This window comes from Drosophila tropicalis, unplaced genomic scaffold (genome assembly GCF_018151085.1).
Source record: "Drosophila tropicalis isolate 14030-0801.00 unplaced genomic scaffold, ASM1815108v1 contig_878, whole genome shotgun sequence".
In the NCBI taxonomy this organism is placed as follows: Eukaryota; Metazoa; Arthropoda; class Insecta; order Diptera; family Drosophilidae; genus Drosophila; species Drosophila tropicalis.
This window is the reverse complement of record NW_027173374.1, coordinates 16,362,643-16,432,658: the sequence shown is the minus strand read 5'-3', so window position 1 is coordinate 16,432,658 and position 70,016 is coordinate 16,362,643. Positions and strand designations below refer to the sequence as shown.

General features: G+C 38.9%; 9 protein-coding genes and 2 long non-coding RNA genes across 12 annotated transcripts in view; 4 read left to right on the top strand and 7 right to left on the bottom strand.

Annotated features, from left to right (window-relative positions):
• Positions 1–351, bottom strand: part of LOC137585305 (uncharacterized) — a 972-nt gene extending 621 nt beyond the window's left edge. Inside the window, exons 1-2 of the long non-coding RNA XR_011033542.1 lie at positions 149–351; positions 1–94 (exon numbers count right to left, since the gene is read on the bottom strand). The exon at positions 1–94 is cut by the window's left edge and continues 621 nt beyond it. This is a non-coding gene — a long non-coding RNA (uncharacterized lncRNA). The remainder of the gene's footprint in view (positions 95–148) is intronic.
• Positions 352–38,717: 38,366 nt separating this feature from the next.
• Positions 38,718–41,448, bottom strand: LOC137585199 (dihydrolipoyllysine-residue succinyltransferase component of 2-oxoglutarate dehydrogenase complex, mitochondrial). The gene is made up of 7 exons (XM_068300878.1): positions 41,200–41,448; positions 40,798–40,904; positions 40,639–40,740; positions 39,971–40,531; positions 39,759–39,903; positions 39,271–39,576; positions 38,718–39,202 (listed from the first exon to the last, which is right to left on the bottom strand). The coding sequence occupies exons 1-7, from the start codon at positions 41,269–41,271 to the stop codon at positions 39,068–39,070; spliced, it is 1,428 nt and encodes a 475-aa protein (XP_068156979.1). The 5' UTR covers positions 41,272–41,448; the 3' UTR covers positions 38,718–39,067.
• A 220-nt stretch (positions 41,449–41,668) lies between these two features.
• Positions 41,669–44,657, top strand: LOC137584562 (uncharacterized). Its single transcript, XM_068300009.1, has 8 exons — positions 41,669–41,837; positions 41,902–42,036; positions 42,123–42,273; positions 42,336–42,523; positions 42,577–43,180; positions 43,240–43,600; positions 43,658–43,977; positions 44,033–44,657. The coding sequence occupies exons 2-8, from the start codon at positions 41,915–41,917 to the stop codon at positions 44,345–44,347; spliced, it is 2,061 nt and encodes a 686-aa protein (XP_068156110.1). The 5' UTR covers positions 41,669–41,837; positions 41,902–41,914; the 3' UTR covers positions 44,348–44,657.
• Positions 44,658–45,380: 723 nt separating this feature from the next.
• Positions 45,381–49,386, bottom strand: ear (ENL/AF9-related). Its single transcript, XM_068299422.1, is given in 4 exon segments — positions 45,381–47,506; positions 47,509–48,545; positions 48,604–48,835; positions 49,229–49,386. Coding segments are annotated over 3 exon segments (2,889 nt in total). The 5' UTR covers positions 48,791–48,835; positions 49,229–49,386; the 3' UTR covers positions 45,381–45,841.
• A 292-nt stretch (positions 49,387–49,678) lies between these two features.
• On the top strand, positions 49,679–56,119 carry pug (pug C-1-tetrahydrofolate synthase, cytoplasmic). 2 transcript variants are annotated; one of them, XM_068299420.1, is made up of 6 exons: positions 49,683–49,847; positions 52,628–52,714; positions 52,778–52,988; positions 53,048–53,519; positions 53,860–55,697; positions 55,763–56,119. In XM_068299420.1, the coding sequence occupies exons 1-6, from the start codon at positions 49,777–49,779 to the stop codon at positions 56,003–56,005; spliced, it is 2,922 nt and encodes a 973-aa protein (XP_068155521.1). In that variant the 5' UTR covers positions 49,683–49,776; the 3' UTR covers positions 56,006–56,119. The 2 variants fall into 2 exon arrangements, with proteins under 2 accessions (XP_068155522.1, XP_068155521.1); XM_068299421.1 differs by lacking the exons at positions 52,628–52,714; positions 52,778–52,988; positions 53,048–53,519; positions 53,860–55,697; positions 55,763–56,119 and adding an exon at positions 50,461–50,723 and having other exon boundaries at positions 49,679–49,847.
• LOC137584168 (probable methyltransferase-like protein 15 homolog) lies at positions 50,709–52,689 on the top strand. Its single transcript, XM_068299423.1, has 2 exons — positions 50,709–51,806; positions 52,628–52,689. Exon 1 carries the CDS (start codon positions 50,709–50,711, stop codon positions 51,762–51,764), a length of 1,056 nt encoding a protein of 351 aa, XP_068155524.1. The 3' UTR covers positions 51,765–51,806; positions 52,628–52,689.
• A 73-nt stretch (positions 56,120–56,192) lies between the features above and the next one.
• LOC137584170 (uncharacterized) lies at positions 56,193–56,810 on the top strand. The gene has a single exon (XM_068299425.1). It carries the CDS (start codon positions 56,304–56,306, stop codon positions 56,700–56,702), a length of 399 nt encoding a protein of 132 aa, XP_068155526.1. The 5' UTR covers positions 56,193–56,303; the 3' UTR covers positions 56,703–56,810.
• LOC137584169 (peptide deformylase, mitochondrial) lies at positions 56,753–57,618 on the bottom strand. The gene is made up of 2 exons (XM_068299424.1): positions 57,197–57,618; positions 56,753–57,142 (listed from the first exon to the last, which is right to left on the bottom strand). Exons 1-2 carry the CDS (start codon positions 57,605–57,607, stop codon positions 56,831–56,833), a joined length of 723 nt encoding a protein of 240 aa, XP_068155525.1. The 5' UTR covers positions 57,608–57,618; the 3' UTR covers positions 56,753–56,830.
• A 100-nt stretch (positions 57,619–57,718) lies between these two features.
• Positions 57,719–58,815, bottom strand: LOC137584517 (peptide deformylase, mitochondrial). The gene is made up of 2 exons (XM_068299938.1): positions 58,317–58,815; positions 57,719–58,256 (listed from the first exon to the last, which is right to left on the bottom strand). Exons 1-2 carry the CDS (start codon positions 58,593–58,595, stop codon positions 57,945–57,947), a joined length of 591 nt encoding a protein of 196 aa, XP_068156039.1. The 5' UTR covers positions 58,596–58,815; the 3' UTR covers positions 57,719–57,944.
• On the bottom strand, positions 58,777–60,464 carry LOC137584516 (protein phosphatase 1 regulatory subunit 36). The gene has a single exon (XM_068299937.1). The coding sequence runs from the start codon at positions 60,355–60,357 to the stop codon at positions 58,864–58,866; it is 1,494 nt and encodes a 497-aa protein (XP_068156038.1). The 5' UTR covers positions 60,358–60,464; the 3' UTR covers positions 58,777–58,863.
• Positions 60,465–67,624: 7,160 nt separating this feature from the next.
• LOC137585358 (uncharacterized) lies at positions 67,625–69,005 on the bottom strand. Its single transcript, XR_011033552.1, has 3 exons — positions 68,914–69,005; positions 68,516–68,843; positions 67,625–68,442 (listed from the first exon to the last, which is right to left on the bottom strand). It is a non-coding gene; the product is annotated as an uncharacterized lncRNA (long non-coding RNA).
• Between the last annotated feature and the right edge of the window lie 1,011 nt (positions 69,006–70,016).

Here is a 70,016-nt window from a genome sequence, read left to right as displayed (position 1 = left end):
CACACACACACATACAGCATACAGAACCTACAAGTGCGGCAGAGTATCGCGATTCCTCCTTAAAGATTTTCCCATTTCGGTGGTTCCGCGACTCCTAAAAAAACTAAAGTATAAACAAATCGCTCCAATTTTGACGTACGAGGCTTACCACTATACGGATTCCCTGTGCTCCAGCTGGTAGTCCCCATTCCAGCTCTCGGGTGGGCCAACGGGCCAAATCAACTCCAGGAATAAAGGGGATTGGCGAGGGGGTGGCTGGCCACTTCTTTTTCCCGCCTCTCAAAATTTTTATTTGTGTGGGTGAGAAAAATTTTGCCAATTTCTCCACTTTCATTCCACCGCGTTGCAGCAACAAATTCAAACAGCTGTGATCACAGTGTTGATCAGCGCCAAAAGCTCAGCTTGAGCCGCCCTGGCAGGGGGCGCCACCTTGCAGTCTGAACCGGGAAATAAAAAAGCGCCACTTTATTGTTTCCCGAAAATTTCAAATTTAAATTTGGCGCTGGCGCCAACATTGAGATATGGAGCGTTATGTCTTGTCGATGGACCATCTGGCTCGTTGCGATGACGGATCGGTGCAAGACGCACAATGCCTAGAGGCGGCATTTGCTAAGCGGCCAAAAATTGTTCGGTCGCCGCCTGGCAAATTCAACCATATGGAGGCGGAAACGGTGGCTTTACCCGGTAATAGCTCAGGAACGGCTGGAACACCGGCAATGGCTCCCAGCAGCCCGGTGACAACCACCTCGCCAAAAGTCATCTCAAATGTGACGGAGTTAGACGAGTTGGGCTCACTCATTTGGGAGATGGACACAATGTTCAACAAAGGTGATGATGGCAAAAAACCAGTACGCCACATAAACCTCGGCACGAAGAATGCAATAGTGCGAATGAAAGAGCTGCACGAAATGCTATGCCATATAATGATAGGCAGCAAAACGGTGGTAAGCTCAAAGTGCGAAAGTGCAACTCAAACCTCGCCTCCTAATGCTATTAGGCCGAAAAACGGTGCGAAAAAGATGGATGCGATGGGAAACACGCCCAAACGCCAGAGAGAAGACGTGGGCGCACAGCGCAACACCCCTCCTAAGCGACCGCGAGCAATCGCGCTAAACACGCCACGCGGCGATCCGGAGCCAGGTACTGGGCAGCGAGCCAGTGCGACCGAGCCGCAGGCAGCCCAAGTAGCGGCGGAATGGCAGACTGTCTCAAGGAAAAGAGCGAGCAAGCCATCCTTGAGGAAAGCTAGGCCGGAGGTAATCGTAATCAAGGCGAAAGAGGGCTGCACTTATGCCGAAATCCTGAGCCTAGTTACCAGAAGGCCAGACGGCAAGCTCGACGAGGTTAAAAATAACGTCAAGAGGACGAGGAAAACGGCTACGGGCGATCTACTACTCGAACTTAAGGGGGGTGGAAATGCAAACAGCAGGAAACTGACTGAAGACTTGAGCCAAGTACTGGGCCACCAAGCTTCAGTACGAGCAGCTGGAGCCGATGCGTGGCTGGAAATGCGCAACCTCGACCATTTAGCGACGGTAGAGGAAATCAAAAAGGCCATTAAACAAAAAATTGGCGATGACGTCGGGCAAGTAAATGTAAGGGGCCTGCGCAAGTCGTACAGAGGCAAACAGATGGCTATCTTGAACATGCCGCGGACTATAGCAGCCACATTATTGAGAGAAGGCTCCATTGAAGTTGGCTGGGATACGTGTCCGATTCGAGAGAGGCAGGCTCAAAAGAGATGCTACAAGTGCCTATGCTTCGGCCACAAAGCAGATAGTTGCACTAGCGCCAAAGATCGCACGAACTGGTGCCTCAGATGCGGCCAGACTGATCACAAGGCAGCCACATGCAACAACAACCCAGTTTGTTTTAATTGCGTAGACGCAAAACGCATGGATGCGAGCCACTACACTGGTAGTCGCCGTTGCCCAATGGTAACTACTGGAGAGCAAGCTTCGAATAAGAATCTATGAAACTTTTACAATTAAATTTAAATCACTGCTCGGCGGCGCAGGACTTACTTGCGCAGTCAATATTAGAATTGGAGATCGATCTGGCTATCCTGAGTGAGCCGTACAGGACGCAGTCTAATAACTTCTGGGCTGCAGACACGACACACAAGGCTGCGATCTGGAATTGCGGATCAAATGGCCCGCCTATGCAGCACATTAGATCTTCCAAATGCTTCGTACGTGCGCTTATCGGAGACGTGTGGGTCTACAGCTGCTACATGGCACCTAGCCTCTCGTTACACGAGTTTGAATCGGCAGTAGACCAACTCGCTATGGATGCCAGAGGTAAAACCAAGGCCATAATTGCTGGTGATTTTAACTCCTGGTCAACGGAATGGGGCAGCAGTCAGTCTAATACCAGAGGCCGCACTCTGCTGGAGGCATTGGCAGCGCTGGATCTGGTAGTGCTGAATTCTGGCTCGGAGCACACTTTCCAGCGAGCTGGCTACGGTTCGGTAATTGACGTGACATTTGCGAGCAGTCAGTTGGCCCAGCAAGCCGAATGGAAACTTTGCAACCACTTCACAGCCAGTGATCACTTGGCCATAATGTGCAAAATCGGCAGAAATCCAGCCAATAACGCAAATGCGCGAAAAAATGGCAAAATGTACCGGGTGGAAACGTTCAACCCCATTGTGTTCGATGCTGCATTACAGTTTCCCCAACTAACTGGTGACGCAAACAATTGCGCCCAACTGCTGGTAGACGCGATTTCAGCAGCGTGCGATGCCAGTATGGTGACCCGTAGGGGCCATACCAAACAGAAGACATCAGTCTATTGGTGGAACGCGACCATCGAGGAGGCGAGAAAACGGTGCCTACAAGCCAGACGCCAGTACCAAAGATCACGCGGCAGAGGGGATTTTACCAGCCTACAACTAGAGTTCCTTAGCAGGAGAAGCGAACTGCGACATGCTATTAAGGAAAGCAAAAAGAAATGCTTTCTCGAACTTTGCAACGCGGCTGAAAATGACGTTTGGGGTCAGGCATATAAAGTGGCAATGAAAAAATTCAGAGCTGCCAAGCCAGCCACACCAGACGAATCCCAAATGCAGCTGATAGTGGAAACATTGTTCCCAGCTACTTCAGTAGTAGAACCAAGGTCCACCCTACACAGTGCAGCAACAGATGCCTGCAACATCAGTCCGGAAGAGGTACTGCAAGTAGCTGTCGGTATGAATGATCACAAGGCCCCAGGTCCAGATTCAATACCTAATAAGGCACTTAAATTGGCTGCCCGGCTTCACCCCGATAAATTCGCAATGGTGTTCAACAAATGTTTGGCAGAAGGCGTGTTTCCCACCATTTGGAAACTCCAGGACCTTGTGCTACTCCCAAAGGCAAACAAGCCAGCAGAAGACCCATCTGCATATAGGCCGATCTGCCTCTTGGACTCGACAGGAAAGATGTTCGAGAAGCTAATTGCGTCCCGTGTAGAAGCAGCCATCCAACGGTCTGGCGATTTGTCCCCGATGCAGTTCGGCTTCAGAAAGGCAAAATCAACAATAGACGCCTTAACAAAAGTAGTCGACATTGCTAGCAAAGCCATCGAGGGACTACGGTGGAAAGGTGGCAGCAAAAAATATTGTCTGGTGACCACACTAGACGTCAAGAATGCGTTCAACTCGGCGAATTGGAGCAGAATTCTACATGCTTTGAGTTCATTTCATGTTCCCGAGTATTTAATTATCCTAGTGGAGGACTACTTCAGAAACCGCATACTGCGATATAGCACACAAAGCGGCTCAAAATTACACTTGGTACAAGGAGGTGTTCCCCAGGGCTCGGTTTTAGGACCCCTATTGTGGAACATAATGTATGATGGGGTCTTGCGGCTGACTCTACCACCTGGCACGCAAATCATTGGTTTTGCTGACGATGTGGCGCTCACCTCGGTTGCGAAACACATCCACGAAGCAGAGGAGAAAACTGCAGAGGCGGCGAAAATGGTGAAGCAGTGGCTGTCCAATTCAGGACTCCAACTGGCGGACCACAAAACAGAGGCTGTGCTAATAAGCAGCCGGAAAACTGTTGAAAGAGCGAAAATCACACTTGAGACCTGCACGATTGAATCGGTAAGGGCAATAAAATACCTGGGAGTAATGTTGGACACCAGACTCAGCTTTAGAGAGCATTTGGATCATGCCAACATAAAAGCTGCAGACATTGGGCGAGCTATAAATCGCATCCTGCTTAACAACAGGGGCCCAAGACAAAGGCAACGGCTAGTGCTAGCGTCGGTACTAAGGTCGGTCATGCTATATGGTGCACCTGTATGGGCATCCGCGATGGAGCAATCATCATATCGGCGCGGGATGGAGTCTACATACCGACTGACAGCGATTCGTGTATGTCGTGGCTTCCGAACTGTCTCGGACGAGGCGGCTCTGGTCATAGCTGGGATGACTCCAATCGATCTGCTAGCACGCGAGGCGAAGTTCATGTTTTCTAGGAGACAAACCGTGGCATGGACGCAGGCGGAGAAAAGCGCAGCAAAAACAGCGGCCAGACGAGCGAGCATGGAGGAGTGGCAACGCAGATGGTCCACTTCTACAAAGGGCAGATGGACTCATAGGCTGATCCCTAACCTAACGGATTGGCTCTCCAGACAATATGGCGAGGTAACATTTGAATTAACGCAAGTTCTGAGTGGTCATGGCTGCTTCAGGTCATACCTACACCGTTTTGGCAAAGACAGTAGCCCCGAATGCACGCTTTGTCTTAATGGCATGATCGAGGACCCGGAACACGTTATGTTCAGCTGTCCAAGATTTTCGACAGAGAGACTCGAATTAGAGGCCATTCTAGGACGGACGCCAACAGTTGAAAACTTGGTCCCAGCAATGACCGAGAGCCAGGAGAAGTGGTCTGCGGTCTGCATATATGCAGCAAATACCATGGGCACGCTCCGCCGACTGGAACGCCTAAGAAACGCAGGAGGGGCATAATAGGCCCGTCATCGTCCTGCGAAGCAATACCCCACGGCAGTCCCGCAGGTTCCCGATGACACCTTATCTAATCTTATCTTTCTGAATTATCCTTTCTTTCTTTTCTTCGTTGTTACCCTAAGCTATCGTTAATTGTTTTCTTTCCCTATTCTTAATAAACGAATTAAAAAAAAAAAAAAAAACACACACACACACACACACACACACACACACAAAGAAACCCATGGCATCGCATGGCATTCATCTATCCATCAGATATACATATGTTTATATATGCGTTGGGGCTTTGCCGTATATACTCTCCAATATAAAATCTATATACATACATGTGTGTATGTATATACATATGTATCTGGTTATATGTTTGTATATAAGTATTCATTTAAAATGCACACTGCGTATGCCAACATCAAATTACAGGCAACATTACATAAAATTGCCCACAAAACTCACACAGGCGATGCGAACCATTCCTATGCGTTACAAAAAGGCCTGACAGTATATGTAACTGTATATTTGTGTGTGGTGTCTACACACCCACACACACACACACACAAATATATGTATGCCGTTAATTTAAAATTTTACCATTTTTAGTTTAAGCCGACAACAAAAAGTTGAAAACTAAAAGCATTTACGGTCCAGCCAAGTCGAATCTGAAAAGTGCTGCAACCTATTAATGGATTCTAGCCATTTAAGAATACGGACCTGCATAAGACAATTTTTTGTAGGAAATAAATATCCCAACGAACTTTGAAATCAGAATTAATAGCATTTAACTACTAAAAGTGATAAATTCAATATAATGTTCAGCTAAACATAGAATTCGAGAGTTGCTATTCCGTTTTATAATGATTATAAATCGCGATATTATTGAAAGATAAACAGGTATGTAAGTTAAGTTTGAAAAAGGCCAAAAACAAAGAATTCTTGAAATTACTTTTTTTTATATTTTAAATTATTTACAAATTCAACATTGAAAATTTGAGCTAGGCAATGTTTAGGACGTTTTACCTTGAGCGTAGGGTATACCTCCCAATGAGCCCAACCCCAAAAATGCCCCAAACGTACAAAGCACACACATATAGAAACGCACATACTAGCCCCGCATAAGCAAACAACATACAAACGCACACACACAGACAAAGATATGGGACTATACAGGTTAGAGAGTCCAGGAACCACCCACAGGCGACTCAGAGAATGGAGCATTGGGAATTTGTTGGGTGAGTGGGAAAACAGTCAATGTTTTGGCACGAAAAATAAGTAACAAAAAAGCCGCAATATAAAAAACAAGTGCTAACCAAAAACCAAGTTGAGTAAATTATATACGCCAACATCAGTAACAACAACAACAACCACGGCAATGTAAACCCTTCGGTCTCGTGTGTGGCATATAGAACATACATACATGCATACATATATACAGTGGCTCACAGCTTATTCGACCCACCTCATATTTCAAACTTTAAAGCAACATAACTTTTTTTGCAGTGGTGATATTAACAAAAATTAAATGCAGTTATGATTGTTAATGTTTAAACTTAAGAAAACAATCTTCATTTATTATATATTATTTCAATTTTACAATAGGGTTGACAAAAACTAAAAAAAAAAGAACAATTCTATGTCACAGCTTATTCGACCCAATGACTTTATTCAACAGCTGCGATCATTCATTTCTTAGAATAACGGTTATTTTTTGACGTTTGCTTTAGTTGTTATGTCCGTAAGTAGATTTTGCACTTTTCATTCGATTTTTTCCGACAAAGCACGTGTTAGAGCCATACATATATACATACATATACAGGAAAAAGGTCTATATACAGTAAATTATATTATATGCGGCGAAGTGTGCACTAAATAAGGTAATTTGTGTGTGTGGCGGGCCAACGGCAACCGACAACAGCAACGAACAAACAACGTTAACATCAACAACACCAACGCAAACAACAACAGCAACGAGAGGCAACAACAAAAATTCATTAAAATGAAAAATGAAATTCAACATTTTTTGAAGTAGTCAAGTGGCAACCAAACTGCCAGTCCCTCGTTGGCAGTAGGAGAATGATTTTTCTTTATCCTCAATTTTCCACCAAAAATGTCAAATAATTCTCCCACTTGATATGTGCGTATGACATGTTCCTATTACACAAAACCCGCATTTAAAAAGTACCCGAATCAAAATCCCAAATACAAGCAATAAGTAGAGAGTTGTTGTTGTTATTATATTATTTTGTATCATGTACAAACTAAACAGAAAGGATTTAACTGCAATGGTTGAAAACCTTCTTTAATTTAGACATAATCATTGATAAAGCTCCAAAGAGTTCAAAAAATCTGTTAATCAGGACACATAATTTGTTCCATTTTATTAGGTACTTTCAGTAAATTAGTATTGTTAATAAAATAAATTGTTTAGCTCTCATATTGTTAAACTGAAAAGTGTCTTCAGTGGGTATGAGATGCAGCAGCTTCACTGGCTACTTAATATTTCATAATATAAGCCAGACTTTTCAAGTTATTTCTACAGTTTAATATCCTTTCAATCCTCTTCTACCTAAACAATTAGATGTATTAACTGCAATGACTAATTAAATAATTTGTATACCGTAGTATTAAGTTTACAAGTGCATAATTTGCAAACGATATTTTTTTGTAATCTGCAAATCGGGTTAAGCAATAAATAGTATTAATTAGCTTTTATTTAGACGCAACCAAGTTGAATAAATGTAAAATTCTGCCAGTAACAAACTTATTCCTTTTTATGAGCATCAAGTCATTATCCCTTTTGAAAAACAGCTTTTCAACGTCAATGCGCTGAAATGTATGCAATAATTATCGATTAAATGTCAATTAAGCAGACAAACAGCTGATTTTCGACCTGCCCTTACAGTATTTGGACATTCCCGTATACACACACACCCACCACACACACACATTCGAGCGACCTCCAGTGACGTCATTATGTAAATATCATAAAAATGCCGAAAAATAAAAAAACAAACGAAAGAAAAACTTAAAAAGCTCTGCTGTAAAAATGGCACGCGCCAACAAAAAAAAAATACAAATTGCAATTATATAAAATAAAAAATGAAACGTTAAAAAATGGGCAAAAAACGACAACTTAAATGGTAACAATGACATTGACAATGTCAATGAACGGCCAAAAAAATTAAAAAATAAAATATTTCAGTGTGAGTGTGTGTGTCTCTCGCATGTATGTATGTATATATAAGAGCCACGTGCCGAACCGGCATGGGTTGGACACAGTGCAACCGGCAATTATCATAAGCAGAAGCAGCAACCGATGCAACAGTCTGTCCATACATACATACATATATGTTTATATATACTCATATATGTGTGTGTGTATGAGTGTGGGCAGCCGAAAAAAGAACAAACTAAAAAGTGTCGGACTGCACATGGCAATGCCGAGTGGCGAGAGATGGAAAACTGTGGAAGAAGTGGAAGGAGAGGAAAATGAGGATGGACCAGACTGCGGCTGGTCATTCATTTTTTTTGCACACTTGTTTGTTGTTGTGGCATGGGCGAAAAGGAGCGAGAAGAGATACGGTAGACGGGACAGGCATTTAATTTAATGCCAATTACGTGTATGAGCCGCATTAACCAGACCAAGCCACACACCAGGACACACCCACACATCCAAACACTTTCACCGGGGCAAATTGCCAAAAAAGATAAAAATAAAAGGCACTACCAGCCGAAAAGTATGCAATGCCAAATGTGTGATGAGCGTTAACACCAAACAACCCACTGCATATCATACATAGTAAGACCTCTAAGATACATATGTCTGTATGTATGCATGATATAAATTAAAATGTTTTTTTTTTTTCTAGGAGGTCAAAGTCTTTGCTACAATTAGAAAATATAATGTATTTAAGAATGTTTTACTTTTCCTTGCTACCCTGCTGCATCCTTTATAATGACAGTTGACAAAAAAGTGAATCCATTGCTCAGAAAGTGACTTTTCCCCTGCCATGGCTAGTTATGGAGGGGACTTTATTTTTATTTTACACGTAAAGTTTATTGCACTTAATGAAACGCACCAAACAGCAACAACAATGGTAACAGCAGGCCAGTCAGTGGAGGAAGGGCATGTCTCCAGACAGTCTGCCAGCTGTGATGATGTATGCGAATGCATATATGTATGTATGTAGTGACAATGTCAGAGTCCAGAGACCAGATCCCCCTTTCCGAACTCAGCCACAACCAAGACCTGTTTTTTGGCCAACCAACCAACCAGAAGAATCGCTTAACATACAATGGTGGAAGAGTGCAATAAGAGAGAGAGAGAGTAATGTGGAGGAGGGCCGCAGAGAGATGATGCACCATACAGACCAATGTCCTCGTCCTTCACCTAGAATTATTTTTGTAAATTTATTTTTCGCTGTTTTTCCAACAACAACAGCTGGCAGTCGTGGTGGCTCTTTACATAATATGCAATTTTTATTTGGGTCCCACTCACGAAACAAAAAAAGATTCCCAAAAAACGAAAAAAAAAAAACGGAACAGCCTGCATTACGCATGTGTGTATACATGAAAGTGTGTGTGCGTATTTCATCAATGTACGCATTAATAAGCCGACCAGGTCTTGCCACGCAACTCAATCTGGGCGCCGGATGCCGATGCCATTGAAAACGAAAGTGCGAGAATAAAAAAAAAAAACAAAAAAACCCGAAAAATAAATATAATTGCAGCCGAAAAAAATAAAGGAAAAAACAATGCCCGGATGAAATCGAATGGTTGCAGAAAGCCGAAAATGGAGAGCCCGTCGACATTAATCGACTCGAAATTGGTTTAATTCATATTTAAATGGACGCCGCTGGACCAGCCGACCGACCAAGTGGCTGGTCTGGGTTGAGGTCATTGCTTGTGTGTTTGTCTGTTCCCCCTCCATCCCCACCCTCTCTTTCTCTCTCTCATTGGGAATAAGGACTGAAGACTGGAAATGGGCACTGGCAAGCAACAGTTGCTTTTTGTCGTTCCCCTATTTGTCTGTTTGTGTGCTTCCATAATTCAATTAAACTTTATTTATGGCAAATCAAATTTGCTCGCTGAACTTTACACCGGCTAATGCCAATGACATGTGGCCCACATGTACATATATCGAGCACCGTGTGACCCCCACTCGCCCATTCCTAACACACTCCTAACACACCCAATGATTATTGTTCTCAATTCGCCCAAAATATAATTGACCAGACAGAGGGTCAACATTCTGTTGTTGCGATTTATTATTTAATGATTCATGATATTGAATTATGCAGTTACATGTTTGCCCATATCTAACCTAGTATAGTATAATTTTTGGCCTATAACTATTAAATATATAAGTATTTACTATTTATTTGTTCTGATTTCAGTTGTGGCATACATCTTTTAATACCAAATAAACAATTGATGAAACGGATGAACAACTTGAGGTGGGAGCCACTACGCCCAACGCTGAAATATATTTTCAACGTTTTGTTATAACATATCTAATGTAATCGAATAATAAGCGAAATAAAACTAAATATATAAAACGCAAATTTAATCAAACTTTTATTTGAAAAATAAGTTGAAAAGGTAACGTGATTTAAGAGCCAAATTATTAAAAAAATTTTGATGATAAGTTTACAGTTTTCCAGTAAGTTTGAGTGATTAAACAATATAATGAAATATCTTTATAAGCAAAACAACAATTGTAGAAAGAAGTACATTAGGGACTTTTTTTCCTCCTTTTTTTTTCTTTCTTTTTTTTTGTAGCTCTCAACCCAACATGGACACAGTTTTAATCAGTAAAAGGCATTCATCTTGTTTGCCAAACTAATTTTTTATCTTGGCAGCTACAGCAGCGGCGGGCGTCAGTCGAGGATGTGAGTCCTCCTCGTGATGCTCCTGGTCATCCCGTGGTCCCCATGCACGGGCACGTCTTTTAGTCAGCTAGACAAGGCAATGGTCCCCAAAGAAACCCACACACACACATACATAATGCTGGGCGAAAAAGTTTTAACGCCCTCGTCGTCGTCGTCCTGGGAAGTTACGGCGGTTGCCAGCTGCTGCAGCTGCCTCGCATTCGCATTTATTTAACTAACAGTAAAAAATTACTTTTACCCAGGATCTAGGCAAGCAAAAAGGAGAAGGAAATCTGCAGAACGGAAGTGCAGTGGGGAAGGTAAAAGGATGTCGTTTCCAAGGGAATCACACCAACAACTATGTATACATATCTACGTGTGCTAGTATGTACATACGTATGTGTGGGAAAGGACATTCGTTATGCTTAAGCAGAAGAATACGAAACTGTACTTGACAGTGCCCAGGACACTTGCTTACCGCTCCCTTTTCCGACACCCCGTCCTCTTCTTATTCTCATTCCATGCCAACTAAACTAATAGCAGAAGGGATTCTGGGTTTTATATGTAGAATAAAAAAATAAAGCAGAATTTCAAGTAAAAGCACAAAAAGTAATGGCCAACACACGGAGCAGCAGCAGCAGCAGCCACATCCTTGGCCAGACGAAGGGTGTGTCTATATGTGAATGTGTGTTTGCATGTCAGTCTGTATCCTGTGAGTGCTAGTCCTTGCTCGTTGGCCAGCTTGACTCAGCTTGGGGTTGTTTGCAGAAAAAGGAAAATGGCGTCGCCTTAATTTATTTTAAGTGGTTGATGGTTTTAACTTCTACGCAAGGCAGCAGCAGGACAATAGCCCAACACACACATACGCACTGAGAGATAGAGAAGCCTTCGAAAGCAACTCATTTCATCTCCGAGAGTGTGAGAAGAACCACAAAAAAGAAAGTAGCCCAGGCAGGAAGCCATTGTTTTTTCGTACCCGGGCCAAGTGACACTGTGACCACACTCTAGGCTTTGTCTTTTCTATAAACCATTATGTAAATAGGTTGGACACAAGGAACATACAGCGTGACCCAAAGTACAAGTCAAATTTATGGGCGACTTAACAATTTGACTGTGCCGGAGATATTGTCAAAGAAGAAGCCGTTGTCAAAGTAAGTAAACAACAAGCAAAAAAGAAAAGAACCAAAAAGAAAGAAGAATTTGTATACACAAATAAACATACATACATATATGTATGTATATATGTACATACACATATACGAGAAATCAGAAGGAATTGTAAAAGCGATTCAATATAGAAAAGCAACAACAACAAAGCCTAGACCCATTCTTAAAAAAGAACGAAATGAAAGCAAACGAATGCAAATTAAAATCGTACTCCCCCCTCACAACACCCAATCGTTACTTCAGTGGACTTGAAGTCTCGATGGCACCATAAAAAGTATGCCCTCTTTCACACAGACTATCCACTTGCCACCAAAATGCCGCTTCCCCTCCCTTCGACACGCCTTCGTAAGCCATTTTATGCATAGGGGAGTCATTATATTGAATTGAACGTTAAAGCGCAGATAAAATGTGCAACAAAAGGACTAAAGGATATCCAGCCGAGACAAACCAAACCAGGCGCAAGTACATTGGCCTCCATCAGCGTCGTCCCATCATCATCATCATCATCATCATCATCGTCGTCGTCGTCGTCATCGTTCTCGTTCTCGGCCTCGCCGGCAGTCGAAAAGCCAGTAAAGCAATTGAGGCCTCAGACACTTAAAATGTAAGCCAAAGGCCGACCGTCTGCATCTCGGCATCTGTAGCCATGTGCTTATATGAACGTATATGTGTGTGCCTTCCTGGCATCAGTATTGGGGGGAATACGTGTGTTCATAGCTGTCAGCCATAAGATATTTCCATAGACATACAGACGGCTATACGGCTGAGCGCCCAGCTCTCTCTCAGGCACTAGCAGAAGAGATTGAGATGCCAGGTTTCAGCAGAAATCCATTCCACTCCCCCTTCTCAGCAGAAAAGCAGAATACACAAAATGCCTGGCATTAGGGTGACTCTGCTCTATCAAACTAAAAAATTTTAACTAAGCCCGCCTGAGTAGAGTAACAATAAACTATACAAGTCAAAGAACAACTTGCATCGAATGATCAAATTTATAAAGAAGGTTAAGCTAAATTTATATTAAATCAAAATACTACGATGTAAGTCACAATTTTTGGTAATTTATATAATTGTTCTTCAAATGATTTTCTTTCAATCTCACTGTCTCCATTGTGGATCACCCTGTTGCTCTTCCTTACTCACTCTCTGGCGTTCCATCTCCTCACCTGTCATATCGAAGTAACTGCCTACTTCCTTGTTGTCCGAATGCCTTCCAGCAGGACATCGTAGTCGTACATGGACTCACACACATGTACGTTGCTATCCTTTCCCCATACACCGTTTAACAGGACTTTTTTTGTCTTCCTCTTATCTTCTTTTGGTTTTGCTTCATTCTCCGCTGACCTTCCTTTTACCCACTTTTTCCTGTCTGCTTATCTTAGTTTAACTTTCTACTATGTTATAGACGTTATCTAACTTTTCCTATATATGTATGTGTGGGTTCTCTGTCTCTATGTTTGCATTTTTTGAGCAAATCAAGTGAAATTACATTTTTCTATGCCATGTCCTTAATGTTATTTGCATACGTATCCTGCAGGCTACAATATTTACAAATGGAGACAGTTCTCCCAGTCCTGGCCTTAGAGACACGCTGCTTCATTTTTCATCCTTCCCTCATCCTGGTTAAGTAAAACTAACAACGTTTGCAAAAAATTCTTTCATATCCTTTTCAACCGTCGTTACGTGCCCTCAAAGTACCATTTTGTCACTGGGTGTCCTTTTCCGGCCGTCTCTAACCATACCCATTCGCATTCCCGTTCCAGTTTCCATCACCCATCCAGCCCCTCTTTGTTCCACTCATTTGCATTTTCTTCTTTCTTTACTTCCTTTTTCAGCATTAATATTTGTTTTCGTTTGATAATTTTCCTTTGCTGCCTTTTATACTTTTAAGTGCACTTCCTGCCAGGATACTCAAACCCCTTCGCCTCCTCCCTTCGTTACTACCATCACCAATCCTTTTTTCTGCTGCTCCGGTTAGTTTGTCGCTCCTTTTCTCTCCCACGGTCTAGTTATTGCCGTTTCGCTCGCTCACTCTCAGCGTTTCCTTGCCGCTTCGTCTTATTGGACTACGGTAGAGACGTCGTAGAAGAGTTCACAAAAAGGACGAGAAAAAAAGACCATGCCCGCCACATTTAAATGTCTCCGCCCCTTTTCTATTTAAAAAATGTAAAGCATTTGCCTGGCTTGGCTTGGCTTGGTCCGGACTCGTTTGGTTTGGTCCGTCTGTACTGCTTGCTCTTTCTTTTAATTTATTTTATATCGCCTCCTTGTTCTGCCAACCAGATTGCGAATGCTAGCGCTTGGCTTGAGGTCACTCGCCGCCAACTCCGCGAGGATGTCATCCTTGTTCAGTTTCGTCTTCACCAATAAGATTGCTGCAGCCGAACAGCAAGTGAATGAGTGGAATTAGATAGAGCGAAGAAGTGTGCAAATGGTTGGAATGGATGGCAATCAGGTGGACAAGGCCGAAGGACGAAGAACTCTTAATAGCCATGTGCCAGGCTGGTGTTTTAATTGAACGTTGCTAAGCAATTTAGTAAAATCGGACGGATGTTGTTACAGCAAATATGGAACAGCGGAAGGATGAAAACCTAAAGACCAGCCCCTGTCCGTATGACAGGCTTCATTAAAAAAAGAGTCTACATATGGTGAAAACAGCGATTTAACTGTTATGTTGAGAGTCGAGACATAAACTTAACAAGAATAAATAGTTTTGAAATAGAGAAATAGAGAGACTAATATGTGTTTGTTTTATTTGGGAAAAAATATAAGGAAACAATAATAAGGGTAAGCCTTCCCCTCACTCTCTTTTGATTACACTCCTTGTCCGGTGGCTCCATCTCTTGGTAATAATTGCAACCACCATGGCACACAGAGCTCCGGATAAAAAGTTCACAGTTGCAACCACCAGCCGACAGATGGCGGGCCAAAGGACATTTGTTCTATTGTCTGTAGGCTTAGTATTTGTGACTATTTCGCAATTTTGTCAATTCAAATAATGAGCAATATTTTTAAAAGAAGGTTGGGAATTACTGAACCCAAAACATTTAGCCTTGTGGAACACAAAAAAAAAAAAAAACTGCGCAGGCAAAATAATTTTTGTTTTTGAGTCTTAAAATCAGTGATTTGGATTTCATTTTTTTAAAAATATTCTTAGTTCCTTTCAGATTAAGCAAGTTTACCTCTGGCCTTCTTCTAAAGAATATTAAGAATAATGTGGTTCTCTGATCGTGTCACGAGTTAAAATGTCATCACTAGGCATTCTTGGTCAGTAAAAAACCACCACCGTCGTCCCTGCCGCTTGACCCGTTGCTGGACCAACCGTTTCAGACCAGTTATTTGGCCGAAGAAAATCATGAGAAAATTTTACAATAAAAATCATCTTCAGCATCTTGAATTTTTTCACCCTTTTTTAATGTACATGAGGTTGGTCGACTATGCTGCAGTTGCAGTTCAGAGGTTAGTGACCAAAGGTAGAAATGGGACTCGTTTTTGGATACTAAGATGCAAAACTGGCTAGGGAAGTCTGAGAAAGTACGAGATGCTGATGCTAATTCGGATGCGGAGATGTCGTCGACAGGACCAATTAAATGGAATGCTAACAAAAGAATACTTTTCAGTTATAAATAAATGCATGCGATTGCTTTGTTTCTTTTTCTCGACACATGTCGGTGGAAGAGAGGGCAATGGGGGGGCATAGCTGGCATGCATGAAACGAAAAAGTTTTTGGGCAACTTCAACAGAAAATATTCTAATGAGCTACAATGTTGATGAGGCAAAAGGGAAGGAAAAGTAGAAAAGTGGCTTCCTGCCCAGACCGTAACGACATTGAGGAAGAGATGCAGTTTCCTCTTTATCAAATCAAATAAAATTTTCAAGCCTCATTTTCGTTTAAAGAAAATAGAATAGCATTCTTTTTGGGTGCATACTACATGGCAGACATTAATATTAAAATTACTTGCACAACTTCAGTCGCCAGAATCGTGAAGTATGTATGTACATACATATGTATGTAACACAGCTCACGTGTCTTGGCGCAACTAATTAGTTCTGGGGCCTTTCGCCTAGTGCCCTCATACTAACTTTAGTAGCTACCTCATCAGGGGCAAAGTTTATTATGCAAAATACGGAGCGAAGCAAATGAAGCTCATTCAAAAAACGGAACCAACTGCGGCAAAGGATGTGGCCAAGGTAACGTAACCCACGATGGCGATGGCGATGCCTGATGGCCAATAGCCAGCCAGGCATATTTGATAAGTTGCAACCAGTAGAGAAGTTCGGCCTTAAAAGCCAAGTCCTACAGTATAAAGTATCTCATATTTAATATTTATGGCCCAGGGAAAATTTGTTTTAGACCCAGACTTAGCTCTCGATAGCCAACGATGACCAGCTAATATTGAACTACGAGGATATGGGCAGCCAAAGCTAATAAATTGAGGTGGCCGTAGCCTGAATGAACATTCTGCTCTAGGTTGTTGCTGTTGCTTCTGACGGCATTGCTTGGTTTGTAATTATAATTTGCCCAACTCGTGTGCAAAATAAATTAAGAAAGAGACGAAACTTTTTTCCCCGCTAACCATATTTTCATGTTCCACTTTATATAATTTGTTTTTGGCTTAAGTTTTTGACTAAAACAAAAAAAAGGAACAACAAACAGTCGAAGCAATTGCATTTACGCCTGCATGCAAATAAAAATTGCAACTATACTACGACGACAAGGACAAAACTTTTATTGAACTTGGGGAGCTGAGGCTCTTTGCCACCTCGCCTTTAGCGCACACATCCTCCAGTCAAACTGCAATGTTGCCAAGGCAGAATATTTTTCCATGCTGGTAAAAGTTAACTATGAAAACCAAAGGAAGTTAACTGTTGAAATTAGTAAAAGTGCAGAAAAGTTGATGAATTTGCAAAAGAGAAAAAAAGAAAACAACACAAATAACAAGGAGCGAACTTTAGTGCATCAAAGTGCAACAGGGCATCATAATTTGGCATCAATGTGGCCTAACTAATGTAACTAGATACAATAGGTCTGTTTTATGATCATTTCGTTTTCGCATTTTCAACGACATTTTAATTATGAAAAAAAAATTAGTAAGTAGGACCGTTCCCCGTGGTAAAATTTCCTCTATTAGGGCTAGGCTTTAGAAAATTTTAGCTTAGCCAATTTCTGTAAATATATTATAATATTTTAGTATAGATCAATCAATCAATATTGTTATTTGGTATTTTAGACGCCTGTTTTTGAATGAACTCTCTTTTAGAAATGGAAACGCTCCTATTTGGGGCCATACCACAGGATGCCGCCCATTTGCTTGCAGGCATGAGGCATGGCCATGGTAAGGCAAGGCAACCCATTGACATTTTGCCCAAACTTAATGTTGATGTTGAAATTTTTCATCAAGTTGCATAAAAATAACAACGAAAAACAACAAATTTTTGTTTTTTTCTTCTCTTTCTCTCGGAGTGATGAAAACAAACTGTGAGGAAAACTCATCTAAAATGCATAAAATTTGAGTTGATGAACTGGGCGGTGTTTGGGAGAAGAAGAAGATATTCAGCAATCAAGCTGCAGATGGAGCTGGGCATCATCCCATAACTTGTGGCAATGTAATACAGTTGGGAGGGAACTTATTGAGTAATGCAAGGTGACCAATTGAGATGGAAAATAAGAAGAGAATAAATAAAAGGCAAATTTGTGAATAATTCAAAAATCAATTTGAAATTGTTTTTCGAGTCAAAAGATGAAGCAGAATCACACACACATACACCAGGATAAAGATATGGAGTTAAAGATGGATAGGAAATGGAGCCGGCCAGACAATACCGGAGATGCAAACAATAGAACAGTATGGAACATGGCAGCTACATGGCAGGCCAACAAGAAGTATTTAGAGAGATTAACAATGCCGACAGAAAGCGAGGGGGAGAAAGATGTCCAGTCTTGGCTTTATAAATAAATAAGAGTAGATGAAAATAAATGCGAAAGGATCTAGCAGGCTGCAGAAGGACATGTGCATATTTAAACACAAATGCACAAATGAAAAGAAACAAGAAATCGAGAGCAAGAAATGACTAGAGATGTCTGAGTCTGAACAGTAGGAAAATAACAAAAGCATATACACACACACACACAGACACAGCAGCAGCAAGGACTAAGCTTGCAAAGGACAACATTTGAGTAGCAGACATTGCCAGGAGGAGTGATGCTGTCTGGCCATAAGCAAATATATGTAGGTATATATATGTATGTATATTTGTACATATTGTATATATGTAGATATATCTCCACAGAATTTCTTGTTTTATTTCGGTATTTTATTGTTGGCAAATTCCTTCCTTGCCTCCTGGCAAGTCCTTTCTACTGCTTCGTTGGATATTTCTTCTTTTTTTGCCTACGCCGAAAGATGTAGCCAAGGGCAATGACAACGACAATGACAAGATGCAGACGCAGATGCCAATGACGATGCTAAAGGCCGATGCCAAGCCTGAGACCGGAGGACACCAGCAACTTGGTTGCCAAATTAAAGTTTTCAATTAAAATTTTGCCATTGTTGTTCTTTGGTTTCTCACTCTTTTTCTCCTTCCTTATCTTCCTTTTACCCTTTCTTCTTTATTTTCTTGTTGTTGAAATGTTTTTTGTAGATGTGGGATAGAACCGGAACATGTGAGTTCGGGAAGGACAGAAGGAAAGATTCGTGAGAAGATAGATGTTAGTAATATTGATACATTGTCTATTAATAAAAATAAGTTTAAACCTGAAATTGGAATTTCTTTCAAGCAAAACATAAGTATGCATTTTAACGTCTATCATCTAGAACAATTTTAGAATATTAAATTAAAAATAATATAAATGTATGTATGTTTTTATAAACTGTTAACTTATATACATACATACAAATAAGATCAAACGCTTTAAAATTACAAAAAGAAAACAAAGAATAAAAAGAATAAAAAATATATAAACTAAACATTTCCTCAACAGAACTTTTTCTAAAGAAAAAGAAAATTTAAAAGAAAATATATAAATGAAAGAAATATGATCAGAAAATCTCTTAAACAAACGGGACAATCGTAAATTAAAAGGCTTGATGCCTTAGGAGTTCAAAACGAACAGGGTAAAGAAACCTTAACGGGGTTTATTCAAATTTAAAATTTATTCTTTGTTGAAATTATGCCGAGCAACAATACTTACATATGTATATTCATGTAGGTATACATATATAAATAGAGGAGATGCCTTATTAGTCAGCAGTTTTTAATTGCCAAACCCCACACAATGAAGCATCATTAATATTCATATGGTTTATTTTGTGCACTTTTGAACTTGGATGGATGGCTGAATGGTTGCCAGGATAATGGGAGAGACGTCAAATGATGAAATCAATGCGAATTAGTGAAACAAAAGTTGCATTAGATGGGTTTTGTTAGCCTGTGCGTACAGTCAATGTATTCAGTGTTTCATTAATTAGCAGAACATTCATCAATTTTAATAATATTTTCAAAAATCCAAAAACTGACCCCAACCGCAGAGAGCCAACGTCATGGTCATGGATATGAATATGGACAGATGATGAAAGCTGTCCAACAGACCAATAGACACATACTTACATACATATGTATGTAAGTATATACAAATTTTAGTTACTTTACACATGAACAAACTGGAATATAGGCTTACATTTTGTATCAGACATGAGGAGAAGATTTAGAGTTGGAGTCGTTGAGTTATGATAACATTCATTTGCCTGTAAATTTCCCAAATGGCTTGTAGCAAACTAAAAACTATGGTCAAAGGCAAAAAGAGGCACACGCATGGTCACACACTCCAAGAAGTGAGTGTGTATATGTGTGGGTTCCAGTGTTTCTGGGCGTTGGGTGTTATTTTTGTACAAAGGATTATTTCGTCTCGACCAAACATGCAATTAATTATAAGCTTAAGGCCTTGGGGTCCCTTTTCCGTTGGAATCGTTGTGCCTTGTTGTGTGCCTGTACATGGCCTGACCAGCAACTGAAACATGAGGCAATGCAAATGTAGAAGGAGACTTAGTTGGAGACGGAGACACTAAAAGCGGCCAGCAAAACTTGAAAGATAATAGCCTTAGCTTAGAATGCCAGGCACAGGCAGCACAGCAGCATGAGATTGCGAATGGGAATGAGAACAGGATGCCCACTACTACTATTATTTATTCCCAAAAGTTTAAGGCAACATCATTATCTTTTATGCACACCAAACTTTCCACTTCCATAAAGATTTTTCCTGTTTTTTTTTTTTTTTTTTTCGTTTTCTTCCAAGCAATCTCGACGTATATACATATATATGTACATACGATGTACACTCGTTCATTAAAATTCACCCACATACCCGTATAAAAGTTGCTGCGGCGGCCATGCCATTTCAACCCCCCAAAACCAAACGATGGAGGGTGGGAGAATTGTCAGGCAAAGTTTTTGTATTTTAGTTTCACAAAAAGTTTTCTACACCATCAGCTCAAGACATAAAAACTTATCGCCTAACCACCTACTCCTCTTGTCCACACATCCACCCTTCTAGAAACAACCCAATGCCTTGAGTTTGCTTATAAATCCAACCCCAAAAATAAGGGTGTACGGCAGAATGTGGGGCAGAGGGAAGTCAAGTCAGAGGATGTGTTGGAGCTGTATACTATATGTGAATGAATGTATGCCTGTTCTTGCTTGAGCAGTTGTAAATTTTTATGGGCATTGTTGCTGACTGACTCATGGGGTACGTAGCTATTCAAATATATATAATAATAGGACAACATCGGCCGATGCATATCCAAAGATCTATATATGAATTCACGGATGCAAAAATGTGAATTTCTTGCATTTCAGACTGTCTCTAATAGTTGTTAAAAAATGCATTACACAGTTCTTAAAATTATATCCTCAAGGCTCGATGATAACTAACTATATTAGTATGAAGATTAAGTTTTCAGTACCACTAATCCCGTACATCTTCCACTTTAACATTCTTTTCATACTGTCCCTTTTCGCAGTTTTTTTTTTATGCCCCATTTTCTATAATGATTCTAATTATTCTTCTTGTGTGAGATTTCCTTCGGTTTTCCCCCTTTTAAATAAATCTAATTTCAATAAATAAACATAAAAATTATGTAAAATTTTCATCGTCTTGATATTTGAGAGCCAGTCAGCATCTTCAACCCTTTTAAATCCCGCCAAGCATCTTCACCGAGCACCCAGCAGCCGCTTTCGGACAGGACCAAAACTGTGGTCCGGTCAGAGGTCAATTTGTGCAAGATTTTCTCACCGAATTTTTGGGAAGTTTCTCAACTCTTTTCATCGTGACTGGACAACTGGACAGTCAGGTTATGGGTCTTTATCTCGGTCCAGTTGTCATCTATTTTGAGATGCTGTGGGAAACAATATTTTTGTCCAGTTGTGGAATTGACTTCGTATGGGAAAGAACTAAGGAGCAGCGAAGTAAGTAAAGAAAGCTAGTAGAGAAATACTAAAATATGTATACTAAAATTAATCAGTTTTTTCCAAGACAAGCTCAATAAATCACAGTGTAAACTCAAGGATAGCCTAGAGAAACAAGAGGAGGAGCAAAGTGGGAAAGGGGCTTTGAAATAAATTACCAAAAATTCGCCTGGCGCATAATGAAGAAGGAATAAAAAAGTAAAAGTCTGTAGAAGTCCGTTGGACAAAACTTTAGCTAGCAAAAAGAGGGAACTTTGGTCAGCAACAATTTTTCGTTTTCTCGAACAAACCTGATCCCTGCACTCAGCTACCTCTCATGTCCCCATTCTAGTGTGGCACAAGAACTATTCAAACTTTCGGCCATGGCATAATACCTCGAACAATTCGAAAGCCAGGACTACTCCTGCCTGGGCACGTACCCAGGATTTAATGTCCCGCAGTGGTACTTGAGAAAAAGTAGTTGGCACATTTGGTAAATGGGCAAAATGGATGGTTTTAGTCAAGAGGGAGAGAGAGAAAGAGAGACGATAAAGGGGAAAGATGCGGCGATGGGTGGGGGGTGTAAGCAAGGTTACAGGAAGCTGGTAAAGCTAAGAACTTTTACTTTGCAGCTGAAAAGTAATGGGAACCTAGCCAAGCTTTCGATGTTCCTTATCCCGCCCACTGGCCATTGACCATGCCATAGCCTCTTGCTATGCCAGTCAACCAAAGAAACTTTTGGCAAAGCAAAAAGTTTTGGTCTACAAAAAGAAACATATACATCGAACATACATATATACATATAATATGTACATACATACATATGTATAAAAACCACTATGTATGTAGCTACTGGATGTATGTATATAATGTAATAAAATAAAACAAAACGAAAATAGTTAGTTTGGTCCTTGGCAAGAAAACTTTCTCCTGCCATGTCCGAGGGCAGGAGAAACGAAGTCCAAATTTAATAGAAAATGTTCTTGTTGGAATTTTCATTTAGAAATTTTCCAGAGAGTGGGCTAGCACTAACTATTTACAACAGCAATTCCAAGAAGTTTTAGCCAGGCGGCGGCAGCATTCGAATGGCTTCTAAAATACTTTCATGTGCGACGTACAAATATACATAGAATGTGTAGACATAGACGATTCGAGTAGTTTTTCATGCCTATGATTTATGGTATACACATTGGGAGGATCCCTCACTCAAAGGACAAGTTCTTAGACACTATAAAATGTCTGGGCCAAACAAATATTGGTTGAAATATTTCACAGTTGAATGCTTTGAAATATTCCACTTTTTGATGTACAAAAAAGAAAGAAAAAAATAGACATAGAAGCCGCCAACAACTAGTTCAAACCTAAAGGGCAAAAACTATCCCCTCGTCAAAGTCAACTTAATTAATGAATCCGCCCACATACGCACACACACAAACACATACATAAACAACACTCGAATTTCCAAACACGCTGAAGACTGAGTAAAATCAATATTCAAGGGCCACAATAAAACGACCATCCATTTGGTTTAAGCCAATTCAAAGAACATCCATGGCGACTGGCGACATCAATTACAGCACATCATCTTGACCGCCTACCCAAAACAAAAGTACAGTACCCACACGCACACATAGACATACACACAAAATAAGTTCTCTGTTAGACGTAAGAAAAGGCGTGGTTGATTGCCCTCACTAACACACACATACAAAGTGCACACACAACATCCTTGTAGGAAACTGGTTTTCATTTCATTTCACGAAAACTCACCCTCGAAATTTGAGAAGATGCTCTGCTCCTGGGTCTGGCCTGCTGGTCGTTTCGCTCTCTGCCCGCCTGTTTCTAATAAGAAAAGCTACGCCATTTTGAATTCATAAACAACCCCCTCATATTCCTTTTCCTTTTACTCCTTTTGCAGAGCAGAGTAGGAGGAGATTTACCCATACCAATGCCAAGCATGTTTCTTATTTATGACATTTTTATGCTAATGGAATTTGTCTCTGTGTAAGTGTTTATGCCTGCGCGTGTGTGTGTGTTTCCGAGTGTGTCCCAAAGGGATTAAGGCATAAAGACGAAGCATCTCTGATAAGAAAATGCTGCAAATTTTGAATGCATTAACGATTACAGATGGCGGCAACAATTTTTTTTTAGCTTTGTGCTAAAAATATTTCACAAAGTATTTAGAATTTGTATTACTATAACAACTGACCCAATTTTAAATTTAGCTGATTAGCTACATCTCTTCATACTTGAATAAATTTACTCTTTATATAAAAGCAAAACTCACCCAAGAAAACATCCTTTTTGCTTTATCCAATGTAATTATTTGATCTTTATACAAATTTCGAATTCCGAGACATTACTTAGAATATATTGTAGAACCCAAATTTATATTTTTATAAGTTTAAACTTTAAACTTTAAAGTAATAAAATGTGATTATATAAACCGCCTATCAAACTAATAAGTAAAAATGTTTAAAGCTTTATAAATTTTGTTTGATTTGTTTTATCACTAAAAAAAAAACATTGACAGTAATGCGAGCGGCATGAAAACTACAAAAAATTGTTCTTTGGAAAGAGTGTAATTAGCTTTCAAGTGTAAGCTGTGTTAATGGCCTAGGTAAGGTATTTTGGTATTGTATATTGATATTTTTCTTAACCCAAATAAGTGTAAAAGTCTAAAAATGAAGGCAACCACTTGTATCGTTAAATGGCAACATAAAATTTCATAGAATATGATAAAATCTTTTTTTTGGGTTTTTGTAAAAGAATCCTTGCATTTGACATAATTATAAAAGGAAACAAATGTGCCACACACACACACAGGCAAGCAGAGACACTCTCTCAGGACACAGACAAGAGACACATATCTAAAGGGTTCAAGTTGAAACAAAAGGACTTTTCTTTGCTATATAATTTTGTAATGATAAAAATATATATAAATGTATAAAAATGTGTGACATATAATGAAACGGCGAGCATGCATACACACACATGGCTTTGGCTAGAGGACGAAAAGGACACGCACACAGTTTCGTAGGGACACACTCACTATACACAGAGACAAACTCATAAAGAGGTATTTTAGGAGCCTTCTAACCTCAAACAAGAAACGCCCCCATTTAAAGTCTGACTCAGACAGAACCGGAACCCAAATAAAATTGTCGTCTTGCATGGTAAATCGAGCAACCAAATTTTCAATTAATTTGCCCATCAACTTGTAGATAAATAAAAACAAGTAGTCAGTCGAATCCCCTGGAATAGGTTCGCTTCGTTTGCGTTTGGTGTTTGTCAAATAAATTGTCATGTGAAGCATCAATAATAGCATAAAAATTGATTACATTTGCGTCACAGCATCAACAGAACTTGATAGTTGTCGAAAATTGTTAACTATGCAGGAAATGACAGGAAGGCGAAAGAAGGCGCAGGCAACTGGACCTAAGCCCAAGCTATTAAGCCCACTCCCTCAGGCAGAGCAGACCCAAACCATTTAAGGCAAGGGTCCAAAACATCATCCAACTCACTCCAGAGGCATTTTCTTGCACTAAAAGCGATATCCTTGAGGGCCCGAAAAACAGATACACACTTACATACATATGTGTATATGTAAATGGGTCTTTGAGCAGGGGGCAAGTGGGAGGGGGGCAAACTACACATGTAGCCAGGAATGCTCGATAGTGGGCCCACCACCCCCACCATACCTAGCAACATTTAAACTTGCACTGATGAGGGTGAAAAAAGATGTTTCCGTTTCTTGTTGTCCTGTTTCGTGTTCTCTTATGTGTATGTGTTGGCCAGTGTCTGGGCCAACTAATAAATATGACCGAAATGAAACTGCCCAAAAATTTCCACACAATCACACATTATGCACACCCCCTCACACATACACATGGAGACGCCCCAATAGGTCTCACACATTAGCCCTATAGTTTTGCCTGTTGGCTTACAAGTTGACTGCAAAATCCGCAAAAGAACGCCACGTAATTGTGTGTGTGCTGTGTGTGTGTGCGCACGCTCACATTTGCCAACTTTCGCTTCATAAGTGGTTGCCTCGTGTCTCTAGTATATACATATGTGTGTGTTTGTGTGAAAAATGAACCCATCATGGCCGAAAAACTACTGCAGGAAATTCGGTTAGCAAAGTGTCGGCTCCCTATGTCCATTTAAATAGTTATTGCCCTTGTTCCTAGACACCCACACAGTCTCAGTATCACTCCCAAGTCTATATCTTACGGATCTTGTTTGATAATTTTACAATTGATTGGAATGCAAGTCAATCAAACAATCTGAGCTCTTAGTTTATTATTAACAAAAGAAAAAAATCTTCTTTGATATTTCTTAAAGTTTTTACTTAACTTAATTTAAGGAAAAATAATTTTTGTGGATAAGAAACGGGTTTGAAGAAAGTGAACATTTATGTATTTTTATTCTGTAGCATCTCAATGTATCATCTTTTCTTATCAACTGACCAAATTTAAAAACATTAAAATTTAAAAGGTATTTCGAATACGTTGATCCCCTAATCTTTTTTTCTGTACACTCTATCACTGAGAGTTTTGTTGCTCAAGTCAAATTATGGTAACATAAATGTGGGCAGCAGGACTGCAGCAACAACGAGCTGGAAGGACTAAAGGAGGGAAAAAAATGGCTGGCAAAACCGAAAATGAGGGTCGCTTGGAGCTTGGTGAAAGATAGGAGCTTGGGCGAGTATTTTTAGGCCCCTTTTTGATCCAAACAATATCCCATTCCTCCATACATCTGCCTTGCAGACCCGCTTCGAGTAACCTTTTCTGTTTTCTTGAAAGCCAGGACGAGCCTTTTGTTGAATTTAATTTTGTATGTGTATCTTTTGCTGACTTTTCATCCAAAAATACACTGACAGGACACACACGGACACATCTAAACTCTTCAGGACAAGCTCGCACAATCCTTTTTTAGTATTTCCTTTAAAAAGAGCCTCTTTGTGTAGGCACTCTGTGTGTGTTATGTGTGCGAGTGTGTATTATTCTGGCAGCTTGTTGTCCTTCTTGTCCTTGTTGTTCTTAGCACAAGCACAAACCCATTCTTGCCCCAAATCATTTGCTCTCTTTCTTTCTCGCTCGGCTTTACTTGTATTTTATATGAAAACTTTACAGAAAATTTGCATATATAGAAGTCGCCCCATGTAGCCACATACAAACATACATATACATATACAAGCATCTATACCTATGTATATATGAGAGTCTTTGTGAGTGTGTGAGTAAAATGTATGCAAATTTCAAGTGTTTCCTCTTCGTTATGAACCCAACTTCAATGCAAAATTAACAGAAATATGTAAATTTTCTTTTCGTTAAGTCTGCATCGAAAACGTTGCTGGACAGGCTAACAACAAAAAAAAAAGATACATAGAATAGAGCCTAACAAAAATCCTCCTAGCTGACATTTTGTACACAACTGTACTACCACAAACAATTTATACATTGCAAATTGTTGACCATAAACAATCTAAACAGTTAAGCCAAATGGTGAATTGTGGGGAACATTTTCCCACCAAGATTAAGGTTAATTAGAGAACCTCGATAGTTTGGGCAAATTGAAGAGAAGTTGGTGGAATAAAATTAAATATTTTACTTAAATTTTATAATAATATCCCTAATGTAAAATTTGATACTAATAGATAAATTTGTTCGGTGTGATTAATATAAATTTTTCATCATAACGTTTTTTTATTTGAATAAAATCGCTTTTCAACATCTCATTTATTTCAATACCTCCATACGAGCAATCGTTGATCCACCGTTTTGATTCTTACATTAGCATTTTTCAATCAAATTCATTTAAATTGTCATCCTATTATTTCTTTATTTAACTAATTCATTTTATTTCATTCCTGATGAGAGAAACGACTAAAATCAATCAATTTAACAACTATTTTTTAGGCTTAGTCGACAACAAACCGATCGATTTCGATCTACTTTAAGGAATTTCATTCTATATGCTGCAATTTTTGTCGTCTTGATATTTTTAGCTTATTTATTTCTGGTCACACTCAAAATTACAATTGTATTCTACCTTTCTCTGTTGCTCCTGCACTATTTAACAAAGTGTCCCATATCGGAACGCGCACACACACACACATGAAAATGGTCGTGACCCCACCTCTAACCCAATGACCAACCCAGGCCAAACAGGGGTAGGGTTAACAGCAATTTAAATAATAAAACTGCTTGGCATTTGGGAAAAAAACGCAACCCTTAACTTGTTGATATGCCCGAAACCAAAAAGCAAAAGCAGAAAAAAAAACAGAGTAGAAAGTTCAAAATGAAACTTAAAGAACTGAAGATGCAAAAGAGATGAAAAGTAAACGAAATAAAGAATATAAGAAAAATAGCCGCCGGACACCGTTTAGACCGTTGGCATTCAAAGAATTTGAAAGGTTGACCCATTACGACTTTATTTTAGGGGCTGGAAATTGGGGTTTAGGCCTTGGGCCTTTTGGGCGGTATAGGAGAATTACGTTCTTCAAGAGAATTTTAGGTTACACAAGATTTGAGCTTGTGTTTTAAAGTGCTTGACCTGTGCCGCCGGACATAAATTAAGCAGCGACAAATTTCACTGTAGGTAAAATGCTTTCAAAACATGTTTCAATTTGATACGAAAAGTGATCTTTATCCGCATGTTCTTTAACAACGAAAAAACAAGCTCAAATGAGGAATTTTCCCATCATATTATTGCAGTTCAAATGGTCAAGGATATACGAGGACAGATCAGAACAAAAAATAAAACTGAATCTTCCTTTCGTTACCCTTGAGTCTGTGTGCGGACAAACGAGTTTTCTCGGTCCAGGTCCAGCAACAGCAGCAGCCGTTGCAGCTTTCAGCCAGCCGCCAGGTGTGCCTAGCAACTGATGCTGCGTTCAGATCCGTACCAAACCAACCCACCACCATGAATAGAAAACGCATTTTTAGCAATCTTTCGCCCAACGATTTTTCTATAATAAACTAGCCTAACGGGTTCCTTTTTATCAATCCTGCCTGCCTGCCTGCCTTCCTTCGCCTTTGTTGCCCTATGTTCCCCCCACCCTTCTCTCACATCCGGTCAGACAATGGACAAAGCTTTTCCACACAGTCTCTGATCGCTTGGCTTGCCCTGATCTCTGGCGTATATAAACTGAGCCTGCTGCGCAGAATCAATCAGTTTCATTTCAATCTTCAAACGCTAAGGATCAACAGCAACAGCAGCAGCAACCAGGAGAGGATCGACTGCTCGACTCCTAGCTTACAGCCATGGCCAGGCCGAGCTAAGGAATTGCTGTGTGCTGTACGCGGCAAAACCAACCAACCAACTAAAAATCGTCTCCCAAAAAAAAAGTTTCTTCAGTTTAAATAAAATCAACTAAATTCAGTCCAGTTAAAAACAAAAAACCAAAAGTTCATATACCGAAAGTCAGATTAATTTTTATTAACACAACACACAACAAAACTTCAAAACAAAGACTGCGAAAATTTGTTATATTCCGACAAATTTTCGTGAGAATGGTTTAAGTATAAGCAAAAGCAACTACAATTCAACGGAAAAATAATTTAAACAAACATCGAAAAAATAACAAAATCCAATCATAAACAATTTCTACCACAATCGCACAACTCAAAAAGAATACTCGACAAACTAAAATCTACATAGTAATATAAGCAACAAATTCCAAAAGTAAAGTGCAAACATAAATATTCGACAAGCAATTGAATGAACAAACCTCTATAAGGAAAACAACGGATCCCTACAGTGAACTGAGATAATAATATTATTTTTATATATTTTACAGGTAAGTTTGTCAACGAAATATCTTCGATAATAGTAACAAAATGTCTGAAAATTATAATTTCAATTCCAACATTATGATATTTTCTATATAGGACCCACCCCACAACAAAGCACAAAAGCTGAGCAGTGTACTTAAATTTTTAAGCAACAACCGAAAAGTTCTTAGCATGGATCAGGCAGCAGTAATTAACATTGTCAACCAACAAACAAACAAAAAATCATCGAAATTGTTATGAAACTCAACGAAATTCTAAAATGTTTACTGATAACTATTCTCAACTACTGCAATGAAAATTTTCCCGCCATCTTAACTAAATTAGAACCAAAACCGCAAACGTCCAGGCGGCGTCTCCAGTCCGTGCCGTTGCCATTACCCAATTGTCTGCAACACTCGCAACACTCCTCCGATTTGTGCCCCAAGCTTAATATCTGGCCATCAAATTATACTGCATTCCGACAAAAACTACAAGGAAGGAAACCGAAATTTAAACACTATCGCATCAATCAAATCCAATCCATATAAATTGAACGACAAGAAAGCATGGGGTCCAAAACGCCGATGATGATGATACAGATACCTCTTCTTTGACTAGACTTAGAGAGGATCGAGCATTTGATGGAGAACAAGGAGGAGAATCTAAGGAGTAACAGAGCAACAAAAAAGTAAAAGCAAGTAAGCAGCGCAGTCAGCGGCGACGACGACAACGACGTTTATCTAAAGCAGCAGATAAATTTCAAATGAGGGGCTAAAAAGCTGCCCCGTTGTAGATACATTTGGCTGAATATCTAAACAGGGGCAGCAAATGCCCCACATAAGCCAACCCCTCGACAGGAAGAACTCACACACACGCACCACCCATCTAAGATTCAAAATGCTCCTGCGGCGAATTCAACACTCACACACACACATACAAACACGAACCCTTACCCGTACAAACCAAGAGAGCAGAGAGAAAGAGAGAGAGAAAGCCACACGCGCTCACCTTTGAGAAACTTTCGCAAGTATGACATTTTCTTAACTATTTCTCAAACTTTCTTTCAAAATCAGTTTCAAGCTAAAATTTAAAAAAAACCAGAAAGGAAATTCTAGAAATTCGAAAACAAAGGAAAAGGTGAGCCTGTTGTGTTAATTTAACTTCTCTTAGAGCAGCAGCCAAAAAGAAAAAACAAAAAAAAACGCACGTCCTTACGAAAAAAAAGAAACACAACAAAATTTCAACTCTTCTTCTACGGCATCGCAGAAGGCTTCATTTCCAGAAACCGAAACTGAGTCCCAAGACCAAATCCTTACCTCGCAATACCCCTGTCCCCTTCGAAAATATCACACACAATGCAATAGTTTATCATTTTGTGTAGCAAACGCAAATCCAAAATTCAACCCAAACCAAACAAAAACACCGAAATGTTTTAAATTATCGTTTCGTTTTTATCAATCTTTATTTTTTCAATACAAGTTTTATGACAAAGAAATGCCAAAAGACAGTTTCGCATCGTCCCAGAGCTTCAGGCAACAAATCAACCACCACGCACTCAAACACACAAGCATACACACACACACACACACACTCTTTAGCACGCACATATACAGGGGTACTTACACACACATACACACACACACACACACACACACTCATTCTACTTTGGTAATAAAATGGCTGCAAAGGAAGCTGCTTCTACGATTCCCAAGAAGAAAAGAAATAGCCCGACCCACCATACAAATTTAAACCCGAAAAATTACCTATTCAACAAAGTGAATTTATTTAAACATTTTTGCACGCTTTCAATATTTTCTTTTACCTAATTACGGTACACATTTTCATCAAGTTGAGCAAAGACGTTGCAGCATTCTATAATATGAAAACTTTTTGGAAATTGTACAAAAGAAAAGAAAATATTTAATGCGCAACTAATGTTGAGACAAATTTTATTTTTTTTTTAAGTGCAACTCCATTACCCTAACAAGCCCAACAAAATTAAAGTCGTCAAAGTTAGATTAGCGAATTGTCTAGTAACATTCTAGAAAATGTCCCGAGGTCGTCAAGTTAAAGCAAAAAGTTAAGAAAGAAAACATAAATTCAAATAAAACTACGAAATCCAAATTCTAAAGTTATCCTTTGAAAATATTAATCAATATAAAAGATTTTCTGCATCAAAACTATGCCATAAAATTTCCATATCGACTACCTAATATCAAGTTAAATTCTAAAACACTTAAGTTGTGTGACATTCAATTCAAATTTCTTAAATATTTAAATTCGTTTTCCTATTTTAAAGAAAATTTTAAATATAAATTCAAATTTCAACCGATTTGTTCACTATAACTTTAAACAACTACGAAATTCAAACAAAATAACACAAAATTAATGGTGACCAAATTTTAAGCACAGCCAAATTATTTAGTCAAATTTCTTTCAAAATCTTTTTTCCAAGTTTTAGAAAAATTTAAAAGTTAACTATAAACAAACAATTTAAGCCACATCAAAACACAATTTGATTTGAATTTTATAGATACTTCTCAAAGTCTCAAAATAGAAATTTTAAGTCTAAAAACATTATTTACATTATATATGTACATACCTCAAAAGACAAGTTTAGTCCATTAAAACGCAAATCATTCTTTTTATAATACCAAAATTAAAACCAATCTAAACCACAACAAAACGGTTCAGCTAATTAACCCAAAACACTTTTTTTAATACATAAATCAAAGTTTGAAATAGAAATTTTAAAGAAAATTCAAATATTTTTACCAAACATAAAAACATTCTTCGCATTGCACACCTCAAAAGATAAGTTTAGTCAGTGAAAACTAAAAAACAGTCTTTTCATAACTAATACCCAAATTAAAACCAATCTAAACCAGAACAAAAAGGGAATTCACCCAAAACACAAAAGAATATTTAAGACAATACATAAATCAAAGTTTCGAATAGAAATTTTAAATATTTCGAGCAAAAATAAAAACATTCTTCGCATTCCATACCCCAAAAAAAGGTTTAGCCAATCAAAACTAAAAACATTCTCTTACACACAATATTTAGTACATAAATCAAATTAAATCAAATAGAGATTTTAAAGACAATTTAAATATTTTGAACAATTTAAAAACGTTTTTCTCGTTACATACCTCAAAAGATAAGTTCAATCAATCAAAATTAAAAAGTTCTATAAATTATATCTAAATTAGGACCAATCTTAAAACAAAACAAAAAAAAATTATGAGCTAATTTAACAGAAATTGAAAGTCAATCCAACAAATTTCGAAAATAATTTTTTATACTAGTCCACCATGAAAACATTTTGGTACTGAAGCTGTACTTTCGAAAAGCATTTCATTTTACCTTCCAATTTCAGATAGAACGTATTAGCAAAACTGAAATTCTATTCTACATTTTTCAAGCAAAAAACAAACAAAGAACCCAAAAATTACAAATTTAACATAATTGCAAAAACCAATAAGCAAAAATATTAACACTTTAAAATCAAGTTATAAAAAGAAAATCAAAATTGACATATCATACCTGAACTTCCAAATTCGAATTAAAAATTAGGTCCGAAACTTCCAATTGTGCAATTTCTTTAACATTTTCATCTATTAGAAATAAAAAATTAAAAATCAAAATTAGAAAACATAATTAGAATATACACAGGATAAAATGAATACTACAATTTCAAACAAAAATTACTCCCACCGAAAATTATATAACTAAAATCTAAATTGTTTGTGGTTCAATTTCGAAATTCAAAAAAAGTTCTGATTAATAATTTTACCGATCATCAAATATATTCAGCAAATGACTACTAAATTGTAAAAATCAGTTCAATTTTTTTGTGAAACACTTAAACAAATTATTATTTGGTTCTTGATTTAAAATAATGAAATTAAAAAGCAAATTCTAAATTCAGATCAAATATAGAAAACATTAAACGAAATCATATTGTACATCGCAAAACCAATTCAGTATATATTTATAAATATATAAAATTTATAGATTTATAAAATGTCTTTAACAACATTCGTTAAAAAAAATCTGTTTAAATACTCACAACTATTCATTTAAAAGCAGATGATATTCAAAACAAATTATTCATTTTTAGGATACAGCCTAAAATTATGCTCCTAAATGAAAATATGAAAATACAATGCTAGTCATCGACAAAAAGATTTAATTATTAGTTAAAATGCTAAAATTATAGAATTATTTTTTCACACAAAATAAGTAAATATCCGGCTCAAATTTAAAAGTATCAAAAAATATTTCGCAGCTTTCTGAAGAAATGATTTTTTCAAAAACTAAATTAGTGGAGTTTTAAATTCAGCTTTAGATATATTGAAACCAAAAAAATATTGATTTCATTTTAAATTCAGAACAAACTTCTAAAAACTATATTTTGATACTAAAATGAATGAAAAAAAAAACATTATGTGTATAGTCTAATTTGAAAAATCTTAAAATTCAACAAGGATAATTTTCTTTTCTTTTCAATTCATTTGTAACAGTAACAGTTTAAAAAATATTCCTATTTAAATTTTGAGTTATTCAAGGCAATATAAATAGCAAAACGATTTACAGAACAAAATTCCTTCGAAATGCTAAACTAAATTTATTCTCATATATTTATAGGCATATAAAACAATGACAATAATATTAATCTGAAAATATATAACTAAATTATTTAATTTTAGAACTCGAAATTCAAATTCTCATCTTTCGGCTTCTTTCTGGCAAAGTTTACGACACTGAAACAAAATTGCAACACTGATCAGACCACAAAATTCTAAATCAAAAACCAAATTAACCTCAATTAAAATAACGTTCCAGATGCAATCGAAATGAGGAAAACCAAAAACATATATTTTAATTTATTTATGCAAGCTAAAATAGATAACTGAAATTGACAAAAACATTTCTTCTAACATTTCGTCAAAAACCGAAACCAAAAGCCTAAACAAACATTCCATAAAAAAAAAAAGAAAAAAACCAATTCAAGACAAAAGTTGTAACAATTCAAGAGTTTATTTTTGGCGCATAATTAATACACATTAAGATGATAAAGTACCGCGCGGCCGTCCAACAATAACAAAAACAACAAGAAAATAGGTATATACCCTCCAAAAGCAGCATTATAAATTACAAGAAACAACGGAAGTTTTAATGCGACAAAAGTCAAGAACAAAAACCAAAAAATCCAACAAAAATAAAACAATTTAGAAACAAGAGCTGGCAAAGACGACAGGCAGAGATATATGTACATATTTGTATATATACATATGTATATATGCATTGCCATTCAACTTTCAGGACCAAAAATCTTACAAATGGCGGCCAAATTCAGATATAAATCAATTCAGAACAAGCAAACCAAAAACAAAAAAGCAAAAAGAAAACGAAAAGCAAAAACCGAGCACAACAAAATTAAACAAAACAACCAAGCCAGCGATTGTAAGGAAGAAAGGGGTTGAAGCTGCAACAAAAAACTATCAAAGATTTGAAAATACAAAAATTTGAAACCCATTTGAGAAACCAAAACAGAAAAGCCCAACCCCACTTTAGAAAAGAAACCCGCCCTCTTCTCGATGAAACAAAACAACCTCAAAGCATATTATTTGCGCTCAAAAAACCCAAGACAAAAAACCAACTTGACCGAAATCTAATACAAAATCCAAAATCACGCACATAGAAGAAGTAAAAACCAGCAGAAACTTTAAGTAGCATTCGAAGGCATGTCATAAGCATCACGCAGCATCTATTCCGCTACCACTATTATTATTATTATTATTACACTACTTCAGAAACGTCCACAACCCATCAGCCAGCCAGAGAGAGAGAGCTGGGAGCAGGCCGAACTAAAATTGTGGTTAGGTTAGGTTTCTTTGGCAAAAGTTCGAACTATCATCATGCACTTGAAAGCACATCAAACAAAACTGAAAATTATTATATAGATACACTACATTACACCCTACATATACATACATATGTACATACATATAAATGTATGTATGTATGACTGTCGAGGTCGAGACATAATTGCTATCAATAAATAAAACATAGAGCCCCGGCCGGGGGCTGAGGAGTACAACAACCAGACCAAGGGCAAGAGACATCCAATATCAACCAATACCTCTCAATGGCTACTAGACAGAGACGTTTTTGATTTATAAATTCATAGCCAAAAAGTTGCCAGGCCAAGCGGCAACAGCAAAAGCAACAACATCGACGACGACACACCACCTAAAGACTTGGCCAAAACCAAAAGCATCAACAACAGCAACAACAACAACAACCTATGCAAGAACCGTCTTTCTTTATGAAATTACACATTTCCGACTTGTACAACAAAACCAACATTGAAGACATAGCCGAAACCACCCAACTCCATCTAAAAAAGCAGGTCAAAACCCTTAACGAAATTTTAGCCAAGAAGCAGCAGCAGCACCAAAGTAAAAACTCATACCCAGGACCCAAAATCTATTGGTTACAACTGAAAGTTTAGTTAAAAATTTCTCTTCATACACACACACACTCGCCCAGAGACACTTGACCATTTCATTTAACTCTATTTTTTGATTGGCTAAAAAGTATTTAACACATTTTGAAGATGCAATTTGGAAATCTGGAAAATCATTGAGACAAACGCTTAAAGCATCCCAAACCCCAAACAAACACAGCAGCAAATGGAATCTTGTACAATATTTCTATTGAGTATCAAAATCTACATTCTAAAATGCGTAAAAAAACTCAAAATTCAAAATCATCTCAGGAAGGATCTATGCAGAGAGACAAAGAATTTCGGACCCAAGAAGGTTGGGGATACCTAGTGTAATTGCTTAGACTTAAGAGTGTTGCACTTGCGGGAAGACAAGTGCAGTACCTGACCCCCCTTACGGACCAACAGATCTAGTTTCAGACTCAAGCCCAAAGACCAAACAAACAAAAATGAAAACCTGATTCAAAGTTTAATGCGTTTAAGCAAACATTAACCAAATTCTTTTAAGGTTCACCATAATAGTAGGAGCTTTTAGTCCTAGATTTTGCATCTTTTTAGTTACTAAAACTTATTAGAAAAATTTAATTTAATGTAACTACACTCTGTATCCCCTTAGTTAAGCAAAAAGCAACCCAAAATCAAATGCTAAATACCCAAAACAAAAAGATAACAAAAACAAAACATGTGACAAATTTTATCACAAAATTAATATACCCCTTCTTTATACAGAGCGGGGTATCGAAAATGAAATGTAGATAATGCCAATCCTTTTGCCTAAAATATCAATTCTTCTAATTTTTGCAAAAATAACTTTGACTTTTGCAAAATATTTTAGACGAAACGATTGCCGCATTTTTTATATGATTTCTCCACATATCTATACACATACTTATATACATATATCAATGTATATATCAATTATCAGTTTTTTTTTTTTGACAATTCAATTCAGTTTAGTTCAGTTCGATTTCGATTTATGTGATTTAAATAATAACTAATAACTGTGTTAATCAATCTCTTTGATGGATCTAAAAAAAAAAAAGCAAAAAACGAACCAAAATAATTACAAAACAAAACCCATTTTCACTCTAAGTAATAAACCTTTGTAAACTTGCAACAAACAAAGACAATTGTAATCCATTTATATTCAGTACTAAGAATAACAAAATTCATAATTTTATCTTTATATTATTTGCAACTAGACACACACACACACACACACACACACAAACATACATACACACACATTGTAAACATTAGAAATAGTTAAAACAAGAAAACACTAAAAATCAATAAAATTGTACAAGCCAATTTGCTCAAATAACAAAACAAAATAATTGTCTACATTCTTAATCCAATTCATACCATTACCTTTCAGCCCTATGTCAAATTGAGATATTTAAAAACATATTATATGAAATTACCAAAAAGCTTAGTTTTTCCAACATTTGATTTCTGCTATAGGATATATCAATAAATAGTTATAAACAACTCCCCCCTACACAGAGATTCAGATGGAGTATAACACACATCTTTAGTTAAAGCCTGGTTGATAATCAAGATTCAGCTGGATTCAACCATCAAATAATCTCTTTTATCACCAAAAGGATAAAAATACATATCTCAATTTAGCAATAAGAGAATAAAAGGTAAGTAGAAAATTATCCTTTAGAGTATACTCCAACAACAAAGTTATTGGATCTTACTTACTAATAACGACCGCGGATCATTAATGATTAGATCTTATAATTAACATTATCCTTAGTTTATTAGATAAGTAGAAAACACTATAAATACTACCTTTAGTTTATTGGGTAAGTAGTAAATACTAGAAAGTTTGACTTTTAAAACTTAAACCTTTTTCTCACTAAATCTTTGTATTAACGAACAATTTTCCTTACCAAAGCTTACATCCGATCAAATGTTATGGAAAATTTTTATTTAAGCCCCAGTATGCTGGGGCTTTCCTATTGGAAAGCTTATTATATTTATGAATGAGTCTGCAATTATATATATTCCAATCTATCGAAATTGGAATCGGGACTGTAGCACGCCATTGCAAGCCATCTGTTTTTGGTTTTATACCAGTGCAGATTGCCCGAATAAATCTAGTGGTAAAGGGGAAAATCATTTGGCCGAAGATCGGATAGACGAGATTTTACTGTAATACCGAGACAACATATTCACACTTACCAAAATCGATTTTTGTCTTAGTTGCTTCACCCTAAACGCCAAATCATCTTAAATATTATTAAGTCCATTGATATTATAATTTATCCGGTTATGTATGGATCGGGAGAGCCTTTAATTGATTATTGGTTATAAATAACCTTATTGCACGCCAAGCAGCTTCCATTATCTTAACAGACTGAATGATAATCCAACCGATTTCCTATGAAGCTTTAATAAAGACTTATACCTGGAGACGACATACAAATCCGTATGATATATGAATTAAATCAATTCCCACGTTGTCGTAATGAAGTTATTAATGAATTTTGTTTAATTATGAGTGGATGACAGATTCCTGTAAGATATTGCAAACACTTTAGTATATGTGACAAATGAAATAATAAGAACCAGATTGCCGGTCCAATTTCCACACCCTCATGTTTTGGCACCTGCAAGACCAAAACACGTTTGGCAATATTATTACGGTAAATATTCAATCTTCTGGCATTCACTATTTTACGCCTCCGACAAATACACAAAAATAGAGAATAATTTATAGATATTTACTATGCCACAAACTCATTTACATAACACTTTGCTTCTAAATTGCGCTGAAAACAAGACCTCGTTAATATTCCTTAAAACAGACAAGAGTGTTAAAGAACAATTCCGTCGTTTTGACTTTAAATAAAGTAATATTTGAATAGGTCACCGATTAGAAATAGGTTTATCATTAAAATAAGTTATTTTAACTTGTAGTTTACTCTATTATTTATGATTATCGCCTGTGTTTGTATCGTAAGAGAAATTCCAAAAGTGTGTCGATAATATTATATCGTATTTATTACGATATTACTGTGTATAGCATCTTACATGTTCACTTTTTTAGTGTAAAGTAAGTGCAAAAGTTAAAAGAAATTTAATTTACAAAGTTTCTGAACATAAATCTACGCTTCGTAGTTTTATTGCTGTGAATAGGAGGACGTGAGTGCTTTTTTGTTTCTAATTGGCTATTACCGAATTATGCACAATTATGCTCGAATCTTGACACGCGCAAAAAATAAAAAATAAATAAACAAAGTATAGTTCCAGATTGGTTCGATCGTTAAGTGTTTACCGACTAATATCAACTGAACAGCAAGGGCACGCATGTGCAGATGCAGATTGCACTCTACAAGCCGGCAACAATGATTGCGGGATTCTCAACAGCAGCCTTTACCTTGCGCAGGAAGAGAACAGCCTCACGACCATCAATGATTCGATGATCGTAAGTCAACGCCACATACATCATGGGTCGGATTTTGACCTACAATTAAGCAATTGATTGAACATAAATCCCCAATTAATTGACATTGTATGAACACTTTAGCTTACTTCTCCCTTTACAGCAATGGGACGCTCAAATATTCCGTGCATACCAAGGATAGCACTTTGTGGTGGATTAATAATGGGCGTGCCCATTAATGAACCGAACACTCCTCCGTTGCTGATGGTGAAAGTGCCGCCATCCATATCCTCGACTGTAATGGCATCACGTTTAGCCTTATCGGCCAGACCAGCCAAGGCAATTTCGATGTCCGCATAGTTCATGCTCTCGACATTTCGAATAACGGGCACAACCAGACCTCGAGGTGTAGCCACAGCCACTGAGATGTCAACATAGTCGCGGTACACAATATCCTGAAAGAGGTGACAATAATTCAGAGAGTTAGTTGGTAAACAGTTATTCATTACCATGAATACCAAAAATTACATAAATAAAAGAAACCCCGCGATAAGACTGACGACAAATAAACAAATAAATTCAAATTGAATGCAAACGTCACAAACGATAAGCCGACACATAATTTTAGCTTTATTACCTGGCCATCGATAACAGCATTGACAACAGGCTGATCTTGCAGAGCATAGGCACTGGCCTTCGAGAAAATAGACATGAAGCCGAGTTTGATTCCATATTTTTTAGTGAAAGCTTCAAGATTCTGCTTACGGAAATCCATGGCATAGCTAAAGAAAGAGGGGGCACAGTTAAAGATTAATCAAGAAACTGTGCCATTTAGCATGGCATAGTTACCTCATGTCAATCTCATTAAAGGTGGTAAGCATAGCACACGTATTTTGAGCATCCTTCAAGCGGGCAGCAATCTTTTGACGCATGCGATTCATCTTAACACGTTGTTCGGAGCGCGTGCCCAGAATTTGGCGTGAACCGTCAGCTGGTGGCAGTTTAACTTGAGCCACACTGGGTTTGACAGCAGCAATTGGTGAGGGAGCGGCTGCCCGAGGTGCCGCTGCCGGTGGAGGGGGTGGAGGGCGGGCAGCTGCTGCTGGTGGCGGCGGAGGGGGTGCTGCCTTCGCTGGAGCAGCTGGTGCTGCGGCAGCTACAGGCTTGGCTGGTTCTGGCTTAGGAGCAGCAGGAGCAGGAGCGGCGGCACCACCGGCAGGCTTAGCTGGAGCTGCGCCAGGTTTCATTTTAAAAAGTTCTTGACCGGGTTTAACAGTATCACCATCCTTAACCAGAATAGCAGTAACTGTGCCAGCAAAAGGGGCTGGAACTGGCACCGTTGTCTTGTCAGTCTCGATTTCCATGACTGCCTCATCAGCACCGAATGAATCCCCTTCTTTGCAAGTGAACCTGAACATGGCAAGGTGAAATAATTAGAAAGAGCTAATCAAAGAAACCTGTTGCTTACTAAGCTGCTGACCCGGTTACCGGTTCCAGGTTCCAGACAATCAACTTACTTAATATCACCCTCAGCAATAGAGTCGGCAAATGGCGGCACCTTTATCGTTTGCTCCGACCACATACTCGTAGTGGTGTGAAAACTTTGCCAGCCGAGAACTCTAAAACAGTTGAATTTAAGAGACTAATTTGTACAGTTAAGTATTTTCAAACCTTACCGTGGCGCCTGATGATGGGAAAGTGTAACATCTTGACGCAACAGATGTTGCTTCTTGGCTGCTGATATGACAGATAGTCGGGAATACTGACGAATACCGCGTTTTAGCTGTCAAATTAAAAACGAAAAAAAATCAATGATTGCACAACTCAGAGCGGATGTCCGCTCACGTGAGGCATACCCTACACCCCGACACAATCAGCTGTTTGCAAAAGGGGGGCGTGTCAAAGCATTTTTTTGCCCTTTTTTCACCTCGTACACATACAATTACATAATCGCCTTAGCCAGGTCGCAACAGCTATAGCAGCAGCAGCAGAGATGACAGGCTAGCGCTCCAAATAAATTTCCTCCCCGCCGAGCATCTCTACAATTTTATTGCATGCCCCTTCGTCCTTTCACTTACCTCTTGACTACGCGCGGCTTTTATTCCAACAATTTGCAGTCGTCTGCTTAGCATGGAAATTATTCCCGTCATCTTACTGTCGTCGCTTCGTGAATTCTTGTCGTGCAACGGTGTAAGGTGTGTGTGTCGAGGATGGGCACAAACTTAAGAATTTTAATGAGAAATCTTCAAAAATTTGCTTAAATTTAGTTCGCAAAGCAACGTCGACTCCTACTCTTCTTTCATAATGCTACAGGACTAGGTGGCAACTCTGCACTAAAGATGGGTGTTCACGACACGAACGTCTGCACCATTCACCAGAAAACACCTGATGCCGTAGCCGAAAATAAATGCTGTGTTAAAAGAAACTGTGTTTTCCGTTGGTAGTTTTTTTTTTGATTTTGCACATCCTTAGTTTCAACCAGCTGGCAAGTCTGCTGATTTTAAAACGATAACACTTACCTATTGACTTATCGATAATATTGGGTGACCATATTCACAAATTTTTCGCACGTTAATTGTTTTTGTTTTTTTTACAATAGCGCGGCTGAATTTTGTTTAACAACTAAGCGCTTAACGAGTACTTGAACTTTATAAAATGAAAGTTTAATTTAAGTGATTAATGTTATTTCAAGTCACGCATTTAAAAGCAAACGCTTGTAAGTATAATTAAGCAGTTGTCTTTTTTTACATTATTAATAATACTTTTGATTTTTATTATAGTTGTACTGTAAAAATGCGAATGCTGCGGCGTGGTTTGGTACAAAAAATTGCGGTTGCCTGTTGCACTGTTTTAATACTAGTCACCGCCTATGTGCAATTGAGTTTCGACCAGGAAGTCAACAATGAAGCTAAAATGTAAGTATTCCCGAGGTACATACATACATATATAATAACTTATAACTCATTGTTACTTGAATGTTTTTGCTCTTTATTAATTTCAGCGAAATAATGGAACGCTCGATTAAATCAGCCATGAATCAGGGGGAGTGTCGACATCCCCATTTACCCTTGGATAACCCCGATATCATGAAGTTCTATAAGCCGGTTGAAAAAATCATCTGCGGGGAGGGATTGGACTGGGTTATGTGCGAAGTGCGAAATTATCATTAAATTATGTCACGTTTCACTAAACGATTCTTTTTGAATACTCTCAGAAATCCATTTGCTTTGTACGACCAGAAATTGCAGCTGTCCATGGGGACATAACGTGCTCATATACGGACATTATACGAAAATCTGATTATAGAGTCAAATTTGGTCGTACGCTGAAGATGAAGGAGCCATATGTGCTACAGGACAGCGATTTTGTCAAGGTAGTTTGTCGCGCTACAAGTGGACAAAGGTAAGTGTTGACAAGTCCTTATCATCGATTTGTACCCATTTTCTTTTATTCAGCTGGTTTGGTATGGCTCATGGTATACGTGATTCAGTTCAACGACCTCTTACAAGTAATTTATCACCGAATTTGGCTGTCCTGCCACCTGAGGCTGTAGCACAGATCCAACAGCAAATGCAAGATGTGCCCACTGCCTCATTCTACAATGTCCTGATGTTTGGTTTCGATTCACTCAGTCGTAATGCTTTTATACGAAAATTGCCGCGAACATATAACTATTTGACGAATAAATTGGGTGCGCTTGTCCTAAAAGGATACAACATTGTGGGAGATGGAACTCCACAGGCTTTAGTCCCTTTGCTCACTGGCTATACAGAATTAGAGCTGCCTGAGACTAGGAAACGTTTCTCCGGAGCTGGCAGTGTGGATGCATATCCTATGATTTGGAAAGAGTTCGCCGAACTTGGATATATGACTTCATTCAATGAGGACTTACCCAATGTCGGAACTTTCACCTATCGCATGAATGGCTTCGAGACGCAGCCCGTTGATCATTATTTACGTACCTATTATCTTCAGGCGGGGCACATGCAGAGCGATAGTGCCCCAAACTGCATTGGCCATCAACCGGATCATATAACAATGCTGGAGTACACCAAGAATGTGAATATTCTTTGTCGCTTTTGGAGATGAATCTTTTATTTTTCTTATTTGTATTGTAGTTTATGTTAAAATATCGAGATATTCCTCGGTTTGTATTCAGCTTTCATGGGGGGCTTTCACATGACTCCATAAATTTGGTTGGAGCTGCTGATCAAGACGTCCATGATTGGCTAGTTGCTTTAAAGGAGCGCTCCCTGCTAGACGACACCATTTTGATATTCATGGCCGATCATGGCAATCGTTTCGCTGAAGTGCGCGCAACTCTTCAAGGCAAACAAGAAGAACGTTTGCCTTTCTTTAGCTTTGCTTTTCCAGAGTCATTTAAGAAACGCTTTCCCCAGGAGTACATCAACTTTGTGGCAAACGAGGAGCGTCTGACGACGCCTTTTGATATACATGCCACACTCAAGCACTTAATTCGTAAGTGAATAATTTTGAAGAATTTAATTATTTTATTTAGTTCTCATTGATTTTCAGAATTGCAAACTGCCAGCCGCGAAGAACTGCCAGCTGAAAGCACTTTTATTAGTTCCACCCGTGACATAAAAACAGAGCCACCGGTAAAAATGTCTCCATTGGCTCGTGGACGTGCCATTTCACTTCTGGACCTCATACCTTCGAATCGCTCTTGCGCCGATGCCTATATCGAGCCACATTGGTGTGCCTGCCTTAACTGGCTGCAAGTAAAGCTGAATGATACTCGCTATAGTGGGATCATTCTCAAAGCAGCTGAAAGCATTGTAAAGAGAATCAATGAGGCAACGAATGGACAACGTGAGCTCTGTGCTCCCTTACAGGTGGGTAATGCATCTTAATTGATCGGCAGGCTTAAACGAATGTCGTCTATTGCAGTTACTTCATGTCAATTGGGCTCTGCGTTTGCAGCCGCACAAGGAACTCTTGCAATTCAAGAGCAACAGCGACCGAGATGGCTTTTTGGCCGATATGACGGGACAAACTCTCGTTCAAAATGAAATGTACCAACTACAACTGATTACTCACCCTGGCCAGGGGCTATATGAGGCCAGTGTGAGTTACAATTTGCAGACCTTTGAGGCCACCACAAAACTTAGCGATATCTCACGTGTCAATAAATATGGCACGCAGGCGAATTGCATTTACGATCGTGATCCGGAATTGCGAAAGTATTGTTATTGCCGCAACTAGTCAACACCAACGCCCCAGACATTGTCCTCCTCCTTGCGGAGAAATGTACTTTAATCCAAATGTCACTAGCTCTCTATATACGATATTGTATACCATTAGTTCCCAAAGATTTAACGCTTATCACAATTAGATTATTCATATCTTCACAAAAGAACTTCGAAAATGTATTATTTTTTTGTTGGCGTTTAAAACTATAACCCCATTTAAGTTCTAGAATCTGCCTCATTTTGATTAGTTCCTTAAATCAAGGTTTGTATTTTGGTTTTCTTATTAATAAATGTAGCTAATGATTATCAATACATAAGCATAACTCAAAAAGTATATACATATATATATATAATTTGAATTTCTGTCACGTGTTTTTATTTATGTATGTGTGCAATTTTATTAGACTTTATTGATAAATATACATTTACGACAAGATATTTATGTATATGCATATTATATATTATACGGGGGAATGGGAGCAATCATTTTATTGTTTCTCTGTCCCAAAGCCAATAACAAATGATTTTTTGCATAAATTCGTAATCCATTATGTACATAACTTGTTGTTCGGTTAGAAATCCTTTATAAAATATATCTTATGTGTGAATTTCTTGATCATTGGACCTTTCCTAAACCATTTAATTCCAATTATTATGAATGCTACTAAATGTTAGAAACATTTGAGACAATATATTCCTACATACATATATTTGTTAATTATTTGTTATATGGGAGGAAATGCAATAAATGGTTCCGAAACTTCAAATTTTAGATATTTCGGTTGCGTTCCCCTGTTAATAAAATCTAATATTAATTCTTTTCTGCCCAAACTAACCAAGTAGAAGGCCTTTCTGGATTATAGAAACACTCTTAATTTTCAGTTGATTTACTGATTTATGTCCTTGATCCAGTATCCATATTAGATTATTAATTAATAATAATTTTGTTATTTAGTTTTTCATTTTAAATTGTTTGTAATAACTATAATACTTGATTTTTGACTTTAACTTGGGCTTCGGGTGCAAGGGTTTTTAAAAAACAGATATTTAAATCAAAAGAAAAGTAATTTATTTGCAATGAAATAAATAAGAAAAGAACCAAATAAATTATGTTCAATTAAAGCATATAGTATACAAATTAAGATATACAAACTTTTTAGTTACGAATGATTAAAGAAAACAAACATGAATTAAAGATTAAAGTCTTAAAGTAAATGAGTCTAAATTCGACCTGCATTATGCACAATTGGGGCATGGATGTAGGGTATGTATGTACTATGTAGTCGAGGGAAGTTAAGAATTCAAAATTAATTCAATACAACTTGGGTGTATTTTCGAGGGTACGTTTGTTTTTGTTTCTTCTTTTCTTTGCTTTGTGTTTGTTTATAAACTAAGTTTAATGATTTGGTTATGTGCATGAGGATTTGTGCATCGTCTAGCTGTAGACACCAGGAGCTGGAGCCGGTGCCGGGGCGGCTGAAGGTGGAGCGTTGGTTATTGGATGGTGTCACGACACCGAAGTCGCCAAAAACTCTTGTAATCGCTGCACAGTACCCCGATCCAGTTTGCAGAGATCAAAGTCAAAGGTCTTGTGTGTGATTTCATAGCAACCGGTGGCAGCAATCATCTCGACGACATGTTGCAATTCCTCGTTGTCCTGCAGTGTCATGATCTTCTGATGCAATTCCTGCAATTCGCTTAGATATTCCGTGGGCAATGGAGTCGTGGTGACAGCAGCAGGTGTTATTGATGCTCCGATTGCGATTTCAGCTGGCGAATGGCCACTCACATTGTTGTTGCTGATGACGGGTGTTGCTCCTACTATGGCTGATGAAGTTGTTGTTGTTGTTGATGTAGTTGTAGTCGTTATTGGCGTTGTGCTAGGTGACGAGCCGGCGACAACAGCTGGCGAGGAGGCAGCGCGCAACGACGGCGATTTGGATTTTTCACGCGCTGCTTTATTTGCCTGCTCTTTCTTTGTGGATTTGACTGGGGGCTCTATAAAGGTGCTGCTGCTCCCGCCGCTGATTGGCGAATTGCGGCGACTGCGCTTTTTGTCCTCCTTTTCCGATTTCTCGGTTTTGGCATCTGGCGACTTCTCAATTTTTTCCTGTTTATCGGCACCCTTCTCTGTTTTCTCGCTGCCCTTCGATTTTCCAGCCTTGTGCTCCTTGCCAGTTGATTTCCCTTCTTTGCTGGCAAAAGAGTTGCTCTTGGGCGTCATTTGAGTTGACTTTTTGGCCGATAAATCGGGAAAACTACTGTTAGAACTGTCCGAGTGTTGCAGTGTTGCAGCAGCAGCAGCAGCCAAAGCACTGCTCGCTGCCAGATCGGGTGCCGATTGAGCTGAATCCACATCGCTGAGATCCAAATTGCTTGGTGCCTTTGCCTGTCCGACCTGCTGTTTGCCACTGTGCTTAATCTCCGAGGAATTCTTTTCGCCGGTCTCCCTTTGTCGTTTCTCATCTTTGCTGGTGGAGGTGGCTTTTTCCTTGGATTTCTTGTGCTTCTCCTTCTTTGAGCTGTTACCAACTGCTTTGCTGTCCTTATCAATGGTAGCTTCAATGGCTGGACTGTTGCTAATGGTGGTGGTGGTTGCACTACTGCTGGTTCCCCCTGTTGACATCTCCGGATTCTTGGGCGATGGTGAAGATATCGAAGCGGCAGCTGTCTTTTCGGTTATTGCAATTTGCTGATGCTGTTTTTCCTTTTCGCGCTCTTTAGATTTCTCCTTGTCTCGCTCTTTGTCCTTGTCCTTCTCCTTGTCTTTATCCTTTTCCCTGTCGGAGCGTTCTTTTTCTTTATCCTTGCTCTTGTCCTTTTTCTTGTGTTTGTGCGATTTTTTGTTGTTGTCCACGTTCCCGTTACTATTCAAGGACTTTTCCGTTTTCGTGTCATTTGACTTCTCGGATGACTGCTTGCTGCCAGCCTCCTCTTTGGAATCACTTATTTTTTTGGCCGTGGCAGGCACCACACTGCTATTGCTGCTGCTGCTGCCCACCGAAGTGGGAGTGGCCTTGCCAGTGGCCGCTGATGTCTGTAGGGGTGCTCCGCTAACCGCTGTACTCTCACCTGGCTGCTGCTGACCGGCACGCTCATCTTTGGGCAAACGTTTATCTTTGTGATCTTCGCGGGACTTCTCCCGTTCGCGTTCCTTGTCCTTATCCTTATCTTTTTTTCCTTCTTTGATTTTTTATTGGAGCTGCGTTCCTTGTCTTTGGAGTCAGATTTGCTCGATGATTTGTGTTCGTCACGTTCCTTGGATCGTGATGCTGGAGCTCCGGCTGATACTGGTTCAGCATTTGTTGTCTTTTTTGGACTAGGTGCACTCATTTCGGCTAGTATGGTTGATCTGCCCGGCTTGGGACTGGCTGTACTTTTTCCCGCCGAGGATGCCGGCGTCGTTGTTGATCCTGTGGAGCTCTGCTCCCTGTCCCGATCCTTTTCTCGGTCCTTGTCGCGTGACTTGTCCTTCTTGGACTTTTCCTTTTCGCGGTCGTGCTTGCTGCTGCCACCTTCAGCCGATTTGCTAGATTTGCGCTCTTTGTCCCTGCCATGGCGGTCCTTTTTGTCCTTCTCTCGTGGTTTGTCCGAGCCAATGGATTTGTCACGCTCCTTATTTGACTTCTCCTTACCCTCATGTGAACCACTTTTGCCGCTGTTGCTAGACACATTCTTGCCGTCTGGTGAATGCTTGGGGGCACTAGGAACGGTCAAGTTATTCCCGCCTTTGGTGATTGGTGGACCAAAGAGAGCCGAAAAATTGCTAGCCTTGCCGCTCGAGTCATCTATGCGGGATTTATGTTTCTTGCCAGACCCCGATTCAATGGGCACCGCACTGGTGTTGCCGCTACCGCTTACACTGCCGCCCTTGCCCTTGACCGCAACTATTTCATTGGTACTGCTTGACATCATTTCGCCACCAACATTGGGTGACAGGGTGCGACCGAGACTAGTGGTTCCAATGTTGGATCCAAATACCGGCACTCCACCACCTCGCATTAGCTTCGCACGAAATTCTTCCGACGGCGAGTCGAAGACATGTGTCTTTACCTCGACATGATGGTGCGGTGGTCCAGTGTGTTGTAGTTCTAAATCATACTGATACATGATGCGTTTAGGTTCATCGCGATTACGAAAATAGATCTCAACAGGCAGTAGAAAGCCGGCATAGCCCGACTCCTGTATAGCATATGGCGGCTCCTTGATAACTGTAGGAAAAATCATAAATTATTCTAGAATTGGCTAGGCCTAGGAAGAAACACTTACCCCGTTTTGGTTTGGGAAACGACTCGTGAAGTATGAAGACAACTTTATCCACAAACGAGCTTATATCCGCCTTGTTGACGCCCTGTACAAAGATTTCCCAATCATGGGTGAAACCTTGTGGATGTGGGGTTTTCTTGTTGCGCAAACGTGATGTATGTCCAATTTCGAATTGCACCTTGACCGCCATGACAACTCCAAACTTAAGTCCTTGCCTGGGAATCCCAATGAATGTCTGCAAGCAAATAGGCGGGGATTTGCTTTGAAAATATTATAATTGCATTATTTTTACAAATTTGGTTTTTTATTTCCAGCCCGCGCAAATGCTAAAAGTTGACATGTACATACATACAATATATGAAAATAGAAAGAAAAACGCCGCTTCCAAAACTCGTTCCAGATGCTTGAGCAATGCAACATCAAACATACATATGTATGTACATTATTGTAATCCCATCTTATCGCAAAATGTTAGTGATTATTTCAATTTGAAACCAACTCTAACTACTTCTGTTAGTGGTGCTGTCCCTACCCCTTCCGCAATACGAGATACGCTGCGGCTCTCCTCTTCCTCTCCTCTCATGTTTTTGCTGTAAAATCAATGTTGCTCCTACTGCGTTTTACTTACTTCTTTCAAAGATTGTAATTAGATTTACATGCACATCACTTGCTTCAGATTTAATGCATTACTTTTCGGTTTATTTTTAATTACATTAATAATAATAACATATAAAAACTAGTCTTCTGTGATGTTTGTGTTAAACGCATTAAACGAAACTTGGAATTAGAGATGGTCGCGTGCCTGAAATCAGAGGCCCGGCCCGGCACGCAAATACTCAGAAATGTGTAAATAGTTTACTATTTAGTGTAAACTTGACCCTTGAATCCAATAAGAATATCTGAACCTTTTATAGATAATATTTGCTCTAAGGATATATGTATGTGTCTTACAATATATATATATGTACATATGAAGCAATCTCTTTTGTCCATCTCTATTTGAGATATTCTGAATTTTCTATGATTCTTTTGGCGGAACCAGCACTATTTTTTTCCAGCACTATTTTGACAATCGGCGATTTGTCATCTCCAACGCCTTCGAAGAACCTGCCGCCTTTTCATGTTGCCTGTAAATAAATAAATATAGTAATAATAAAATAATAATAATTAATTATTATGTCGATGCAATACCAACGATTCTTAAAAGTACTTGAGAAGTGGCCGGCGGAGAAATCTAAAGTCGGCAGGTAAGCAAAACACAACACAAGAAAAAATGTTCGTTCGTGTGCCGCATATTATCTAATACTACATACTCTTTGCAAAAGATTGACAATTTATTGTTGCCCACTCAGCTTAACTTCGCGTTTTTTGGAATAAGCTTCATATTAAGTTTGCTTCTCAGAATGACAGCTGCTTCGCACCAGTTCGATTTCGTCATAAATTGGAGCAATTACACGGCTTATTAGGGATAGCGTTTTACTGCATTTTAGTTTGCTTTCAAAGTTTCTTCTCTATGGTAATATGAGCTCAAAGTTTGCTTATCAATTGATTCCCGAGGAGTTCCTTGTGGGCAGTGGAGAGGATCAGCAAGAGATCTTGTGAGTGGAATCGAAGGATCTTAATTTACGTCGTTTTAACGTCGGAGTATTATATTTGATTTCCAGTTTATATCACCTTTTATCATAGTAGTCTATCATCTTTGGATTTCCTAGTAAACTTTCTCTTTTGTATTTGTGGTTTAAGCTGCCCAAGATTTAGGTTTCACTAGGGCAACGAACGAACAAATTACACCACAGAAAAAGATATCTAAAAATATGAATGTAATACGTTCCATTTCCTTCCTACATCTTCTCCACCCAGGGATCTGGGCGAACAAATCCGCAAGCAAGTAACCAAATTGATCAGTCTTGGTAGCATTAGCGACGACAAAGAGTTGACGAGACAAATTGACGCTCTGGAACGCTTGTCGAATAACGTTTACGCCAAGAAGTATCCACGAACATACGAGTCGACGGCAACAGGCTTAACTGCTGCCCAGTGTAATCAGGTCTTGAGCTCCGAGTTTCTGCAGTATCTCAACGAGGGATCGGGCTCAAAAAAGAAGTAGAATGATTAAGCAAAAATTAACTAGAATCAGACCAAAGTATGCAAGGCAAATTTCCAGCTCACTCCACGTACCAGTACTTTGTGAGGTCGCCATCAAGTACTTGAACCCGAGGCGCAATGGCAACTACTTGGATATGACATTTGGAGCTGGGGGGCATACACGACGAGTGCTGGACACCTGCTCGAATGCTAAAGTATATGCCTTAGACCGAGATCCTCTGGCCCACCAGTTGGCTATTGAAATGAGTCAGAAGGAGGAGTACAAGGGCAGATTGGTGCCTCTGTTCGGAAAATTTTCAGATCTGCCGCAATTGCTCGATGGGCAAAATCTGTCAAGAAATAGTTTTGATGGTATGCTTTATGACTTTGGTTGCAGTTCCATGCAGTTTGATGTGGCCAACAGAGGATTTTCCATTTCGCAAAACGGTCCCTTGGACATGCGTATGGATGGAGGACGCGGCCGTGGAATTAGTGCTGCTGATGTACTGGCTCGTGCCGAAGAGGAAGATCTGGCACGAATCTTGAGAGTCTATGGGGAGGAGAAGGCGGCAAAAAAGATTGCACGCGCTATCGTTGAGGCACGTGGTGCTCTTCAAAGGATTGAGACGACCAAACAGTTGGCCGATCTAGTAGCCGCCGTACTCGGTGATTCTTCACGACAGGATAAACTTCAAAGGCCCTCGCATGCGGCCACCAAGACGTTTCAAGCCCTTCGCATATTTGTCAACAATGAACTCAATGAGATTAACTATGGCATGCTATTGGCCAATGAATTGCTATGTCCGGAGGGTCGATTGGTAGCCATTACCTTTCATTCTCTAGAGGATACGATAGTTAAACGTCATCTCAATGGAAATGTTATCGAAGGTCGCGCCAATCCTGTGCCATTAAAGTATTGCGGTCACGATGTCACCCTCGATTCACAATTAATGCAATCATTTGTCCAGAACAAATGGCGTCAATTGCATCGTCATGTCATTCTACCCGATGCCGAGGAAATCGCACGCAACAGTCGAAGTCGTTCCGCCAAACTGCGAGCAGCTATTAAAATTAAGTAAAGTCACTGGAAAAGATTTGAATAAAATGGTTCCCATACTTTGGTTTGTGTCTAGTCTAGAGATTTTATCCATGTCTTTATATTCACATTTACTTTTTTTCGATAACTCTTATCTAACCAATTTGCACCTTTCTGATAAGCGTGTGGGTCGGGCTTATCTCTACGTCGAGTGGTTGCTCTTGTTTTTGTATTTGTTCTAATATGGGAAATATTTTGTTTTGGTTGTATTATGAAATTGTTGTTAATTGGCAGGTAAACGAAGAGCAGCTCTAGCTACAGTGGGATATTTGTATAAATTCCAGTTTTAAAATCGTTTGTAAAAAGTTTTTCCAAATAGTTTTATTCACTTCCAGTGGAGGTTCCCTTGATAAGTTCATAAACTTGTTAATCAAAGATTAGATTAATTTTGTCGTTTAATCATTGTAAATTTGCTTAATAATCTTTTTTTTTTTTTTAATATTATTTACGATCTAAAAGTTTTTGTTGGCCACCACTTAGCGCACATATGAATATATTGTATTCTTATATCTGCTTCATTGCCTGATCCTTTCCATGGAGATGTCAAGCGCAATTGGCAATTCTGCGGTTGTTTTTCTTTTAAAAAGCGAATATGTATCAGGTTTATAACAGACGTCACACCATTGGTAGTCGATGCGATGCGACCCATGAGAAACTCAAAACCGTTTGGGACGCTGATAAGCATAAATGGATTAACCTAAGCGATAGGAGAGCATACACCTATAGATAGGAGTGCTGGGAGCTGGCACCATTTAGTCATATTGCGCGAGCCGTGTTGGCGTGTTGGTCTGTGGTGGTGGCAAAACGATTTTTCGTACTAAGAAAAAATCTTGTGCGTTATTACAGCGAAGGAGTAGCTGCAGCAGTGGACAGAGTAGAGCCGGCTTTTAAGATGACGGAGGCGAAAATCATATCGGGCACTTTGGTGGCCAAGTGAGTGTGTTTTAGTTTCCAATTGATTTCATGATTGTTAAATTATTAACTCTTATTTCTTAGGAGCATTCGCGAAGAGCTGCGTAATGAGGTTAAATCATTTGCTCAACGATTGCCAAACTTTCAAACTGGATTGAGAATCGTTCAGGTGGGAGGACGTGAGGATTCGAATGTCTACATACGCATGAAGATCAAGGCGGCCACAGAGATTGGCATTGATGCAGTTCATGTTCAGTTGCCCAAGACGATAACCGAACGGGAATTGCTTGATAAGGTGTTAAACGTTATGTAAGATCCACGAAAAAGTTAACTAAATCCTCTTGATTTGATTAGATTAACGATCTGAACGATGATCCTCAAGTGCATGGAATTATTGTGCAAATGCCTTTGGACTGTGACACGCCCATAGACTCGCATCGCATTACGGATGCAGTATCAGCCGATAAGGATGTGGACGGTTTGCATACCGTTAATGAGGGTCGTCTGTCTATCGGTGATCTCAAAGGTTTTTTGCCCTGCACTCCTTGGGGTTGCCTCGAATTGATTCGACGAACCGGCGTGGATATTGTGGGTGCAAGAGCTGTAGTATTGGGTCGCAGTAAAATCGTTGGAACTCCTGCCGCTGAGCTACTTAAATGGGCCAATGCTACTGTTACCATTTGCCATTCTAAAACTCGAAAACTGGAGGAGATCACCAAAACAGCCGATATTCTGGTAGTCGGCATCGGTGTGGCTGAAATGGTAAAAGGATCGTGGATTAAACCCGGCGCTGTGGTCATCGATTGTGGCATCAATGTGAAGCCAGGTGGGTACTCAACTTAGTTGCTCTTTCTCAAGATCTGCATCACTTAATTTGGTATCTTATGAAAATTTTCCATCCTAACATAATCTCACTTGTTTACCATTTTCATCGACTTATCGCTTATCACTAGTTTTGACCCACAATTCGACCCCATGCCGAGTGTCTCTACACTCCTCCGCTCACACACTGGGCATCTTCTGCGATAAGAGTAAATCGTTTTTGTTTTTCAAAAATAAATTTGAAGTCAAATGTTTTCGATCAGTGGTTAAATCGTTTGCTCAACGTGAATATGGACCAGTGGCCAGACAAGAAAAATTAATCCTGTGACAATTCTTCTTTGCAGACGCCAGCAAGGCGAACGGAACTCGTCTGGTGGGTGACGTGGACTACGAGGAAGCCAAAAAGGTGGCCGGCTTTATTACCCCAGTTCCAGGAGGTGTGGGACCCATGACAGTAGCCATGCTGATGAAGAACACAGTGCGATCGGCAGCTCGAGCTTTAGATCGTCAGATGCGTAACACTTGGACACTGGAACCGTTATCATTGAAGCCTCTGCGGCCAGTACCCAGTGACATTGTAATAGCCAGAGCACAGAAACCCAAGGATATTGCTTATTTGGCCAATGAGATTGGCTTGGAGCCACGAGAAGTCTCTCTGTATGGCAATAAAAAGGCGAAAATCTCACTGGACGTCTTATCACGCTTAAAGGATAAGGAGGTGGGCAACTATGTGGTAGTGGCTGGCATAACTCCGACTCCGCTGGGCGAGGGAAAGACCACAACGCTAATGGGTCTGATCCAAGCTCTGGGCGCCCATAAACGAAGGAATGTGGTTGCAGCGCTTCGTCAGCCATCAATGGGACCAACGTTTGGTATCAAGGGAGGTGCGGCTGGCGGTGGCTATGCCCAGGTTATACCCATGGAGGAATTTAATCTCCATTTAACGGGCGACATACACGCCGTATCCGCGGCCAACAATTTGCTGGCTGCCCAGCTGGACACTCGTATATTCCACGAGTCCACGCAACAGGACAAGGCTCTGTATGATCGCTTGGTGCCTCGCATCAAGGGTGTCCGTAAATTTAGTCCCATTCAATTACGTCGCCTAGAGCGTTTGGGCATAACTAAGACAGATCCTGATACACTCACCGAAGATGAATATCGATCATTCGCCAGATTAGACATTGATCCTAATACCATCATGTGGGAGCGTGTGGTGGACATGAATGATCGGTATTTGCGTTCAGTCACAGTGGGAGAATCTAGTACGGAGAAGGGACTAACCCGTCGGACAGGCTTTGCCATTTCAGTGGCTAGTGAAATCATGGCCGTTTTGGCTCTGTCCCGTAGTCTGGAGGATATGAAGCAACGGCTGGCCGACATGGTGGTGGCTTTCGATAAAAAGGGGAAACCCGTAACCGCCGATGACCTGGGCATGACTGGTGCCTTGTCTGTCTTGCTCAAGGATGCCCTGGAACCAAATCTAATGCAGTCGCTAGAGGGCACACCTGTTCTTGTTCATGCCGGACCCTTTGCCAATATTGCCCATGGCTGTAATTCCATAATAGCCGATGAAATTGGCCTGAAACTGGTAGGCAAACAGGGATTCGTTTGCACCGAAGCCGGTTTCGGCTCTGACATTGGCATGGAGAAGTTCTGCAATATAAAGTGTCGCACATCTGGACGTTCACCTAATGCCGTGGTCTTGGTAACTACTGTGCGAGCTATTAAAATGCATGGCGGCGGCGCTCCTGTGACCCCAGGTGCTCCACTCAACAAACAGTACACAGAGGAGAATATCGAACTGGTGGAGAAGGGCTTGCCCAATCTTCTCCAACATATCTCGAATGGCAAAGCGCATGGCTTGCCCGTCGTTGTGTCCATAAACGCCCACATTAATGACACCAAGGCCGAACACGATTTGCTTAAGAAGGCGGCACTTGCTGCCGGAGCGTTCGCTGCTGTTGTCTCCACCCACTGGGCTGATGGCGGTGCTGGGGCTATTGATCTAGCGGACGCTGTAATCAAGGCCTGCGAGAAGGGCAGTAATTTTAAACTTTTATATGACGCCGAACTGCCGCTGGTAGATAAAATGACCAAAATAGCTACCACTATGTATGGAGCCGGCAAGGTTCAGCTCACACAAACGGCCCAAGAGAAGGTCGAACTTTTGAGTAATGCGGTAATTAAGACAACGGTTTCCATCCAAAAGGAGTTTTTTAATCAATTTTTAATTTCTTTTAACAGGGCTTTGGAAATCTACCCATTTGCATGTCGAAAACTTCGGGATCCGTTACAGGTGATGCCAAAATCAAGGGGGCTCCCAAGGGTTTCACTCTAGACGTAGAGGATGTATATGTTGCCGCTGGAGCCGGTTTTGTTGTGGCTATGTGTGGAGAGATTACCAAAATGCCTGGACTCTCCACTCGTCCGGCCATCTACGACATCGATCTAAATACGCAAACGGGACAAATCGAAGGCTTGTTCTAGACATTTTCAATCAATGTTCTCCAAGCTTAACTCTTCATTCCTTTTTTAAATTGTAAATATGTAAAGCTGGACAAATTTTATATGCATTTCAAATATATCATAATTGAGAAATTATTATTTGTGTAATAATTCACAATAGTAAGTTCTTGCTGTCTATTTCCGTTAAGTCCTGAAATTCTCACCCAATTCTATTTAGTAAGCTCTGCTTTCTACACATTATTCAAAAATTATAGTTTTCAATTTTTAGTTTTATTCTAAAATAACCCGTTGGCAGGTGAATGGTGGCAAGTGCTTCAGCATGATCCGAGTGCGCAACATAGCTCATCCAGTAATCAGGCAGTTTATTTTGCGCACCGCTGTTGTTAATTATCTCGGAAAGTGTTTGCAGCAGCAGTGGGAAGATTGGCAGAATCAGCGTATGCATTTGCGGACCTTGCATCTCGACAATGTCGAGACTGCGTTGGCGACTGCAAAAAATGATGAAACCGGCCAGGAGGTACTCAGCCAGTTAATTGAGATACTGCGTCTCAAAGTGCATGCCTCTCGCAATCTGTTGCAACGTGAATATGAAGAGTTATTCACCTATATGATGGACAAGCGAGAGTTGTGGGACAGTCCGGAGTACTTTAAGGCTAAATCAGCTTTGAGCACAGCCAATCACCATTTGCGTATCTACGCCACTTCCGTGGTGACTTAGGGTATGAAGATGAAGAGTTGCTGTTGCCCACCAACAATAAAAAATAGGACTTAATTTTTCATTAAGACTACCATAAATTTTCAGTTAAACATAAAAGGCAACAGAATATAGGGTCTCTTTCTTTGGCATTATTTATAGAATGGGATTTCAACACGTCCTGACTTGGTGTTGACAGCTTCCCAGCAAGTGCATGTGAATGTAGATGTATCCATACGGTCAATGTATAGTTTGCCATCCAAATGATCCATCTCGTGTTGAGCAATCCGTGCATTCCAGCCAGTCAGCGATATTTGTGCCTCGACACCAAGTCTGTCGTGTCCATTTAACTTTACAGCCTCGTAGCGTTCCACCTCACCGGAATAGCCCCGAACACTCATGCATCCTTCGGGATGCTTCAGCTTCGTATAGCTGGTTACTGTCAGTTTAGGATTGATAAGAACCTGAAACAAAGGAGAGATCAGTTTCTACTTCTTCATAAAGGTATAGAAACTCACAGTTAGCGGCAGCTCAGACATGAGCCTGGCTTTATAAGTGAACTCCGGTAGTTCTTTTCTAATTTCCTTCTTGAACTCCATTGCAATTATCCTCAATGATACACCAATTTGTGGCGCCGCTATGCCAACACAATTGTACTTTCTTAAAACCTTTATCATCTGCTCTACAATAGCTTTAATTTCGGGACTGTCAAGGTGCTCCGGTGGAACTAGAGCCGCCTGTTGCCGAAGCACCGGGTCACCAACTTGGGTAAAATGACCATAGGGTGGTAGATTCGTGCGTCCTGTGGTCCAAAGCTGTTGATACCATTTTTTGAATGATTGGCAGGCGGGATTGGTGATGCTGAGGCAGCGAAAATGCAAATGGCTATGTGACTGCACTAGTTTAAGGAACTTTAGTTGTCTTAACATTCTTACTTAATAATTACATATGTTTTTGAAAACATATGTTATTGGTAACAGCATCATTTGCGAGTACTGTTAACTTAACAGCTTTAGTAACGATGACAATGTTGGAAAAGGTGTAAAGCAGAAGCGGGAATTTGCAAGTTTATTTTTTAGCCAGTTATTTTAAAATAAAAAACAATACAAATTATTTAGTTGGACGCATTCAAAGGACGCGGTAAAGCTTAAAATGCATGTTTTTAAATTACAGCAAGTTACGGTCGATCGAAATCAAAAAACACCTTAATCAGTGAAACGGGTCGTTGGTAACAACAGAAGCTCGCAAGCGTGTAATAGCGAAAAATTACTTATTAAACCAAATGGCTGTTTCTCCTTTCGCTTCGTTAATCTGTGGCCAACTTATACATGCAAAACTAGAGACAACCATACGATCTACATAAATAATGCCGTTTAAATGATCCATCTCATGTTGCGCAATTCGGGCGCTCCATCCTTCCAGTTCCAATTCCGAAGGGGTACCCATCATTCCAATGCCCTTGACACGCACACGATCATGACGTTCCACCTCTGCCGAATAGCCACGAACACTCATGCATCCCTCGGGATGCTTATGTTGTTCATCATTTAATATTTCCAGCTCGGGATTGATAAAAACCTGCGATGAAAAAGATGGAGATAAGAAAAATTGTATCTTTCTTTTTAATGTGTAACTCACGGCTAGGGGGAGAGTTGACATCTTTCGTTCTGCATATATCTCTGGAGGAAATTGATTTTGTTTACCCTCACGGAATTCCATCACAATTATGCGGAGGGGCACACCTATTTGAGGAGCCGCAACACCTACACAGTCATAATGTCGGAGAACGTGGACCATGCAATCAATAGTTTCTTTGATTTCCGGACTGTTTACACTGTCGCAGGAAACTTCTTCGGCGCGGCGTCTTAAAACGGGATCACCAATTTGGGTAAAATGCTTGTACGGCGGTACAGACATCACAATTGCTACTAAATGTTATAAAAGTATTCTGATTAGAGAACACGAAGATTTCGATAATCTTATCGCCGGAGTCACTGTTTGCTCAGGGCACAGTACGCAGTGGAAATTTGTGGACGCGTGATTCAATCCGCATGGAATCATTACTGTAAGTATACAATTTTGCGAATTATCAATCGAATTGTTTACATACATATATTATTGACTTTTTAAAAGAAAGTAATCGAACAAAAAAAAAAAAAAAAAACGATAATTTGATTCCTTGTGTTTAGTCCTCAAAAAAATGATCTTGATTAAGAGCGTTCGATTTTTTTCGAGACAGACTACGGTTTGTTATAATACTACCAAATTGGGAAGTGGCCACACTTAATGTATCATCGGCAGCATGACTAGCCCGCTTTCTCAATCTGGACTTGACCTTAAAGTAATTCGCAATTATCTGCTCCACTTTCGGTCCATAAGTGGTATCGGCAAGTTCTTTTTCGCATCGCGAGATAATGTTTGTAAGAAGACCACCCGAGCGATACAATTGTATGATCTTGTCACGACGCAACCACTTAAAGATCTTTTGCCGACTGCAGGGCTCGTAGATGCGATAGACCTTGTAGAAATGTTCAAAATTCTGAGAAGCCTTACGCATTTTGATTGCATCGATTTTAGGTATTTTCAAATACGGTTGCCTAATGATATGATAGGGATCATCCTGGTAGGAAAAGTTCGAGTAGCGCACCGAGGGCCAATCGAGATCGAGGAGAGTGTTGTATAAACGCTTTGGATGGCCAAGTATACCATGAGCCACATCAATCATACGCAACTGCGGTCCTGGCACAATGTATTCCAGCTCGATTTCGGCAATCCGGGTGTCAGTACCACGATATTTGCGTTCGCCAATCCACAAAATGGGCAGATCTTCGTCTGCAATGTGTTCCAGTTCTTGAACCAGTGGAGAGATCTGAGTGCGATAGTTGACAATCTTGTTATAACGCCCATAGAGCAGACTACGCTCTGCTGCCGTAAAGGACAAATATTCCTGACGCTTCATTATAAAGTGCTCGGAACGAAACAGACGATTCATTTCCATCTCGATGACATTATAAGCCCTGCGATGCATACAGATCCAAATGATCTGAGTGCAGACCGCCAAGAACTGTTCATGAAAGTATTTATCCTTAATAGTTGCCGATATATTGACAATCTCTGTCATATGATAGTATTTCTGCATATCGTTCTCGCCCTTAATAATGATGCTATAGTTGCGGGCCACTAACATTCGATACTGACTTAGATAAATCGAAAATATGCGCTTCTGTTCATTCGTCTGTTCGCTCTGAACCTGAGCCAGTTTTCCAGAGAGTTCATCTCGTCGAATCAAAACAAATTCCACCATACGTAGAAAGTACTCAAAATAAATGATTAAGGCATGGATGAGTCTATGAACGGCGGGCTTGTGCATAAATTCCACAAATCGAAAGGTCAGAAATTCGCTGGGCATAAGAAAGAGCGTCAGGTCGATTATATCATTGATCACTACAGTGTCGGCATCGAAAGTACTCTCAGAGCGAACATATTCGTGGCGAAATATCAGTTCCTCCTCTTGATTGATAGTACGTAGGAACTTGTAGCCGTTCGTCATAACATAACGCTCTCGCACATTCTCAAGATCATTGTGAGGCTCAAAGTGTAGGCAATCTTTTTTCTTGTCCCATGACCATTTGCCACAGTAGTATTTGGGTGCATATTTATCAGCATGAATACGCTTCATGATGGCTCCCAAAAAATATAGACCCCTAATGTATTTTTATGTATGTATTTAAATAATTTTTCAGTCTAATAACGAAACATTCGACTTTTGAATTCAACTCTTTATAAATATGTGTCGTTTATTATTTGTAGACAAAATATAAAATGGGTATCAATGTCAAAAAGCCTACTATATGAGGAGCCCTGCTCTACCTATCTGAACGGCTATTCAAACATGTTGTCAATTAGTTCTTGGGCCAACTACTTTTCAGACAACTTTCCAAAAAAAGCGAAAATACTCTTCTTGCAAATTGTTTTTATTATAAACAATTATTTACACTTAATCTAAATTCATTCTGAATTCGTGTATTTTTTTTGTCTGTCGCCCACGTTGGTAAATTGAGTGCCGAAGCGATGAGAACACGAGAGGAAACTTGAGAGCTTTTCTTGGTTATGGTCAACAATAAATTATGGCAGAGGAAAGCTTTTCCATATATAGCAACATTCATGTAAAATAACAAGCATTTGGCAAAATTAAAAGTTAAATTCCATTTGTGGTTAAAATATAAGTTACTTTAATGTCAGTTTTACCCAAGTCTAGTTGCCATTTAAACAAACATAACGATTCGGCAGATTTGCTCTCGGCCAAAGGATATGTATATTAGTTAAATAAAGAGTCTATCTATGAAATGATGCGACTTATCTCACAAACTGGATGTAGATACATCTGATGCCTAAGGATGCTGACATTATCTTGTGGCATCCACAATGAACTCACTTGAGTTTGTTATCTGCTGCTTAAATTATGATTTTATGCCTTCGTCGCGCCAACATTTCTTTGTGGCACAAATTTATGAGCACCTTGCGGCAAATTTATGTGGGAACCTAACAACAAACAACCGACACTGCCAGCAACACCAACAACCACAACTGAATGAATGATATAAAAGTCTTATAACGCAGACGCCACTTGATAAACAGGCAAAGAAATCGCCGCTGGCCTTTAAGTTCAAGCTACTTATGCATTTTAATTTATTTATATGGCAGATGTGTGGGTGTGTGGAGAGACCATCCAGCATGTAAAAACCGCCCATCCACTTGCATGTCATAGGCTGGCTACCAGGAGCCCAAATGACGAAAAAGAGACAAGAGAAAGTAGGTTTCGTAGCCAAAAGACGACGGATTCGATTTCCGGTAACACTTTAGCCAAGCTCAAGCTCCTTTAGTTAAACTCACGTGAAATATGGTCTTTGCTCAGTAATTCTCTTTCATCTTTATCAACATTTGGGGACCACACACGTCTTAGTCCGCCCCTGCATTGACAAATTGAGTGGGTTTTTATTTGTAGGAGCGGTTTTGGCTGTTGTTCTTCGTGGTTTTAATTGCTTTAATTCCAAACAATCACTTGTCTTAAGCATTTATATTTAGGAATTTCTTGAAAGAAACCCCTAGTAGCTTCCTAGAAGCACGAATAAAGCCTCCTTCAAGCTATTATGCATTTGTTATTCCCACTTGCATTGTATCTGAGAATCAATTTATATTTTGCAAATGAAAGCAAACTTGCTTATAAGTAATAAAGTGTTCCAAGAACTATGCTAAATATTAGAAAAAGGCTTCAAGTGAAATCTCTGTTGTTCACTTGTTTACATCCTTGTTGTGGTGTTGCGTTTTTGATGGCAAATCGGTGAAAGCACTTTAACATTTTCCCCCCAAGCCCTTAATCTGCGGTAATAAATGGAAAGAAAGTGGGGAGACTAAAGAAGAGTAAAAAGAAGGAAAAACAATCTTCACTTGTGAGCAGAATATAAATATTTTAATTAAATGCAGACCCGGACCACTGGAGATGTAAGGTAGAAAACTGAAAAGGAAAGTCAACAAAAAAATAATAATAATAGAAAAAGTCAACTATGTTCCGGATTTCTATTGTTTGCTTTGACATGTTGTCAACGGTTGTAGAATATATTTATTCTGCATACTCTTGCCGGCACCCATTCATAGACTTTGGGCACAAGTTTGTCTTACCTTGACTAAAACATATTTCGTTTGCTTTCCTTTCATCCCACTTTTTAGTTTCCTGATAATGAGAAAATATCAGTAAATTTGGTTAGACTAACAAAACAAACAAAAAATGTTTTCCTCAAAACAAGAGACAATTTTGCAGAGTATGAAACCTGCGACATGGCCTAAGGATATTTCGGTCATCTGTGTTCACTTTTTAAGGCTCTGCTGAGCACATTATGCTGCAAATGTTTGCACACAGAAAAAAATCTGCAAGGAGGGCGCGAGTGAGAGAGAGGGAAAAGATTTATTTTCCTCACAACAACTTTTTCTATTTGTTTTCTATATTTTTTATTATTTTTTTCTTGCAGAGACAGCATTTTTATCTGTTGTCTGAATTCCGATTGTTTTAGACTTTCTCTACTTTGTGGTATTTTTCTCTCGTTTTATTATCAGATTCTATTTTCTGTCTATTGCTTTTTTTTCTCTTTCGATTCCTGGGTCAACCTGATATTTCTTGGTGGAGAACAATCCTTTGGGTTTTTTCTTTGGTGTAACGCCACGTTGCGGCATTCCCAAAGGATGTGGCTCAACAAATTGTTAAGCATAATTAAGGCATGTAAAAATGAAGAAAAGTGTAAAAAGGAAAACTGAAAGGTGCTGAAAGCAATAAAAAAATCAAAAAAAAAAAAAAGAAAAATAGAGTTTTCACTTGATGCTGTTTCCTGAGGACATTATGTAATTAAGAAAAAAGGCTTAAATTGAAAAAATGAGGTAACCCGTAATGCTTCTAAGTAAGTTCTCTCCGTCAAGTGAAATATACATACATACATCTTTACGAAAATGGTTTAAATTTGCCTTAATTAGAGTGTCCAAAATCCTTTAAAATCTTTTTAAATGTAAAGTTTCTTAAAGATCTTACACAGTTTGTATGAACCACTGCGATTTAGGATAAATTAACTTGATATTATTCGATTTTATAGGTTGATGTGTATTTTGATAATTTTCCCATTTATTTTGATACATTTAATTAAAACAATTTGTTTTGCCTTTATAAAAAATGTATGAAATAAGCTTATGCTTTTATGCATGGATAATTCAATTGCGTGCGAATCTTGATCGGCAAAAAATAAATTCCAATTAATAACTGATACAGAAAGTAATGTAAGGTGAAAGGCAGGGGAATAAGACACGATGGAAACAGGTGCTAATAATTGCCTTTAATAATAATTTTCAATATATGCCAACGACAAGAGCAATTTAAAGAGTACCAATAGCAAGCAAAAAAAAACCAGCTTTTTGAGGCGAGCTGTGAAAAGGAAACATCACGTATACGTAGCGTATGACTGGCTTTCAATAGAAAGCCAGGAGCAGAACGTGAGGCATTTGCCCACACTCCTGTTACTTGGTCTCCTCCTGTCTTAATGGCTGCTCACTGCCAGCATTTATGGCGTTTCTTTCAGAATAAGGCAATGAAAACCGACAAAACCCTACAAAAAATCGGAAAAAGAAAAAAAAATGTATTAGCTTGCTGATTTATTTGTTCAATTGCATGTAACATGTTTGGGCTGAGTACGACGACATTTCGGCTGCGGTAGATGGTTGGATACGTGACATTTTCAAAGCTCTAAGTTAAATGTATGAATTACATAAAATTACATTTTATAAATTTAAACTCACACTCACATCTATGTGGGATTTCGGTTTCCCCACCAAAACAAATTTTTACTAACAAACTAAGGAAAAGGTATTTGCAATAATGTGGGAATTGTTTTTTTTTTCTGATTCAAAACCATTCTCAAACTCAAACGGCACAACAAGCAACTAAAATAAGCAAGGTTATATATGGGCCTCACTCTATAATTATATAAACCTAATCCACTTTAGGTATGCCCTTCAACTTTGTTCTCTATTTTTACGTAGCAATGAGGTTGTGGGTTCTATGAATAATTTATTCTTATAATTAGCCTAGTTAGCTCATAAACTTTTTAACTATTTCAATGGTAATTCATGACATTTAACCTTTACGCAATTATTGATTAGATGGAAATAGCCACAAGTTTTTGAATTTTCACTGTAAATTTCCTTCAATTAAAACTCAATTATCATTGTCTGTTCTTTTGTTAACTTGTGCACCTGGAAACAATTTGAGTGAAATTTTAAATGAAATAGAAGAGTCTTTCATTTGGAATTATTATCATTGATTTTCGTATTTTGTAAATCGGCTTAATCATTTAGAATTTTACAATGGCAAGTCAAAACTTGTTGGCCAAGTTGTAATTAATTATTAATTAATGCGACATATGTAATTAAATATTTACAGATAGATTTTAGTAAACAAACCCAAAATCAAAATGTGTCAGCAATATAAATTGTAAATATTTCTTTAGACATATTAGCTTAATGCTCATGATTCTGGTCTTTGGCTATCAATAAATACGAATTCACTCAAGCTTAACTTGTGAAAATTGGCAATATGTTTGAAGGCTTTTGTTGTTACTGTTGTCGTTGTTGCTGTTTGTTAAATCCCTTAAGACTCCCTATTATTTTTCGCCTGCTTTATGTAATGCCAGCAAGTCCTTGCTTTGTGATTGATGGGCATTTATGGGGCTTTAGAAGAATGCAAAGCTTATTATGACAATAATCTGAAAAAATATTTTCAAAAATAAAGGAAACATATCTACAACACACATTTATATGTATATATCTATCAGAGTTGTGTCGTTAAGCATTAGCAATACTTTTTTATTAGCGTTGTTGCGTAAGCGAAGGTCTTGAACACAAATGTCGTAATCGGGTTGAATTAAACACAACCAAAACTAAGTAAGTCCAGTTCAAGGTAAAAGTGTGTTTAAAGAGAACAGACCGAGCTACTTTAATATTGACCTACTCGTAATTTTTCTAAAAGATAGAGGATAGATATAAGCATCTTTTTATACAGCCTTTTGAAATTGTAATTTTGATCTAATAATAACTAACAATAAAACAGAGCATTAAGCGAAAAAAAGATACGCTGCATACTACATCTTCTTCTTGGAAACCTTTCAAAATCTGGATATTATATAATCCTACTCAACGCATTTCACAATTCCACTTTTACATTTTCTTTCAAAAGCTGGGCCGTCTTTAGCTGACTCATGTTTATTTAATTTTCGTCTTCTTACTAGAGTTTTAGCCATGTTTGTCAATGTTTCCTGTTAGCGCCTGCACGTGTTTGGTTTTCAATGCTAACGCTAATTAAAATTCAGGAAAAGTCTCTGACATTAGCCAAAAAGGTAAGCCCGAAGTTGGCCAAAGCTTTACCACCAAAAAGTAAAAGCCAAAAGAGAACAGAGACCAAAGACGCGAACAGAAAGACAGAAACAGATGATGAGGGTGGAGGCCCTTAGGTAAACATTATTCGAGTGGCAAAGTGGAAAAATCTTAATGACTGTTGTCGCAACACGTGTCATTGATTAACACTTGGTATTCTTTCATTTACAATGCATAAAAATAAACCTTTGAATAGTCAATCAAAAAAAATCATTCTATATTTAAATATGTATGTATGTATGTATACATGTACATATATAGTTCGAAATTGAAAGTAATGATAGACAGACAGTTCTTACCTATGCCGTTTGCATTCAAACCAGAGCCACAACCGCCAGCAGCAGCTGATGCTTTAGAGTCGCCTAGTCCAGGCACCGCAAAAGCAAAACGTCTGAGGCAAGTCTATATAACCACTGTCATCTTTGTAGTTGTTGCTCTTCTCCAATTGAGCACAGTCAAGGTGTTCAATTTCGATTTCTCAAAGGCTGTACCAGTCCCAGGCTTTGTCTGGATATTGGTGTCGCTTGTTTGCTTTTTAATCCTATTGTGTAGCAGTGCCATCCATATATTTCCTGTTAACTGGACTCTATCCGTCATCGTTATCGAGGCCATTACGCTTTCGGTGATGTCCCGTAGCTGGCATGCAGTGCCTCTCAAATGGGTTCTAGGTGTTTATCTCATTGTTCTGCTAGTACATATTATTATGGGGCTACTTGCAATCTTTTTGCCTCTAAAACTGCTGCCAGGTAACATTTTTGTGGTAGCTGCGACTGTACTCTTCATAATTGGCTTTACTACGCTGTTGTGTATTGTCTATGCCACCAAAGAGGATAAATATTGGATCTATTTCTATATTACCTTTATTACATTCCTGACACTGATTGTCCTCTACTTAATGGCCATAAATTATGAGCGATACCCAGAACCCTTAATAACGGACGACAGTATTATTCGATCTACAATCGGAGCTGCCTTATTTTTATATTTGATTCGTTATGTTTCTTTGCTTGAGCAATATATATGGCCACCCAAGTCATAATCTCATTGGAAAAATTTATTAATGGATGGATGGATGTTTAACTAACGCCCTAAACCGATAATGTTGCGAATGGAAGAAGTTTCCAATCAGATTCCAATGAATGACTGTACACCTGTGAGTTTGGCTGTATTCTAATACCAAGTGCGTCACTTTGACAATCGTCTATATGATTTTCATAGCAATAAAAAGTCTTATCATATCTATGGAATTTTCATTTTCACCATTTGCTGTAGGTTTCCACGCCTTTTGCTTGCTCTTAGTTTTTCCGTTTTGCTTTTCGACAGGTTTTGCGTAACGTCCAAACAAAACATTGCCAATGCGTGCGGATTTACCCTAATACTTGAGGGTTTCTTTTTGTGTGTTTCCGTTTCCAAGAGTTTATTTGCTTACAGATTCTAAATACTTTTAGCGACAAGTTTTACCAGGATCTTCTGCTATCAAGGCATTTCTAGCCGATTAGCATACAACTATGTGGATAAGCCTCGCGGCTAAAACAAATGTTGGTCCTTTTTTTCCTTTAACCTTGTCCGCTTCCGTTTGGCATAAATAAGTTTCAGTTTCGTGTTTTTGATGCCTTTTGTCCACTTCTCTTTTCAACTGCCTCTTTGTTTTCCCTTTCCCTGTTTTTTCGCTATTTTTATTTGGAAATTGCAAATTCTGCTTTTAGGTTCAAGTTATGCTAATTTTATAAATTCCATTTGCTTTCAAATTGTTTATAAGTCTATAGAAAATTATTTCTCATTTGAGTGAACAAAAAACATAAATACTCAACTTTTTTTTTGTTGAAAGAAGTCTTTTAAAGCCAACTTTATAAATTGTTGTCAACCAACATTATGCTTTTGTCTTGACGTCTCGGTGTTTAGTTTAGTCCCAACTATTTGCTTGTGCCTATTAAATGAAATAAGGATTTATGGGTTGTTATTAACTTGCACTAAAGTAATTTAAGTGTTTTTTAATGTAATAAGAACAATTGCTATTCATATGAGATTTACATTGCGCTAGATTTATTGTTTCCCGCTGTCATCATAGATAAATATCGATGAATTTTTAAGACACCTAGGTTCATCCATGACCCATTTTTTGCCTTTGCAAATAGCAGGATGTTTTTCATAGAATGGTGGATCAATAAAAAACCCTTCTTTGCATATCAGAAGTACATTAACATTATTGATCGGCGGTGTTAATTCGGTGGTTTGGTCACAAGATGACACTGTGTCATTGTGACATCCATAAAGATAGGGTCGACCTTCTTCAATAGGTTGCAAAAAACAACCATTTTTAAGTGGATCTCTGCATTTAGCCAATGGATGTGCCCATTCGCCATTTGGTTTGCAGACATTCCATTCAGAACCAAGTAGATCCTCATATGAGCGGCATTCGAATTTCACTGGTGTGTTGGGTAGGACATATTTTCCTTCTTTATCCGTTTTATAATCAAAAGTTACATTATAGGCAAATTTTGGAGATTTCGGTTCTTTACAGGATTTTGGAGCTCTATATTCATTTGCATTCTGCAATTCGCAATTTTTTGTACAAACCACGGGTAATTCATCGGCTCCATCAGGACAATCGTAGTTTGAATTGCACAATAAGTTCTTTGAAATGCATTTGCCATTGCCGCATTGAAACTCGGTTTCTGTACAATTGCCAAAACAAATCTCTAGACTCTCATCTAGTCCATTGCTGCAATCATGGTTGCCATTACAGGTCAACTCCAAACTTTTGCACTCCCCCGGTAAGCACTCAATTTGTGAATTTCTAAATAAGTAGGTGCAGAAATTATTTAATTCATTTGCACTTCACTAATAAATCAAAAAGCATATAAAACAACCTGCAGTTTCCTTGCCATTTTTTTGGGTCCAATCGATTATATTTGCAGTGCATTTCGTCGGAATTATCAAAGCACTCATTGGGAGTATTATTGCAAGATAGGTCCCGTGAGATCTTTCCACCAGTTGCACAAGCGAAGTAGTCTCCATCCTCACAATTGGGATCTCTCTTGCATACATATATTGCCTCATCTTCTCCATTGGGACAGTCAAGCTTACCATTGCAGAGTTTACCTGGCTTTATCCATATTTCTTTATTATCACAATCATCTACTCTCTCTCCACTTTCAAAACAATGGAAATAGTCCTGTTCACATGAGGAACGTGAAACTAAATTAAAACTTTGTTTAATATTTTTTAATTTTCAAAAATATTAATTTTTTCATTTAAGAATGCTTACCCGCAACAGCCAATGGAGATAAGACTAAAAGCGCGAACTGAATTAAATGTATATACATTGCCCTTCTCAGCTAATTAACCATACCATTCGTCTTCCGATTTATGACTGACAATGATTATCTCAAAGCTGTGAAATAATCAGATTCAAAAGCATTTGTATAATAAGAGAGAGAATAAAGATCGGCTATACTAACCTACATACATAATTTAAGGTTCATACATATATTTTGTGCGAGAATTGTTGTGAAGAGCTTTCTTCCAATTTGGGTTAAGGTTTCCTATTTACCACCAAAGAAGTGCTTTTAAGGTTTGATTGTTATTCTTCTGTGGCTAGCAAGCAGTTTTATTAAATTTCACCTTGGCAACTAATGAAAATTGCATGGCCGTCTGTTTTTTTTGGTTTGTCGAGGTAGAGGTGGAATACTGTTCCACATCAACGCCTCAAAGTAATTTTTTTTTATCCAGTTTAGTCATGCTCAACGTGATCATTTTGCTCATCATCGTCATTGCCATCGCCATCATCATTGTAATCATCTATAGCTTTTGTGGGCTGCGTCTGTGTTGACTTTTGTGCGAATTCCAATTAATCTTTTGGCTGCATCGTATCCTTTATTTTGAGACATTTTCCCCAAACATGTGGGCTTGTGTGTGTGTGTCATCTTTGGAATTTTCTCATTTTTTGTGCTCGACCCCGATAACCAAAAGACAGACTGAAAGGCAGTGAGACAGACAGTCACTCAGTCAGACGGGGGCAGACAAGGGCATTTAGTGTGCTCCATTACGACTGTATATGCATTATATTTGCGGCAAGAGTCAGACATTTGTATCTTTTGCAATGGAGCATGGTATAGCAGACAGTCGAGACATCAAATTAATTCACAAAAATGTTTATTTGTTCAACTTTTTCTTGCTAAATGTATGTGTGTGTGTGTGTGTTTGAGTCCATGTGTGTGTGATGGATTTGGGTGAAATCTCAAGCAATTTGTAGCAACAAATGTTGCACTCAATCATTCAAAGTCTTATTTGCCCGACGCTCCTGTCAACGCAAAAGTAGCAAAGAAAGAAAAAACTCATCCTCAATACAAGATGAAGTGAAACAAGGAA

What these genes read in the sequence shown, in the direction of transcription:
- LOC137585199 (XM_068300878.1), bottom strand. Translation starts at nt 41,271, where the DNA reads ATGACGGGAATAATTTCCATGCTAAGCAGACGACTGCAAATTGTTGGA. An exon ending in TCCCATCATCAGGCGCCACG is followed by an intron (nt 40,741 to 40,797) that starts GTAAGGTTTGAA and finishes CAACTGTTTTAG; the next exon opens with AGTTCTCGGCTGGCAAAGTT. An exon ending in ATGCTGTTATCGATGGCCAG is followed by an intron (nt 39,577 to 39,758) that starts GTAATAAAGCTA and finishes CACCTCTTTCAG; the next exon opens with GATATTGTGTACCGCGACTA.
- LOC137584562 (XM_068300009.1), top strand. Translation starts at nt 41,915, where the DNA reads ATGCGAATGCTGCGGCGTGGTTTGGTACAAAAAATTGCGGTTGCCTGT. An exon ending in GTCAACAATGAAGCTAAAAT is followed by an intron (nt 42,037 to 42,122) that starts GTAAGTATTCCC and finishes TATTAATTTCAG; the next exon opens with CGAAATAATGGAACGCTCGA. An exon ending in AGCTCTGTGCTCCCTTACAG is followed by an intron (nt 43,978 to 44,032) that starts GTGGGTAATGCA and finishes CGTCTATTGCAG; the next exon opens with TTACTTCATGTCAATTGGGC.
- pug (XM_068299420.1), top strand. Translation starts at nt 49,777, where the DNA reads ATGTCGATGCAATACCAACGATTCTTAAAAGTACTTGAGAAGTGGCCG. An exon ending in AACGGGAATTGCTTGATAAG is followed by an intron (nt 52,989 to 53,047) that starts GTGTTAAACGTT and finishes TGATTTGATTAG; the next exon opens with ATTAACGATCTGAACGATGA. An exon ending in TCGAACTTTTGAGTAATGCG is followed by an intron (nt 55,698 to 55,762) that starts GTAATTAAGACA and finishes TTCTTTTAACAG; the next exon opens with GGCTTTGGAAATCTACCCAT.
- LOC137584168 (XM_068299423.1), top strand. Translation starts at nt 50,709, where the DNA reads ATGATTAAGCAAAAATTAACTAGAATCAGACCAAAGTATGCAAGGCAA.
- LOC137584170 (XM_068299425.1), top strand. Translation starts at nt 56,304, where the DNA reads ATGATCCGAGTGCGCAACATAGCTCATCCAGTAATCAGGCAGTTTATT.
- LOC137584169 (XM_068299424.1), bottom strand. Translation starts at nt 57,607, where the DNA reads ATGTTAAGACAACTAAAGTTCCTTAAACTAGTGCAGTCACATAGCCAT. An exon ending in TGTCTGAGCTGCCGCTAACT is followed by an intron (nt 57,143 to 57,196) that starts GTGAGTTTCTAT and finishes CCTTTGTTTCAG; the next exon opens with GTTCTTATCAATCCTAAACT.
- LOC137584517 (XM_068299938.1), bottom strand. Translation starts at nt 58,595, where the DNA reads ATGTCTGTACCGCCGTACAAGCATTTTACCCAAATTGGTGATCCCGTT. An exon ending in TGTCAACTCTCCCCCTAGCC is followed by an intron (nt 58,257 to 58,316) that starts GTGAGTTACACA and finishes TTTTCATCGCAG; the next exon opens with GTTTTTATCAATCCCGAGCT.
- LOC137584516 (XM_068299937.1), bottom strand. Translation starts at nt 60,357, where the DNA reads ATGAAGCGTATTCATGCTGATAAATATGCACCCAAATACTACTGTGGC.